Raw genomic sequence first — 72089 nt, forward strand, 5'->3', positions numbered from 1 at the left:
CTTATTTGATTCGGCTTACCATTATAAGGAAGCCACATATGGAACCAGTATGTTGCGAAATAACCATGAAGCTTTTCAGACGAGTCTCTACTGAGGATCAAACCGTAAAATTCAAGGATATCGACTACAAGATCGTCAATTACTTGACATACTTTTGGGTTTTATGAAAGTCTAATGGTGACCTGATTGAGTTCTCCTATGACTTCGACTTGAGATCGATCTAGCTGCACAATGCGAACAACAGATTTTTGGGGTTCCACATTCAATTTTGCACAAATAGTTTTTGGTAGAATGTTGGATGAAGCTCTAGAATCTACTAAACAATTGTGCAAATTCTTATTGAAGACTTCAAAAGTCAAAAGAAATGGAGGTGTGTGGGATTTAGATCTACCACCTATTAAATCAATATCGGTTGAACTCATTTTTTCTGATGAAGTACTGGGAGGCCTACCCATTTCTTGAGCAACCTGAGAGATTACAACAACGGGAAGAGGAGAAGTGGGGACTGCTTTTAGCTCTTTGAGCAATAGCTTATGTTGATGTTTTAACTTTCTAAGCTCATGGAATGTAATATTAGCTCTAGTCTTTTTCATATCTTCGACGATGTTGTATTCCATTTCATCATATACTAGCAGGGTTTTGGCTGAAGGTGAAGAATTTGATTGAGGAGGAGTCGTTTGAGTGGATTTGGGAGAATATTTCTTACCTATTTCTTTGTCTTTGAGAGCTGGAGTTGATGATTTCTGTTTTTGATTTGTTTGTGGAAAATCAATAGTGCTCCTGCTCCTGGTTGCGACAGGTAATGCTTCTTGTGATTCTTCATTATCTGACATAGGAAGAATGAAATCCCACATTCCTTGTAATTCAACTATCTCTTCGTCATCAGCTTTTTATTCGATTGTCAACACTTCTTCTTCGTCCACATATGATTCATCATTTGATATTGTGTTTGGAGGTTTAGGATCAGAGGAAAGATTTCTTTTGTAAGGTCTATAAGCTTTCCTTGAAGAAATATTAACTACCTACTTTTTAATTTTGACCATTTCATTGGACATGGTTTTAAGGAACTTTTGCAGACCTTCAAGATCAAATGGATCTTTACATGCTTTATTCTTGGATGCATCCCTGAAAGTGACCTTCTTGGATTTTATTTCTTCTAATGCATTCTTCTTATCTAAAGATAAAAAAAAAAAAAAAAAATCTACAACTATGGCTTCTTTCATGTTTTCTACCAAGGTTGGTTTGGCAGCCCTATCGACAAATACAGCTGCATTCAAGGGAAGACTAGAAATGTGTCATTCATTTTTAACTTCGTCATTAGGTTTGGATGCTGTTGGGATTTTGTTTAATAAATTATTAAAATGTGAATTAAAGTCCTTGATTGGTTCTCTAGATTCAACTTTCAAGTTGGAGAGGTCATTGAGAAGGGTAGCTATTGATTGGTCATCTCCAAACTTGGTTAGGAACTACTCTTGAAAGGCATCCCAACTATTAATGGAACCAGATGGTAATGAAAAATACCAAGATCCTGCAAACCCTTGTAAAGTATAAGGGAATAATCTTACAATTGCATCTTCTTCTACCACTTCATTCAGATTTATGGACAACATGAAGTTATTTATGTGTTCTTCAGTAGGGAGACCATCATCAAGGTTGAATTTTGGCAACCATTTTTCTGGATGTGCAGGTAGTGGATGTAATGGTCTTGCCATTCGAACAACTCCTGGATTTTTCCATGGTCTTTGAGCCATCGTGGGTATCTGTGTAGAGGAGGATGTTCTAGTAGTTGAAGGTGATTGGGTAGAGGAGGATTGTGCTCCAGTACTAGTGTAAATCACGATCTAGAGTGGTGAGGTGGATGATTGATTTTATGATGAAGATGATGGAATGAATTAGGGTGTTTATAGTGATGATGAGAGAATCTCACAAAGAGTTTCAGATTGTGTTTTCTTAGTTTTCCTTCGAGGGTGAGGCAGAGGAAATTCAAATGGGGGAATCCCAAATTTTTCACTTTGTGATCTGGTTAACCTTTGAGAGGAAGGAAAATGAGAAGAAACACTAGCTTGGGATAATTCATATTCTTCTTGAGATAGGGAAATCCCTTGAAATTTATGAATTAAAGACTGAACTTTGGGAGTTTCTGTAGAAGAAGATTGATCTGATTTATTTGGAAAAACACTAGTGGATTCTAAGGATTTCTTCACAACTTCACGTCTAGGATTTGGGGATTTGGAATGTGACTGAGAAGTCGGAGGTGATGGTGAGGGAGTTTTACTCTTAGAATGGATTTCTAATTTAAATTTGCTTGCCATTCATAGTCAAGCCCTCCTTCTAGCACCAAAATGTTGAAGCCTCGAAATTTGCTGCGACAACATGGGGGATAACCACCCGGTCCAGACCTTGAAAGCAACTCCTTTTCCGTTTGGTATAGTGGCTCTGACTGGGGATAATGGGACCAATTTCCCAGAGAGGATTGATTTGATAATGTTGATGGAATGATATAAGATGTAACGGGAAATGATTCAACTAAGTATAATCTAATCTAAATAATAAACACATGCATATATCTTAATCTAACATTATCTAACTATAAATATACCCGGGAATAAAATAAGATATGTGATCTATAATGATGTCTCACAGCAATTGGTAATAAATATCATTTAACTGCCAAAAGAAATGAAATCCTTTAATGATAATTGTTTTGGATAAATAATTAGACAAAATAATTGAGAGAAATATATCGTATATTAAAATTGTTTATGTATTCAAAACAGAATCACAGCTAAAACATCATACATAAGTGCAATAATGCAGAACTATAATTCAGACTTTCATACATAAAACAATCAAGAGAAGAAGTATTGCTAATACATAAATAAAACACAATCATACGATAAAAGTACCATATATGATAGGTCATGCTCATGTGCTTCAGCAATATTGACCCAATTTCATTCAATCCAATACACTCTAAGAGTACAGAAGTGTAATTTCAGTAGAGCATGCTAGATATTCAAAGAAAAATAGATCATGTTCCATTCATTTCATCAAAACCTTCTCAAAAATACAGAAGTGTAATGTCTTGAAAAGTGTTTTTGATAAAATTCTGGGCCCCTCTCTAAATGCATGAGAGGGGTTTAAACACTAAAATACATGCCTCAAAATGGATTATTACAAAAATAGTTGAGAAGGTATCAAACAACCTGTTGGGTCCCTATAATACTAGTGATTACCCCATTACTATTGTAGTTATACCCCTTATTAATATCGTTGTGCCCCTAATGCCCCCATATTGTTATTATTGTGCCCCATAAAATCCCTCTATTGTTACTTTTGTGGCTTTATATTATTATTGTTAGGTCAGCTGGGTTATATTGTGACTCCTTAGACTCCTATATATAGAAAGGAGGTTTTGTCATTTGTATCAGTGAACAATTGTTCATTTATGTAATTCAAAGGAGGTTGCCCCCTCGAAGAGGCTGAATTCTAAGGCGTTGATCTATCTTTTCTATCTTTTCTTGAGCTGGTTTCATAACATTTGGTATCAGAGCTTTGGATTCTAGGGTTTCGCTGCTCCAAACAAGTCATCGTGGCATTTTCGCTATAACTTTTTTTCTGCGACGTTTCAGAAACTAAAAAAAACCCATTTGAGAAGACATCACGCTAAATCTTGGGTCCGAATTTCAGAGCTTTTTGCGCTATATTTGCGGAGATATGATCTGAGGAAGTTGGTCTTCTTGCAGACTCCTGAATTACATTCCAAACAGGTGACCTGAGGAAAATCATCATAACTTTTTCCCTGAGCATTGGATTGAAATTTCGTAAGAAGGTGCAGAAAGAGGACGGACTGTAGTTTCTTGTATATATTTTTTAGAGCCAAAGGATGAAACAGTGACTCATGGCACGTCGTACAAGTTCGCTCTACTAAACTAGTCTATAATCAGGTCACTGTGGGAGATTTCACATAACTCTTCCTTGGAGAATCCAAATTGGATCAGACTGGTGGCATTGGAAAGAGGACATAGAGGGCTACCACAGGTTGCAATTTCAGAACTGGATGATCTAAAAGTACAGAGATACATCAGAGGCAATATTGATCTCCTACAAAGTGAAAAAAAAGGTGTGTAGGTTCTTTTAAATTTTTGCTTAAGAGTGGTTTGAAAATTTATTTTGAAGGAATTCAAAGGGCTAGTAGAGAATTATTATCGGTAACTGATGCCCCAGGGAAAGAAAATGCAAACACCTAGTAAGGAACCTGAAAGCTCTAGCATGACTCATGAAGAAGAAGAAGAAATGCTATATGATATATCAAATTTACAAGAACAAGTGCAACAAGTGTCACTTGCACAAGAAGCAACAGAATCTAAGATGGATGGTTTAAGGAAAGATGTAGAAGCTAAGATGGATGGTTTAAATAAAGGTGTAGAAGCTAAGATGGATTGTTTAAAGAAAGGCGTAGAAGCTAAGATGGATGACATGGAAGCTAAGGTGAATGGCATGGATGCTAAAATTGATGGCATGGATGATAAGATGGAAGAATTGAAGATAAATATGAATAAGTTGCTACAAGAAATGGTCACTAATGGTGAAAGGGTACTAAAGGAAAATCATGATGAGAACAAAAGAAATGTTAATCATGATTCCATAGACTCTAATGTTGGATCGAAGACTCACCATATTCCAAAAATCGATATGAGGAAGTTTGATGGCAAGGATCCCGCCACATGGATATTACAGATGGAGCAATTCTTCGATCTCAATAATGTGCAAAACACACAAAAGGTACGTATGGCAACTTTATATTTGGAACCAAATCAGTTTGTATGCTATCAATGGCTTTTCTCTCGTAAACAATTTATCACTTGGGCAATTTTTACGAAAGAAATGATAGCACATTATGAGGATACAAAAAGCAACATTTTTTTTAGCCAATTGATAAGTCTCAAACAAAAGGGTTCAAAAATGGAGCACATTGAGGAGTTCCAAAAATTGAACATAAGGGTAAAAGATATTCCAGAGGAGCATAGGATTGATGTGTTCATAGGGTCTTTAAAGGATAATATCCAACATGATGTTCGCCTTTGGGAACCTGATTCATTAGAGAAGGAATTCAGGTTAGCAAGAAAAATGGAAAGCAAAATTATGGCAACCTGGAAGCATACCACTCACAACTATAAAGACGGAAGTGTTGTTGCGCCTAGTCTTCCACAACCTATAAGGTTGACACCTCAACAATTGGAAGAAAAAAGAGCAAAAGGGCTTTGTTACAGTTGTGATATCAAATACGCTAAAGGTCATAAGTGTGCTGAGAAGAAATTATTCTACATAGATTGTGAAGAGGAAGAAGAAAAGGAGCAAGAAAGGTCAAAAGAAGAGGATATACTCCAGGAGCAAAGCCTAGATGAAGAACAAATAAATCTAACCATATCTTGTAATGCATTGGCGGGAATTACCACTCCTCAAACCATCAAGATAGAAGGACAAATCAAGAAGAAAAAGGTAATAGTGTTGATTGATTCAAGAAGCACCCACAAGTTTATTCATTGTAAGATAGCAAAAGAATTGAATTGCTTCCTATATCCAGCACCAGAGTGTCAAGTGATGATTGCAAATGGAGGAACAATAAATTGCTCTGGAAAGTGCCATAATATCAAGCTATCCATGGGAGAATATGTATTGACTAGCCCAATGCTTTCCATTCCAATGGGAGGTGCTGATGTTGTACTAGGATTCCAATGGCTACAATCCTTGGGTACAATAGCTTTTAATTTTCAAGAACTTTTCATCAAATTTTCTACGGAAGGAAAGGAAGTTGAATTAAGGGGTATTGCAGGGAAACCAGGAAAGATAATCAGCTCTAATGGTATGACAAAGCTTCTAAAAAAAGCACAAAGAGGTGTAATTGCACAATTATGTTCGCTAGATGTTTCCACATCGGAATCATCTATTTCTCCAGATCTCCAAAAAGTTCTGGACAATCATTCCAAGGTATTTGAGACTCCCAAAGGTCTCCCACCTATGCATGATCATGATCATGCTATTCATCTGATTCCAGGAAGTGTTCCTCCAAACATCAGGCCGTACAGATATCCCTATGTCCAAAAGAGTGAAATTGAACGTATGGTTGCAGAAATGCTAGAGGCTGGTATAATTCAACTAAGTCAAAGTTCTTTCTCTGCTCCAGTATTATTGGTGCACAAGAAGGATGGATCATGGCGCATGTGTCCGGATTATAGGGAGCTCAACAAGCTCACTATTAAAGATAAGTTCCCCATTCCTGTCATTGATGAATTACTGGATGAATTGCATGGATCAATTTACTTCACCAAGTTGGATCTTCGTTCAGGATATCATCAAATCAGAATGAAGACTGAAGACATTCCAAAAATAGCATTTAGAACTCATGAGGGTCATTATGAATTTTTGGTCATGCCTTTTGGCCTTACCAATGCACCTTCAACATTTCAAGGTTTGATGAATTCAATTTTCAAACCATTCCTTAGAAAATTTGTGTTAGTATTTTTTGATGATATACTAATCTACAACAAGTCTTGGAAGGATCATGTTGAACATGTTGACAGGGTGCTACAACTATTGGAGGAGAAACAATTATATGCAAAAAGATCCAAATGTTTCTTTGGAGTCCAGGAGGTGGAATATCTGGGTCATATTGTATCTCATGAAGGAGTTAAGGTAGACCCTAGCAAAATTAAAGCCATTAAGGAATGGAAAATCCCCACATCCATAAAGCATCTGCGAGGATTTCTCGGGTTGACAGGGTATTATCGCAAGTTTGTTAATACTAATGGGAGAATAGCAGCACCTCTAACAACATTATTGAAGAAAGATTCATTTTCATGGACTCCGGAAGCAACAAAGGCCTTTGAACATCTTAAAGAGGCAATGTGCCAAGCACCAGTCTTAGCTACATCGGACTTCACAAAAACCTTTATTGTGGAATGTGATGCTTCAAGAAATGGAATTGGTGTTGTTCTAATGCAAGATGAAAGACCCATTGCTTTTGAAAGTCGTCCAATCAAGGGAAAGTTTTTAAGCAAAGCTATTTATGAGAAGGAAATGTTGGCAATACTCCATGCACTTAAGAAATGGCGACCCTACCTAATGGGAAGACACTTCAAGGTAAAAACGGATCATGATAGCCTTAAATACTTTTTACAACAAAGATTATCCTCTGAAGAGCAAAAAAAGTGGGTCACAAAGATGTTGGGTTATGACTTTGAAATCATCTACAAAAAAGGGAAGCAAAATGTGGTGGCAGATGCACTCTCAAGAAAGGATGAGGATGTGGAAGCATTGTTGTGCGCCATTTCTATTATCCAACCAGATTGGATAAACAAAGCAAGGGAGGAATGGAAGAATGAAAAAGAAGTGTGGGCACTTATTCAAAAGTTACAACAATATTCCAGTACGTCTGATACATTTAGTTGGCAAAATGATTCGTTATGGTACAAATATCGCTTATACCTCTATAAGAATTCCCAGCTAAAGCAAAAGATTCTTATGGAATTGTACACTTCTCCCTTAGGAGGGCACTCGGGATTTTTAAAAACTTACCACAGGGTTAAGAAGGAATTTTTTTGTGATGGCCTTAAATCATATATTCAAAAGTTTGTGGCGGAATGTTTGGTTTGCCAACAAAATAAAGTTGAAACAATTAAGACACCGGGTCTATTACAACCTTTATCCATTCCAAGCCAACGTTGGGAGGAGGTTTCAATGGATTTTATCACAGGTTTACCCAAGTTTGAGGGAAAGAATGTCATCATGGTGGTAGTTGAAATACTTACCAAGTATGCACACTTTTGTGCATTATCACATCCATTTAAGGCCAGTACAGTTTCTACTGCATTTATGGAAACAATTCAAAAGCTACATGGAAACCCAAAGATTATTGTAAGTGACAGAGATCCCATTTTCACTGGAAATTTTTGGACAGAATTATTTTCTTGTCTTGGTACTCAGTTAGCTCATAGCTCATCTTATCATCCTCAATCTGATGGGCAAATTGAGATAGTAAACAAATGTTTGGAAGGATATCTGCGTTGCTTTGTATCTAATAAACAGACACAATGGGTCAAATGGTTTCCTCTGGCTGAATGGTGGTATAACACTTCCTTCCATACAGCAACAAAAATGACCCCATTTATGGCACTTTATGGGTATCAACCACCATCCACCACATCATATTTGAGAGAAAATTCTAAGGTTCAAGCAGTGGAACATCACATCAAACATCAACAACAAGTCCTCCAACTCTTAAAGGATAACCTCGTGTTGGCACAAAATAGAATGAAACAACAGGCAGATCAACATCGCAGTGAAAGAAGTTTTGATGTAGGTGATTGGGTATTCCTACGGCTACAACCATATACGCAAATGTCCCTCAAGTAAGCTAAGAAGGATAATAAATTATCACCAAAGTATTATGGTTTGTACAAGGTGTTGCAAAAGATTGGTACTATGGCATACAAATTAGAGCTTCCTGCAGCTTCTCGATTGCACCCAGTTTTCCATGTTTCATGTTTAAAGAAGGTTATAGGTGACAAGCTCCCAGTTCAAACAATATTTCCAGAACTTGACAAGGAAGGAGAAATTATATTGGAACTGGAAGCAGTCACAGAAACAAGAACTCGACAGCTACGAAATCGATCAATTTCGGAGTATCTTATCAAGTGGAAGAACTTATCTGCTGAAGTTTCCACATGGGAGGATGAGAATTTTATACAGAAGTATACAAAACTACTCAAGCGTTGAGGACAACACTTTTTTGAAGGAGAGGGGCATGTTGGGTCCCTATAATACTAGTGATTACCCCATTACTATTGTAGTTATACCCCTTATTAGTATTGTTGTGCCCCTAATGCCCCCATATTGTTATTATTGTGCCCCATAGAATCCCTCTATTGTTATTTTTGTGGCTTTATATTATTATTGTTAGGTCGGCTGGGTTATATTGTGACTCCTTAGACTCCTATATATAGAAAGGAGGTTTTGTCATTTGTATCAGCGAAGAATTGTTCATTTATGTAATTTAAAGGAGGTTGCCCCCTCGAAGAGGCTGAATTCTAAGGCATTGATATACTTTTCTATCTTTTCTTGAGCTGGTTTCATAACACAACCTTCCTCAGAGTGGGCAAAAAATAAAACTAAAAAAAGAATTAAACTAATGACTAGCTCCTTTGATCTTGAACTAACTTAATCAGCTAACTTGATCTCTGAGGTCGCAAATGTCGATCATCGGCTTGAGCTGAGGTGGCTGGCTAAGTGTGGATTTTAAGTACCCAGCAAATATGGCATCTGAAAAAGTTGGCACCATCTTTTCTGTAGAGGTTGTTAAACATCGCAGAGTCATCCACTAGCTGTGCGGTTTTACAAGAAACTGCTAGTATGTCTCCCAATTCGTCCTGGTTAGTTGTTTAATTGCTTCTTCCTTTTCCTGCGTTGTCTATTTCCACTGCTGCTCTAGTTGTTTGACATTTGGTAGAAACCCTGGTATGCACTCTTTGACAAGGTTGGCAGCATGGAGGTTTTCATTTACAACTTCTATTATATTGCTTGTTGCTCCTGTTGCTATTGTTGTCACCCATTCTACATGTTTCAATCGTGAATCCCAATCTGTAAATAGGATATCCTTATGGGATTCTTCCACTATTGGTAAGCCAGCCTTTCTTCCCTCCTTAGATTCTTGTTAGGTGATAAATTTAGATACCTTTTTGTGGATTTCTTCATATTCAAACCTCATTTCAATTACTTGCTTTGTCGATTTATCACTTGTCTCACAGTAAGGATTTATCTGTGTGATTTTCTATCAGAATATTTCTTCTTGTTGCATTAATAAGGAATTTAGGTTGACCACTTCTTTGATGAATTCTTCAAGTTGCTGGTTATCTTTGAATTTATCCACCATGGCTTGCATTTGATGAATCTATGAATATTTTTCTGATTAGCTGGCTTGGTGCTGTAACCTCATCTGCTTGAATTCTCTCTGAAGCTAGGCTACCTATTGTTCTGCTTGTTGATTAGTTTTTTCATGTTCTAATTGTTGTTCAAGGAGCATAATTTTTTGTTCTTTTTCCTTTAGTAGAATTCAAACTTCATTTGTCTTATCGATGGTTGTTGTGGCATAAGCTCCTGCGAACTATGACAGCTTCGTAAGATTCTCAGATGGGTCAACAGGAGTGTCCTTCCACACAACATACATTGGTTCATTTTCTAGAGTTGTAATGGTCGTGGTGTCCAGTTTCCTTTTCTTCCTTTGTCTTTTAACTACAAACTTATGTGTAGGACTGTAGAATATTTCTAATGGACGTATCTCTTCAATTCTCAAGACAACTTCGGAAGTAGGAAAAGCAGTGATAACCTCAATATCCTGAGTACCTATAGCTCCTTTCTTTGTTGTTTCTAGATTTTCTTTATGTTGGGTCTGCCTGGGGGTTTGCAATTCGGATGTTTCGTCAATATTTGTGTCTATTTGAAGTTTATTGAATTGCTCCCATTCCTATTCCAAGTCAATGATTGGAGCCTTACCTGATTGAGTTGAAGTGAAAGCAAGCTCTGCCTGCTTCTTTGCCAAGGCCTTTTCGATCGTTTCCTCAGTACTTCCAGCTGTATCTTTCTTAGATTCTTTATTTGTGTTTCCTCTTCCATTTTGAGATTTTCGTTCTAAGTGCTCTGACTCATGAGTTGACTTCTCTTGGGTTTCTTCTTTAGAATTTTCTTTCGAACTTCCCTCCAAGCTTACGGTAGGAGTTGATTCTCTTATTGGTTCAATCTGTAATAGGTCCAATGGGACCTTTAACAGTCCCTTATTCCTATACACATGAAAAGCATTAATATATTCCGGGATCAACTGTAATGATGCCAAGTGTAGGACTTGTGCAAATGTTTATGCTTCTTGAAAGAGGTCATCAAAGGCATCCTCTTCATGGGTGAACTGTTTCACTTTAACCATAGTGATAAATTCTTTAGCAACGTGATTTGGGTCATATTGTCTCCCTGGAACTGTGGCCAATTTTAGAGACATAATAATCTGCTTCTTTTACTATGTGCCCAAAGTCATGTAGTGCGAAAGCACCACATTATAATGGGAAGGCTGGCCAAATGGACTTCTTATGTTCTTTCAGTCCTTTGGTTAAACTGCCCTCCCCTGTTGTCTGGTAAGCTATTTCTCTAGCCAATAGCTTATCTGGGATGTACTATGGTAAGACATGCGGAGAAGAAATGCTCCCAAAAACTCTAATGTAGGTGAATGTCTCTTCCCCAAACCATCTAGCAACTGGTAAGATGTCTACTTTGGCCTCTTCAGAAAACCTAGGGGTTGTTCTATCAAAAACAGTTTTATGAATAGGCAACATAACACCCTGGCAAATTTTGTAAAAATGGGGATGAATTGAGATTCCCACAAAAGTTAATGGTATATATGGATTGGAAGCGGGTTCTGTACAATCCACTTCCATCCCATGTTCGAAAACTAAGAATAAAAGCAAATTGTGTCCATAATAAAGGCACTCATAAAGAAAGCGGGAGAAATCCTTGGAGAAACACTTCTCTTCTTTCTATATTCCATAATGGCCTTTGCTAAATTGTCTGATAAAATATGACTCCATTTCATAATTGTTGCATTAACTGTTGCATCAATTAACGGGAACCACTCGATAGAAAATTTGGTGCTGTCAGGTTTACCGAATAACTTACACATCATTGCTGTTGCGAAATTATGAGGGGCAAAAAGGGATGTTATTGAGTACATACTAGATTTATCCCATTTGAATTTTCCTCCACCTGACCTCCAGGTCTATGTAACATCCAATGGGTCCTCGTTCTCTTTGGCGAAATTCTCAAGGAACTCTTTGTTATAGAGCTTTTGAGGCTCTGGTAGCTGGTACATTAGTTGTAGATTTTCTGGTGAGAAAGACCCCATGACCTCTTGTCTTTTATTCTTGAAAGTCCTGTCCGAGACATCTACATCATCAATTACCCATTTTACCATATTTTTGTATGGTAATATATTTTGTCTCACAGCTATTCGGTGCAAGAATGAACATGTTGTTTCAAAATAGGAGGCATCAGATGATTCTTGGGCATTAGTTGTTTCCTTTGTTACTAGCAGCCTGGGCTTCTCTTCCTCTAACAAGTTATACATGGCTTCCCAGGAAGTGTTTCCTTTGTCTTTGCTGCAGGTGGTGTCGGAGAAAAGTGGTATCATATCTGATTTCTCAGATGCAATAGCTTTTCCCTTCTTCACCATTCTTTCCAATGTCATTTCCTTCGAAGGTTTCCTGAAATGGAGTAATGAAAATTATCGGAGAAACACAAAGTGAAAATGATAGTGAGAATTAAATGATATAGTTAACCCCAAAAGGCGACAAGAAAGGATCTTTTATTTGAAATGCAGATGAAAAGATATCAAATCACGTCAAGTTGTTCTTAACATAAATGCCATTAAAATTTATTAAATATGCACTAAGATCTTTTATCATGGCCTTTATTACTCAGTTAAGTCATCGCATCGCAAGCGGGAAAGGAAAAACTTTAAGGTGGTGAGTTTAAATTGAGAAATTCCGATTATGCGATTGCGGTAAGATTATTGGAATATCTCAAATCGCAATATCGCATTTTCAATTGTGCATTTTTCAGAGATGTTTAAAATTCTATGAGATGTGAGGTAAGAAGCATACTTTTCGTCATTTAGAGCGCACTCTGCCTAAATGAATAATTATTGCATAAAGTGCCTTTTTACTAGGTACCGAACTTAACTACAGTTTATAACATTTACTTTTATCAGGTCTGGGTTATATCGCGTTTCACAAAAATTTTGTAGTTCATAAGATTGGCCTTTAAGTAAAGCATCGCGATGCGATGAGTATTGGATTGCTATACTGCAATATTGCAGTTCGCATATTCCAATAGGCTTTGTGAGTTGTGCTTTTCGTGAAAGTTGATATGCCATTGCGAGAGGCACTTCATTTTACAAGAAATGCCTTAAGTCTTAGCTTTGAATGGAAAGCTCAATGATATCCTAAATTTATTACGGTGATCCCTTCCATCGCAATTCACGGGTCGTGATTGTTAATTAACTTTTGACATACATGATCCAGCGATATGCGATAAAGTGAGAATTTCTAGTTTTAAAGGGATTCGACTTGACACCTCAAGTTATTTATAAAAATTCAAAAAAAAGTGCTTAAGTGCCAAGCTTTTTGGAGGATTTTTTATAAAGGATACCCATTTATTAATAAAATATTAACTATTAAATCAATAAATGGGGGGTTTGTTGAAAGACACAACAGATGCATAATTGTCCAACTTACACGAAATTTAAAAATGTTAAAGTTTAAGCATGTTTTCTCAAATCGGACAAATTCGACAATTGGATGAGAAATTAAACAACTGATGATAAAATACCTTGCACAATGTTTAACTAGGGTAACCAGATTATCTCGTAGTGACACATGGCAGCTAATTATAGGTTGATATGGATGACATCAGCAGATTATGTGGTGCCTCTAGGATATGCCAAATGGTAGGAATCTTTGGGGCATTTCGATTGGTGAAAAGGTAGAATTTGGATGACACATGGCACCCCTCACATTCTGCCACGTGGCATGATTATGTCATGATGATGTCATCATGTTGATGACCTTTGACCCCTGAAGACTAAGTCATTGGGTATGGTCATATGGATTATATTTCTAGCACCGAAATCTTAAGAGTTTGGACATGGTCATTTTGGCAAGTTCATATGGCTCATTTCCATATGGTCGATGGTCTTTCAATGGCACATTACGTGAACACCAATCAGCATTGAGGTTGACCCTCATGAGCCCCGAGTCCACATGATATACATATATATATATATATATATATATATATATATATATATATATATATATATATATATAGATACAGAGAGAGAGAGAGATATGTATGTATGTATATATATATATATATATATATATATATTTCTAGCACTGAAATCTTAAGAGTTTGGACATGGTCATTTTGGCAAGTTCATATGGCTCATTTCCATATGGTCGATGGTCTTTCAATGGCACATTACGTGAACACCAATCAGCATTGAGGTTGACCCTCATGAGCCCCGAGTCCACATGATATATATATATATATAGAGAGAGAGAGAGAGAGAGATATATGTATGTATGTATATATATATATATCTATATATATATATATATATATATATATATATATATATATATATATATATATATATATACATACATACACACACACACACACATATATATACACACTCCACACCATGACTCACAATCACTTTCAAATTATGAGAAGCTTAGTCATGAGTCGATGGTTGAGTTCTGTGGCTATATCAGTTGTGTGAAGTCTTTGGCATGGTAGATGGTCAATGGTTTGGGGTGCTCGAAGGTATATCACTGACATATATATGTAAAACTAAGTTGTATGAAGTAGTTGGTCGTTGTCTTGAATAATTCATAGACCTTTCTTTGTGAAGTTTGGGCACTATGGTTTTGTTAAGTCTCAACACTATGGTGTTTGTGAAATCTCAACACCGTGGTTTTGTGAAGTCTCAGCACTATAGTTGGTTGATGGTTTGAGGTGCTTGAAGGCCCACCTATGATACATATGTGTAACACAAGTTTTTGTGAATGCTCGATGCCATGTTTTATTTGTGAAGGCTTGGCACTATAGTTGAAAGTTCGAGGCACTTAGGAGACATGTTCTTGATATATATGCAAGTTTCGTGAAGGCGTGGAACTTTGGTTTGTCAATGGTATGAGGAACTCGTAGTCTTGTCTCCTATATACACGTTTGTTTGTAGCGACGATTAGTAATGGGGAATTGGTTATTTGGTTGTATGATTTTCCATTGCATTATGAAGGTTGTGGGTTCGAGTTTGGTCAAACTTGGTTAATTTATTTTTTTATATATGGAGATATTGGTGCCCCACACTTGGCCATTTTGTAGAACAATTAGACTATTTTGTAGATGCCATAAAATTTCATTTTGTATAACACACTCGGTCTGTGTCATTCTTTTGAATGATTAATTTTTGTAGGGTTTTATATACCCTTATGTGGTTTTTAGAGGGTTCTAGGAAAATTTCAAAGCCAAATTGAATTATGGAAGAAGCATGATGATTAGAGTTCAATTTTGAATAGTTTTGAAGGCATGAAAATCCTTGACGATGCATTTTTTATGTCTAGGATTAGTATTATATGTTTTGAGGACTTTTGAGAAGGTTGCAATTGGTTTTGCATATATGGAAAGAATAGGTTCCAAGGAGGGTTTTATGTGACCAAATTGATGAACATGTTGGGACAAAGTATGATAATGGTATGACAGGTTGATGACATCAATGTAACAACAATATCATGATTGATTTTAAATACGTACATTGAAGATCAAGTGGCTCCAGTTTGAAATATTATGAAAAGTGGTCCACATGGAGTTGAAGAAGGAGGTGGGTGTCTCCACTGAGGTTGGTGCCTTGATCAAGTTGAAGTGTACAAGTAAAATCTTGTTAATTAATGAGGTTGGTGCCTCAATCAGGTTGAATCCTACAACAAGTCAACACTTACTAATTTCTGAGGTTGGTGCCTCAATCAGTTTGTAGCCTATTGCAAGTGACTGCTTGCACTTTTCTGAGGTTGATGCCTTAATCAGGTTGTATCCAATCGCAAGTAATTGCTTGCATATCTTTGGGTTGGGTTCCTCAAGTAGGTCGGTGCCTAAAAATATATGTAATGAATTGAAGAAGAAGAAGAATTTGTGATTTTCTCCTGTAAGGGTTTCCACATAAAAGCTTGTGTCCTCTTGTGTTGATGTGATGATGGCATATTGATGCGTCGTTTCATTTATTGTTATAAATGCAACTTGTTATGATACATTTCTAAATGTTTGATTATTGATGAAACATTTTGAAATAAAAATTTTCCACCACATTGATTCACCTCCCTTCCTCAGTTTGGTATCAGAGAAGGTGCCTCCACGAACATTTAACTATTGGAAGGTGGATCTAAGGAACCTTGGAAACATGGATCTAGATGTAAATTATGTCATGTTTTAGTAATTTGAGTTGAAAGAGTTCAAAAGGAAGTGTGAAATCTTGACAAAGAAGCTTGGATAAAAAAAAAAAAAGTAGCTAGGAGAAACAGAAAAGTAGGTAAGAGAAAGGGATGATAAAATTGTCCTTCTCAAAGGAGAAATATATGCAACAAGGTAGTTAGTTAAGGAATTTTATGAAGGCATCCAGGAAAAATAAGCAGCAAGAAACAATCATCCAGGTACCACACGCTCTTTTATGGTTATTGTTATTTGTGCTACACATTTGGTCATAAGGAAATTTGTTGTAGTTACGCAAGAAACTTCTCTAGAAACATGTTTTGTAAAAGTGGAAGAAACCATTTTCAAATTCATATCAAATGTTTTATATGCCATAACTTTGGAAACAAGGCAAGGGACTGTAAAAAACAATCAATGAAAGGAAAGGTACCCCCCTAAGATATGGAAGGAGAAAGGAGAAAGGTGTGGCTTATTCTATATGCTTAAAAGAAAGAAAATAAGTGGTATGTCGATAGTGGCTGCTCAAGGCACATGCCAGGGGATTAAAAAAATTTATTAGCATCAAGGAGATATATGGAGGTAATGTCAATTTTGGAAATAATTCATTTGCATGAATCACAAGAAAAGGAACTATAAGCATTGACAATGGAAGAACTGAAGCCTAGGATGTCCTATAAGTGGAAGGGTTGAAACATATTCTTTTAAGCGTCAATCAAATGTGTTATCAAGGGTTTGATGCTACATTTAACTCCAAAAGTTGTGAGATCATAAATTTAGTTACAAGTAAACTAGTGGCAAAAGTTATCATGATGGATGGAAATGTATATATCCTTGATGGATCAAAATTTGAAAAATGTTGCATTGGAAAGATAGATGAAATTTGGCTATGGCATAAAAGGTCAAGATGCATTAGTTTTGACAACTTGGTAAAATTCATAAGAATATAAGCCATCAAATATGTGCCCATAATTTCAAAACCTCATATGATGTCTATAAAGTGTGTCAATTTGGGAAGCAAACCATCGTCTTCGTCAAGGCAAAAGAATATTGAACATCTCGTTCATTGAAAATTGTTAGCACATACCTTTGCAGACCTACCAAGACACGTTCTCTAAAAGGAGATATGATTTCACAAGAATGACTTGAGTTAGTTTTCTTAAAGAAAAATCTGAAGCTTTCAAGAAATTTAAGAATTTCAAGGCTCTTATTGAAAATGAAATATATTTGAAGATTAAATGTTTAAGGGAAGATAAAGGAGGAGAATTCACCTCCCATGAATTCAATGAATTCTGTGAACATCATGGAATTAGGAGGCACTTCACTATCACAAGAATACCTCAACGGAATGGTGTGGTTGAAAGGAAGAATAAAATAGTTCGGGATATGGCAAAATATTTTCTTTTTGAAGCTCAATCGCCAAATTGATTCCGGAGAGAGGTGATAAATACAATTGTTTATATCTTGAACATGGCTCAAATTAGAACTAAAAGAACTAAAACCCCTTCTAAGCCATGGAAAAGAAGACTAGCTACAATTAAGCATTTCAAAGTGTTTGGAAGCAAATGTTACACAACGTGAATGAAGAAAAACTTGGGAAATTTGAAGCTAGGGCCAATAAAGAATCTTCCTATGGTATGCCTATTGAAGCAAGGGGTATAGGTGTTAAGAAAAGAACACTAGAAGTTATTGAAAACATTGATGTGAAAGTAGTTGAATCATTGCCACATAATGAAGTCCTGCCTCAAGCTCAGCCTAATCCTACTATCTTCCAAGAATCAACATTAAAAGAAAAAAAGATGAATAATTTGAAGAAGAACAAAGAAGCGAAGATGAGCCTTTGCATAGAAAGAATCCATCGAGATATGTAAAGAAAAATCATCTAGATGATCAAATTCTGGAAACAAAGATTCAAGATTTCAAACTAGAAGGAAACTAGTAATTACATCATCTCAAGAGAACATAACCTTTTTGTCTCTTATGGAGACCCAAAATTTTGCACAGACCAGCAATGATGGGCGTTGAGTTAAAGCCATGAAAGAGGAGTTGAATCAAATTGAGAAGAACCATACTTGGGAATATGTTCCAAGACCTAAAGAAAAAAATATAATTGGAGCCAAATGGGTTTATAGAAGAAAGCTCAATGAAGATGGATAAGTTGGGAGGAATAAAGCAAGACTTGTATGCAAAGGTTATGTGCAAGTTGAAGGCGTTGATTTTGATGAGGCATTTTCTCCAGTGGCTCAACTGGAAGCTATCAGAATTTTCCTAGATTTTGCTTATTTCAAAGGATTCAAAGTATATAAAATGGATGTAAAGGCAACATTCTTAAATGGAGAACTCAATGAAGAAGTCTATGTTAAAAAACTAGAGAGATTTCAATTAACAAAAGGCAAAGATTATGTAGTAGATTTTAGATTTATGTGGTGTGTTTGTGTATGTAAAGAATTCACGATTTTCATAGTTTGGTTTGAAAGGTGTTTGATGTTTCAAAACCATAAGAGAATCCATCTTCAGGACAATGGTTGAAAGAAAGAAAAGGCTTAGAGGATGAATAAGTATAAAAGAGACAAAGGAGTATAATGATGGGCATAAAACCCTAAATCTAAAATAAAAAGCAAACAATCCTCAAGATAATACTTGCGGAAAACAATACCTTAAATCTAAAATAACTAATAATATATAATATATATTACTACTATCTAAATTTCTAAATATGATACATTAATTGTATTATTAATAACATTAATAATAAAAGGGTTTATTAGTGATGATATCGATAATAATATTATATTTATTAATATAAATGATATTATTATAAATATTAGTAAGTGTAATTGTTAATTACTAATATGTATAATGCAGATACAATAATATTATTAATAATAAATAATAATAATAGTGTATACATAGTATTCTAACATTATAATCAATATATAATATAATAATTAATGTATATATATTTAATTATATTTATATTATTCTATATTAATAATGGAAGGAACAAAAAAATATAAATACTTGTCACCAAAAGAAAATAAATAAATAAATAAATGTTTATTTCATTTTACAAAGGTTGATAGAGAAATTCAATTAAGAGCAGCTAAGGTACAACTAGATGTAAAAAAAAAAAACCAGTAGAAAATATTCAAGAAAAAAGTTTGTAAAATACAAACTTGAGGGTAAAAAAAAAAAAAAAAAACTTGCACAACACAAAACTAAAAACAACCTGCACTACTATGTGTTAGAGCCTAGATTTGTCTCAGGCTGAAAAGACAAGGTTCTAGGTCCATATCAAACCACGCTCAGGCTCGTAGCTAGCCCTATGAGGACAGGAGAGGGCTCTCTCCGGGTCAATCTCGGCAAAAGGTAATCGATGAGGCTCGAGATGACTAAATTGGCAATTGATCTTAGGCTAGGTATGAAGTACAAGGAGTTTGAAGTTGATTTTTGAGGTTTTTGTTGAATCAAAGGGAAAGGCAATTTTGGGTGCGGGGATGAGACAGTTTTTGCAGAGGTCTACTTGGGGCAAGGTAGGCGATTGTCTTGATGCTTTTAAAGAAAATGAATGGCTAGATCTGACTGGTGAGAAGCTAAGGAGAGCAAGAAGCTTTCAAGGATTCTCCTTAAACAGATGAAAACATGAAAAATCAAACAAATTCAAAGGCAGAGCATAACAATCTATGGATTCTACCTTAACACTTCATTTGTTCAATTGCAAAAGATGAGAGAAGGAAAATGATACACATAACAACTTACAAATATTGAAAGAAGCACACCATCAACACATAAAGCCACATGGATCCCAAATAGTGCTGCAAAACCCTGGTCTTTCCTTTGCCAAAAATGCAGAAGTGAATGTACAATAGAGTGTCAAGCTTTTCCCAAGAGTCAAACCCTGAAAATGACTTAGAAATTACATAATATAGGCAAGCCAACCTATTCCTTTGCCTCTAGGGGTCGAGCTCATCATTCTAGGAGCTATTTCAACCAATTCTAAACAAAGCACTAAAATCTAGGCAATCAAAACAACTTGTCTCTATAAGGTAGGAAACTGATTCATTCATTAAATTTTCACTCTTTGGTGAATGAATATTCTAGAACAAGTCACTAAGTGCCAAAATTACATCATGTTCATTCAATTACATCAAGATAAGTCAAAAATTACATCACAAAGCAAAACTATTCAAACTGGCCGAATCTCTGAGCTGAAAGATGAAAAATTGGGCAAAAAATCTATATGCGTCGCGCTGATTTCTATATGCGTCGTGCTACTTTACTGCTGATTTTGAGGTACTCGCTGAAGTCCAAATTGAGCTCAAGTTGGCTTGTTGGAAAGCCCTGCCTGTCTACTTTCCCACCCAAGTAGAATTTTCCAATTTGGTGTCCATTTGCACCTCCAAAAGTGCATTCTCCCAAGACTGCTTCCTGTGTGTCAAAATAGGGGCAGTGAGGTCATTTTTTGCATGTTTTTTGACCTTTTGGTAACCCAAAACTTGCCCAAATTTCTTGTTCAAGTACCAAAAATCATGATTTCTCATGACAAATCCAAAACTGCAAGTCATTTGTATTTTGGAGCTCCAAATCCTAAGCGCCGCGCAAGGTGCGCCGCGCATATAGAGGAAAACCCTGTTTTTTGTGCCAAAATTTTCAAAATTGACAAAATTTTCTCCAAATTTCTTGAAATTTGGGTTGAAGGTGCCTCATCAAGTGCCATGCTCAGCCAAAGAAGCTTCGGCCAATATTCGGAGCCGATCTTGCCTTTTACGTTGTTCCAGTGTCCTCCTGATGCATGCAGTTTCAGTTGTAAAGTTATTGTCTGTCCGCCTTCATGGTGTTTCAAAGTCTGTTTGGCTTTCAATGAGATGAAGAATGAGAGTTTGGCGCAATTGCCAAATGTGGGAGGGACTGTGGGAAATAGGGAAGTGTGGACAGTGGGGTCTTGTCAAGTGATGTTTGCCCTTTGGAATTTTGACAAATGTAGGAACAATGGACGATTACTTGGCTGTTTAGAAAATTTGAGGTTTTGGGAATTTTACAACTGACATGAATGATAGGGAATGCAATGACTTTAGGGATAGGGATAGTGGGACTTAGGAATGAGTAACTTGGGATATGAGGGAATGTTGGGATAGGGTATAGTATATGGACTAGGGTTTGGGTTTGGGACTTTGTAAAATAGGAATTGGGGGTATGGGATATGAAACTAATGAATATAAGAGTGGGTGACTTTATGAAATAGGGAAATCAAGGAAAAAATGGAGCAAGGGAATGTGAGGTGGGAATAGTAACTTGGCAGCCAAACAGTTAATACAAAACCCTAACATCGTTTTCCTTAGTAGGGTTTGATTTTTCTATCCAACACCATAAGACAACCACCATCTAACAAGCACTAATCTTGGATGAAAAGCAATAATCAGAGGGTTATCATACTTGAACAAGTGATGATCCACAGGTTTCGGACGATCTTGAGCAAATTTGTGAAGTTGTTTATGGCTCGGCGCATTGGGCAACTAGTGCGGCGCACATGGAAGGCGCGGCGCATATAGCCTCATTTCTCAGTGCAAAAATACACTGGCGCGGCGCACAGGGAAGGCGCGGCGCATATAGCCATATGCGTAGTGCCTTTTTACAGGAGACGTTTGGAGGCCTTCCCAATGTCGAAATCGGACGCAGGATAGCTCGTTGGAAATGTATTTGAGTCTAATTTCCAACCCAATTAGAATTTTTCAATTTGGAGTTCATTTACCCTGTCAAAAATCAAATCTCCCAAGACTGGTCAAAATGTGGCAAATGAGGCTGCTCAAAGGCAGAGTGTTGTTACAGCCAACTTTTGAATGTCTTCTTCAACTCCAAATTGAGTTCATGATAGCTCATTGGAAAGATCTTTGTGTCTTGTTATCATTTGACTCATCAAGAAAGTCATTTGGCCAACCAAATTAGGAGAAAACTTGATTTTCCCAAGGTCACTGTAGAGGTGCATCAATTCTCCTAAGGCAATTGTATTTTTTACATTTCTCTAAAACCATGACACCTGTGTAAAAAGTGAAGGAGGTTTTTCTTTCGTGGCTTGTTTTGGAAAAAAACCTCTCTCAGTTTTCCCAAATTCATCTTTGATTGCTCAGAAACATCATTTGAGTAAAACCTACCCCGATGTGTGGAACAAGAGATTTGTCGAAATGAAGCGAAATGAAGAGGATAAGGGGCTTCTAAATTCTTGAGAAAATTTTTGGAAGTAGGGAAGGATGTTAGGAAGCAGGGGAAAGTGGAATCTCAGAAATTGAGTGAGGGGAAGGGGTCCAAAAAGGCAAAACACAGGCCCAACCTAGAAAATTGCCAGATTGTAGCAAGAAACTAGGGTTTGTGTGAAAATGAGGAATTTGGGGGATCTCAGTGATGGGAAGTGTTTTATAAGGTACTTTAAGGATAGAAGAAGGTGTATGAACCTCTGGATACAAGTTTTGCTAATGATTTGACCATCCAAGAGAAATTAGCTTCAAAACCCTAGGAGAGGGAAATGAACATTGCCTAGGCGCAACTGAAGCATGAACAAGGTGTGAAATGACCCAATGGAACCTGACATGATAATAACAACCCTCTGAATGATGATAGACTCAGCTGAATAGTGACATAGACTGACATTTGGGCAACTTTAAAAGGAGTGAAAGCAAACCCTAGACCTAATGCCTAGTGACCAAATTTTGCTTGAAGACTCACTGAAATGACAAAATTTGACTTTGACACCTTAAAATCACTTTGTAAAAACATGTTTGATCATTGGAGGAAGGCTTCAAAGACTGACAGTAACACTATGCACAAGTAGTGGTTGTGATTAAAAGGTAGTTGTTAGCACTGATAATATAGCACTTGATAAAAAGTGTTAAAAAATAATCTCTCAACTAGATGAATAGCTACTTGTCATAGTTAATTTTAAAAAGAAAATTTTATGTTTAAAAGGCCGCAATCTTGCACAATTCTAGAAAATTCCTATTCTATTGTAAAATCTCCTTAATAATTAAAATGTATGCAATACCCAGTGTTTTCCAATTGATTTCATCCCCGTCTCTGCCTCTCTTTAATAATTTGACAGCGTTACATCCCCGTCTTTCTCCAGAGGAAATAACACAATCACACGATGTGAAATGGTTGAGGCTGATATTTCCTGTCATCATAAACAGATAGACTTCCGTAACTGCCAACAATTTCAATTAAAACCCTTACCAAATGAGTTGGGAAAGGGTTCTGAAAGGTGTATTTCGGAACGTGGCGTGATTATGCTCACTCAACGAAGGGCGCGCATTGACTTTCATAACGCAGTAGAGAAACGAGAAAGCGTGATGAAGCCAGATATTAGAGGGATGAATTAAATGCCGAAAGAGATACCTGCCTGTAGCATGGTATTCCTTTTATGCTATGTAACGAGAATGCGTGATGAAGCCAAATATCACAGGGACGAACTAAATGCCGAAAGAGATACCTGATCATAGCATGGTATTCCTTTTCTCCCATGTAATCAATGAGCTATGCTCTGTACCTAATTATATTTCAAGAAGATTTTGAAATGAAATTTAAAAAAAAAGTATCCTCTATTTATTTCATCTACTCTTTTAGCATTAGCTACCTCTCAATCTTCTTTATCAGAAACTCTAAGCATTCCCTTCATCTACTCTTTTAGCATTAGCTACCTCTCAATCTTCTTTATCAGAAACTCTAAGCATTCCCTTCATCTAGTGTATCAGAAAAATACCAATGGAGCAAGCTGCAACAGAGCCGGTGTCAGGGACATACCACGTTTTCATAAACCACAGGGGTCCCGATATCAAGAAGACTCTTGCCAGCTTCATCTACCATCGCCTCACAAATTGTCATGGGCTGCGCGTGTTTCTGGATAACAAGGAACTTCACACGGGAGATACTCTGTCCCCTGCAATCCTCGGAGCCATTCAAAGCGCGTCAGTTCATATTGCCCTTTTTACTGAGTGTTATGCTGAATCCCCTTGGTGTTTGGAAGAGCTGCGTTGGATTTTGAGATCATATCACAATCGTAACTTGAAGATAATTCCTGTGTTTTGTGATGTTGAGCCTAAAGACCTTCGTCATGTTGAGAGTGGCCGTTATGCTAAATCCTTTGAAGAACACCAACGCAAAGGCAGAGTCACGGTGGAATGCATCCAGCGGTGGAAGGCAGCACTTAACCAAGCCTCTCACATTTCTGGTCTGCTATTTAAATCGAATGAAAGGTAAAACCCCTTTATTTTTTTACAAGTCCATTGATTTTATAGTCTGCGAACAAATGCATTGTGAAACAAATAATCCTTTTTAACGGATGGATTTGATTGGAGAGACCAAATACTGTGAAATGTGAAACAAATAATCCTTTTTAACCGATGGATTTGATTGGAGAGACCAAATACTGTGGAAAATTTGTTAGAATTTTCGTGATATAGAAAAATCACGTGTCTTCTTTCCAGAACTGTGATGAAATTTTCAAATTTTTAAGAATTTCATTTGGGATTAGACAAAATCTATATGAACAGGTTCTGCTATGCATAAATTATAATAAAATTTAATTCTATAATTAAAAAACTGTTTATTACCAATTAACTCAACTCCATTTAACCTACCCAAAACAAAATTTCACAATACTGGCATCCTTCCTAAAAAATTTATCTTCCTTCTTTTTATGAAAGCCTGGAATTCGTCGGATCGAAACGGAGAATTTCAAGTTTTCGCTGAAGTGTCATCGTATGTAACAAAAGTTAAACCGAAATTCTGTTAATTCAAAAATATCAATTTTATTTCAAAAAAACAAAAACTAGTTTATATATCAATTTAAAAAAAAAAAAAATCATCTTACTGTGAGTGTTTGTAAAAGATATAACTAAATAAACCAAAACATTTTATCCAAATAGTGTGTGGTAAGCAAAAATATAACTTTAGATGACTTATTGTTGGAGCCTAAGGGAGCCTATTGAATTAAGCGAACAATGACCCTGGAATCACTGATACAGGGCTACGCTTGAGGCCCTTGAACGAACTTAATTTCTAGATTTTCCAGCACAGAAAATGAGAATTTTATTTTCTCTGGCAAGTTTATGAGGAAAGGATATGCGAGTTTTTAATTTTGTTTGGTAAGTTTATGAGTAATTACGTGAGTAGAGGTTTTTTTTTAAGATTTGATGAAGTTGAGAAAGAACAATCTCATTTTTTATCTTTTATTAAGTTTTGGAATGTTCCAGCGAAAGAAGTTAACAGAAAAAGCTTGAATGAACATCCGACGAATGTAATTTCATAACATTTTTCAAAAACAAATCTACAAAATTTTGGACCAACTGGATTTTATGTTGAAATGGTTTGATACACCTCATTTTGGGATGGTTTGATTTTCCTTTCATTCATTTACTGCATATGAGTTGTGCCCAAGCCTAGCATAACATGTAGTATTTAAGATTTCAGATCTGAGCATCAAAGATTGAATATATATTTTAGTACTCGGTGCAATGCATGAGTATGAAACATACTTTATTAGTATGCTTAAATTTAAATTTAAGGCTAGTTCATATTTTCATTACTGTTAACTTTTTTTGAGGAAAGAAAAAACTAACAAGTTTTCTATAGAACTGTTTACATAAATCTGTTTGGGTTAATAGTCAAAACATGGACTGTAAAGTTGTAAACCATAAAAATTCTGCATTTTGCAAACATCATCCAAAATAGTTCTGTGACCTATTACCTGAAATAGATGAGACAAATTTTCCTTTTGTAAATGTGGCACATGGTTTTTATAAAAAAAAGGCTAAAAATAAAAATCTCAGTCTACAGCTAATAAAAGCACTAAAGTCCATCAAGCATATACTAATGTAAAATCAACAGTTTGGGATCATGCCCGTGCTTTGAAGAGAACCCAGAAAGAAAATTTTGTAGTGAATTTCACCCATCTGATGCCGGTGTCCCCGTTTTGAAAGAGCATCAGCCACTAAATTTTGTCCCCTGCGAAATGTGAATTCCTTAAAACAGGTCTTTAGATCCTTTATCCGGCGTTACTGCTAACTTTATGAGTGCTTGCATCCATTTGTTGGTGCTCCAGAAATCATGGATTAATGCTAACCATATGATTACATGCATCCATTTGTTTGTTATTTCAGTGATCATGGGGAATTTCTTGAGAGGATTGTGAAAGCTGTATTAAAAGACGTAAAATTGGAACCATTAGAGGTGGCTACATACCCCGTTGGACTGGAGCAAACCGTGGAGGATTTCCAGAGTAAAATAATGAATCAAAGCCAGTTAAATGGCACAGTTATTGTGGGCATTGCAGGTGTAGGCGGAGTAGGGAAGTCAGCTCTGGCTAAATTTTTGTACAACTTGAAACGTTCTGATTTTACTAGGTCTTGTTATTTGTCTGAGGTTAGAGAAAAGAGTTTACCGTCTTTGCAGCATAAGCTACTTCGTGACTTGCTGGGTTATGATTTGCATATTGATAATACAAGCCAAGGAAAGGGTATTCTCAGAGATCGTCTAGGTGGCCTAGCAGTTCTGGTTGTTTTCGATGACGTGGATCATTTTGAGCAAATAAATAGCCTACTTGTCACAGATGTTGTGGGATCTGGTAGTTTAATTTTGATCACATCTCGTGATCAAGATTTACTAAGACGATGTTCTCCAAAAATTGTATTGTATGATGTAAAGGCATTGCAGTTAAAGCATGCCCGAGAACTTTTTTGCAGGCATGCGTTCCTTCAATCCGAACCATACCAAGGATTTGAAGATTTGGTTGAGGAATGTTTGAGAATTTGCGATGGGCTGCCTTTATGTTTGCAAGTTTTGGGTGCACAGCTTCGTCGAGACAGGCCTGACAGAAGGTATTGGGAGCTCCAGTTGGAAAAGTTCTCAAGAAGCCTGCCAGACGATCTAATAGAGAGATTAAAAGTGAGTTATGAGACTCTGAGCAACCAAGAGAAGGAGATGTTTCTGGATATTGGATGCTTCTTGGCGGGAGAGGACAAAGATTTAGTATTTCGTGTACTAGAGGGATTAGGTTACAACGACGCCATGGACTGCCTGGAAAGTCTCCGTCAAAAATGCCTTGTCGAATATCAGTATGATGATTTCCCATCTTATGATAAAGACGAAATTGAATGCCGCATAAAAAACCCTGTAAGAATTATTTCTGCATTTAATAACTTTTCCTGCAAAAAGTTTGATCTGGTGGAATTTTATATCATTGTGATGGGTTGTTTTGGTTGCGTTCAATTCAGGGACATGACATGAAATGTATTACAGTTGGTCCTGGCTGCCTACTGCCTCCCAATGGTTCAATGTGTAAATATGGAACAACCAAAATGACACTAAAAGTTACAATGCGCGATCATATTAAGAAAATGGCAAAACAGATCGCTCGAGAGGAGTTTTTTGTGTTGCCAGCACCTAAGCCATTACGGCTCAGCAGCTCAAATGATATCCAAGCAATGTTGAATTGGCAGGTAGTTTGTGTAGTCTTTATAAAAGGCTAAATTTTTTAAAATAGGGTTATGTATTTAGTAGCAGGGTCATAAATATTGAATAATAATAAGGTAATATATAATGGAATTTAAGATGATTGAGATCCAATTCTGTATAATTTCAATACATTTCAAATTTATGTAAGGGAATTTATTTATGCATTTCAAATTACTATAATATAAACTACAACTTGAATTGAGTTTACATTATAGTTAGTTTTGTAATAAAGAGTTTCTTAATTGGGTTATCATAAAGATCAATTATTGAAAGAAGGTTCGGGCTGATACGATCAAATCTGCTCATTGACAAGAATCAGGAATCAACTTATGTAATATCAATTTAGTAAAAAAATTAAACATGAATATAGATATATTATCATGTAAGTTTTGTGTATGATTAACAACGTTATTAGAGATTTTGCCCAATGCAGAACCTACCCATATTATCAAAATTTGAAATTACCGAGAACTTGACATCTTGCATGTTTAATTTCAGTTCATTATAGAAAACTTTGCTCCAGTAGTAAATGCTCAAGTCTGAAGAGATCTAATAAACAGAGCTATACAGAGTTATTATGCATGATTGAACAATTTAATTAGAAAGTTTACCCAACTCAAAAGCTACTACTATTGTCAAAATTCAATCAAAATTTCAAAACTGATGAAAACTTAACATTCTGTATCTTTAATTCAATACATTAAACTTTGCTACAAAATTAGATGCTTCAGTGAGAAAAGTTTAAACATCTCATCACAGTGTATTAAGATATTTACCTAATTCTAAGTAAAAGTCGATCATCGAAATTCCATATTGATGAAAATTCCAAACTTCTTTTATTAATCTCCATAACAATACAATGATTTAACTTGACTTCTTTAAATGTGTTTGTCAGAGTGGAGCAAATTCCGTTAGGATACGAGGCATTCGGATTCTAAAAGGTGAAGAGCAGCCTGATGGGACCAGTTACACTAAGGGCGTAGGTGTAAACCTTCTTGTTCTTGAAGTTCCGATAGCTTTTGGTTCGTGGGATATGGATGGAGACTTGGTGTGGCTTCGCCTGCGCAATTTCGGTCCCATCAATTTTCCTGATGCTATTTCACTGCGAAGATTAAGAGTTTTGGAACTACAGGGTCAAGGTGACGTAGAGCGGTTTTTCCGTAGATTTGATGAGGTAATTATATTTAGGTTATTCCATAAGTTATGATCAAGGTCATATATACGAAGTTATTTGTTATTTTTATTTGGATTGCAGATTTAAGAATATTCACAAAATTTGATAAACAATAAACAGGAACAAGTTAACTTATTTACTCTTACCTATCAAATTTCTCAAATATGCAATCACTCAGATATCCTTATCCTGATTACAGATTTGAGGAATATGTAAGAATCCAATGGACAACAGCTAGTTCAAACAACTGTTTGTTAGATTTATTGGAAATAATCCCAACTAACCCATTCACTCTCGTTATGAACAAGAAATCCTGTCACAGATACTACTTATCTACAAGAAATCCTGTCACAGATTTCCCTTTAAGGCTGAAAGGACGCATGATTAAATGAATATTGACTGACGTACTTCTCCATGTATGGCTGGGCATGTACGCAGCCCTGTGAATTTTATTTTCTTTTGTATTTTGTATTTACTGTGTGTGTAAAGTGAGAGGTTCATGCTGTCTTTTTGGGTGTGTGATCAGAGTTGAACGGGGTGTTTTGCCTGTGAGAAAACAGAGCTGAAACAGGGCATTTTACTTTGTGAGAAAGCAGAGCTGAAACAGGGCTTTTTACTGTGCTAGAAAACAAAGCTGAAACAGGGGATTTTGAAAGGAGCAACATCTCTGGTTTTTCTAAATAAATTCTCTCTGAAAATGAGTAGAAAATATATCCCAGTTTGATTGATTTATGTTTGCCCTGTTTTGAATTTTATTTTATGTCTTACTTTGTTTTTTATCGGTCTTACTCTGTTTTCTTTTTTTTTTAACTTCTCACTCTCAAATATTCCCAAAATCTATAATCCAGTTAAATTCAGCACACTAAAATATTCAATCATTGCAGATCATCAGAACCCACAATCGAATAGAATATGTTAACACAGCAAACAACATTGTAAATATAGCCCCGAACCGTTTTATTTTTGTAGCTTTTTGTCCTGTAATCGGCAATTCGGACACAGATTTTCTCTGCCATCGAATTTTTTTTACTAATACCTGAAAGTTATAAACGCCCTAATCTTATTTTTCATAAACAGATTTTGTGTTATGTGCATTGCAGCCACCTTGGCATTTGAGCGAGTTGAGTGTTGATGTAAGCGACACAGTTCCAAGTACTTCGAGCAGCCGCAGGGCTTTCAATGCAGTTGAACATTCCCATAAAAATATCTCAGATGGTGGTGCAGAGGAAGGCGAGGCAGCACCTTATTGTTTCCAGTTCCGTTTTCTTCAGTGGATAGGTACCAGCATGAAATTCCTGAATAAGATAGTGTTGAAAAATATCACATTTTTACAGTCACTGCCTATTGATTTTTCGGAACTTAAAAGCCTAAGACATTTAGATTTATCCGGCTGCATTAATCTGACCGAACTACCAAATTCCTTCTCCAAATTAACGCACCTCCAGTATCTAGCGTTGAGAGACTGCAACAATCTATCCATGCCCACTGATATTTTGGGAGAAATGTCCACACTTGAGTATGTGGACTTGGAAGGCTGTGCTCAATTGGTAGATTTGCCAAGTGCAATGGCATATCAAAGGTCTTTAAGGTACCTAAATTTACTACGGACTAATTTGATGCAATTGCCCATGAAGTTGGAACTACTGGACATGTTAGAGCATCTAAGAATAGGGAGTTCACAGTTAAAAGAGTTGCAACATTTCATTGGTGATTTGGTGCGTTTAGAAGAGTTGATTCTGATTGAATGCCACTCTCTACAGCACATCTTAACAGAGGAAATTTCAGGGCCAAATATCAAAGTTTTGGTTATAGAGGATTCTCCAGTAGCGAACTTCATTGTTGAGAATCGGGACACCATGGATGTTGGCTTTCGTGGTTTAAGAGATTTTACTTTGAAGAAAACATCCATATCCGAGATATCCATTCCTGAAGGCTTTTATTGCAGTCTCGAAACTCTTGATCTCTCAGAAAATTTTCGGCTAATGCAGATAAATGTGTTGCCGTCCAGATTAGTAAGACTAAGCTTGCAAAGCTGCCTGAGGTTGAAGACAGTGACAAATATTTCAAATCTGTTTAATCTTAAATTTCTCAACATCAATGGATGCGTTGCGCTGGAAACCTTGAATGTTGAAGGTCTGACGTCATTGGAAGAAATAAAAGCGGAGGCTTGTTGGATGCTGAAGAGGATAAAAGGCTTGAGTCAGCTGGAATGGTTGAATTGTCTCCACATTTCAAGTAACAATGGACTTATTTGGAATGACATTTCTCATTTTCTGGTGAGTATTTTTTTTCCTCAGGAAAAAGTGTAGAGTAATTTTATTTAATGTATAAAATTACATTCTGTATTTACATGACACACATGTATATCAGTATATGGAACCACCAGAGAGATTTCAAAGTCCTGTTACGGCTTTTTGACCTACAACATACTGAAACAAAACTCTGGACACAACAAAGTATGAAAGGAGGCACAAAACTCTAATAGCCAAATGACATAAATATAAATGCATGGAAACAGTAAATATCTGTGTTTTTCTGGTGGGCATCCATCTGTCATTATACCCAATATTAATTCATGTAAAGTTATATACTTTTTAATTAAATAACAGCAACACATCCTTGTAGTTTTCTGATTCATCTGTGTTGAACTTATCCCGGTTGTAAATTTTATTATACCCAATATTAATTTATATAAAAGTTATATGCTTTTTATGCTAATTAAATAACTGCAACATATCCTTGTAGTTTTCTGGTTCATCTGTGTTGAACTTATCCCGATTGTAAATCTTAGAAATATTCTGTAATTTAATGAACAGCGAAGAAGTCAATTATTTGATTCTTTGGATTTTTAGATATAAATAACTATTAATCTAATGTGGCTACTACATATGATATCATTATTTCAATTTAAAAACACCACATTATGCTTACATGCTAATTGGAGTGGGGAAATTTGTGCAGGCATCACATGAAAATCTGTCAGCTGCCATCTTTAGTGCAAAAGCAGACGATAAATCGGTGGGTGTTTAATTTGTTAAAAAATGAGATATTATAGTTGGTTTATGTTAATTGTAGATTTTGTATATTCAGTTTCGTTTTGGATGTCTAAATCTACAATTAACCTAAGTTTAAGCTCAATTTATCTGCATGAGTCAATAAGTGAACAGAGTGTCTCAATTTTGAAATTTTAAAAAATAACAATGGCATCTGTGCAGATATCCAATGACCAAGAAGTACGTTATATCATGGGGAAGTTTAAGATCAAAATGATTGATATTGCCTTTGATACACGTACAACTGGGTGGCATATGAAGATAGAGAATTTCCATTCACACAGTGCCATATTGTTGTGCTTTCTCAGCCCCCGTCTGCCTCTTGCTAGAGCTGCCTCTCTTAGTGTAAGATTTAAAGCAAGTAATTATGATGGCACAGATCAGGAGTACACAACCCTCCGTTACAGAGGTGAAAGAAGTCTTCATGTATTTATCTGGACTGACGAGTCTAGTTTGTTTAAAGATTACGAAGGTTACAGAGACATCGATGTATATTGCTCCGATGACTCTGGTGCCCATTGGACAACCCGTCGGCGAAAGAATGCGTCGGAATTGGATGCAGGGTATGTAAAAATGGGATGGTTGCTGATGGTCGATAAGAACATTGACATTTCAAAAGTTGCGAAGGAGTTTATAATTGCATTTGCATAAAGCTATTTAATTATAAAGTATATACTACACTAAAAAATTTGTTGTTATATCTATTGTGCAGGGAAATAAGTTAATGTTTATGACTAGCATACCGCAAAGCGGGAAAAAGGCTAACACTGAAGTGATTTGAGATTTTATTTGCTATCTTGAATGGTTAATCTACATTTGAGATGAGATGCTGTTTTGGAGATGTTAATGATAATAATTGAAAATGATGTTCCTTAATATGAATTTTGGATATATTAATTACAATGATTTTTTTTAATTGTGTTAATAGGAATTTTGGAAAAAAAAATAAATAATAATAATAATAAAATAATCACATTAAAAAACAAGATCCCAATCGCATTTACTTAAGAAAGTTCACAAAACATGAATCATTAAATAATTAAAATTTGAAATTTTGATTTAGATAGTTGAATTATAATGAAAGTTCAACTCTTTCTTCTCCCCTCTTCTCCTTGATTGGGTGTGGAGAAAACTAGCAATAAGTCTGGGTTGATTTTGATTTATTTTATATATATATATATATTAAGTTTGGGTTGATTTTGTTATATATATATATACATTTTTTATAACACGTTTGCTTAATTAAAAAACTAATTGACAATTATCAGTTATAAATATTTTTTCTAAAATAAAACAAAACTAAAATAGTATTATTAGTTAATTTAAGATTTGGTAACTGAAGTCATATTCTAAAAATTCAGATAAAAAAAAATCAAATCTATAATTAGTCCCGCTCCTTTCTTTTAAAATAAAACAAAACTAAAAACTAAAATAGTATTATTAGTTAACTTATTAAAATAGTACTATTAGTTAACTTAAGTTTTGGTAGCTGAAGTGATATTGTAAAAAATCAGATAAAAAAAAAATGAAATCTGTAATTAGTACCACTCCTTTTTTTTAAAAGTCAAAGCATTATTTTAGAATTCTTAAATTTGGAATCTCAAAACCTAGCATTATTAATATTTGAAATAAATATTACATACATATAAACATAAAAGTGCTTATTACTTAGTTATCCATTACTACATATATATCTAACATATACATATGACATTACAAAAATTCCTACAAAAATAAACACACAAACACCATCTAGCAATATCCTCAAATGGATCTTTACATTCTTATAGAGTAGATCCTCAACTTGTCCACTGTGCCAATGATCACCCCTTAGTGAGTCAAATCCACTAAGAAGATTGCTTTCTATATACATTTCACCTATTAGGTAGTGGTATTTTCTATTGGATCAAATTCTTTATCCTCATAAAGTTCTTCCTTTTATAATCATTTCAATCAATCTTGATTCCATATCACATATTACACAAATTTTGGATCCAGTAACATGAATTCTTAGTTTTAGGGGTTCTATGTAGGTATATTGACAATTCTGTGAAACAATCCAACAATAACTGGAATGTGTCTTTCCGACCCTAAGGAGTCTTTGTGGAACTGATTGAATATAAACTTTACAACCCTTTCCTTCCATCCGCCAAACCCATCAAATTGTGTTGCACCAAGCTAATGTTTTATTTGGGTGTTTTTGTCTTCCTTCTCAACCCATTGGGTGAATGTTTTCTAGTGTTTGTCCCACTATATTTCTTTGAACTTGGCCCAGTGGAAGTTGTGAAGTCTATATCCCAACTATGTTGATCCTTCCTTATCTAATCTTTGCTTCAGTATTGGTTCAATGAGGGTTTTTCTAGTTTGAATTTGTACCCTCATCCTCTTCATGATGTTAGAGCCTTGAAATGTTGGAGATGGTTCATGGTTTGCCTATGTGATCCATATCTTGGGGGATAATGTTTAGAATTATTGAATGCCAAGAGGAAGAGAAAACACATAGATCTACCATGTAACTAATCAATAAGAACATTGATAAAAATGCAAGATTTGAATACATTTAAAATATATGGAGAGAGAGAGAGAGAGAGAGAGAGAAGAATGATTCCATTAAGGAGAACTATTACATGCAATGAGGCTAAATTTGGTACCTCTCTTTCTCAACCTTCACTCTCTTCATATTGCCTTCATATAAGGTGTCTTGTTGACAAAGTCAACTTTAATAAGGTTTGACTCTATCAATTATGTATCTATCAAATTTCCTTTACATAAAAATATAACTATGACTTGTACATCCAAACTTAGACTATAAGCCCCCTAATATTCAGATCAATGCTTCTGCCTTAGAAAATGATAGTCTCCATCATTCACTCATGCTTAAAAAAAGGAGGGACCCGATTATGTTCATTGGACCATCATGATTACAATTTGTTGTGAACCAATAAAGAGAAGGGTTTTGTGTCATTAACCCATCACTGTGGCTTTATGGATGACTAATAATTTTTTTTTCTCTTCTATAAATGTGATCCGTAAACTATTTTGGAGATTACACTAGCCAATTAATCACAATAGATCTAATAAAATTATACCTAAAAATCCAAAATCTACACTATGAGGGTTTATTTTTCTTTAGATTTTTTGGTCTATAAATGATTGTTTATTATGCATGCATACAAATTATAATTATGTAAAAAAAAGAGAACAATGAAATAAAAAATCAAAAACACTATTTGACCCAATATAACTTGGGAAACCATTTCGAGAGAAAACCAAGGTGGAAGGTGAGGTCATTTTGCTCACTTTCGCTGAATAGAAAATGTTGAGTACAAAGGAGTAAGGCTTGTGGCCCATGGGCCACTACAATACACAAATTCTCTTTGTGTGCTCTCTTCCTATCCCTCTCGTCTATTATGCTCGTCCATGGAATAAGATACACTCGAAAATAATGGAACCCCTTTTCCTCCTAGTGGTCTGGTTATAGCACAGTCTAATAGCCTACTAGTGGTTAGGTTTGTGATGCAGGAGCATGAGGCTTGAAGGCAAAAGGCTTCGAATTTATTCCAAAAATTAAAAAAAAAAAAAAAAAAAAAAAGCAAAGGAGTGGGATCCTTTCGCTGTCAGTATACAAGTTTTCTAGATAGGATTTGAGCTAAGACTTAGGGATTGAGTGATTTTATAATAAATTCTTGCAGTTTAGATTTAGTTGAGATTCTCGAGGAGAATATCAACCAGACTAGATATTTTTTAAGATTAGGCAGATTTGATCCAGTGATTAAGGATCTGATTGTTAGCATGAAATGGTATTTATGTAAGTTTTGAATGATTGTAAAGGGATTTTGACTGATTTGGCTTATTTTGGGCATATAAGATTAAGTTACAGAAAATATATCTCTATGTATTTTTGTGTGTGATTGGTCAATCCCGGAGGTTTTGCATCCCTCCGAAGTATCTATGTGTATTCTTGCATTTCCAGTTTGGCCTGAAAATTTAGAGTTCTGTATGATATGGTGTGATCGTGTTTAATTTCTCTCTCACCGTGTATAAGATCTGGGTGATCAACAACTATGGCGGTGGAAGTGTATGAATTTCTTGATCGTGGTTGAAGCCCCGCACTCACTCCTAGCCGTCGATCTCAATTTCAAACTTTTAGGTCACAGTCAACTGTGGGGGTTAGGCCTGTTTTTAACCCATGTGCTAGTTGAAGACCCGCAAGCCATAGGATTTGATGGCCTTTGTTATCCAATGGATATTGGGTCATCAAGTGCTCAGACTTTAATTCCAAAATGGACCTAAACTTTTATAGATCAAGGGTTTATATTCCTTATCGGCTCCGTAAGGATGGTTAACCCTCGTGCAAGTTCCTCAACTGATATCGTTGTTAACCGTTGGATCAAGTGCGCTTGATCAAACGGTGGAGGATCACCGATTAGTTTCACATCACAATATTTCATGAGTGAATGAACCTTAGCCTTAAGAAAATGCGATTTGCGATGTGCGATGCTTAGAGGACTTATAAAGCACTTATCGTTTCGGCTAAAATTAAGTAGTTCTGCTAATTTAGCAGAATAGTCAAGTTTGGAGGTAGATGACTGATACTCCAAAGGAAATCCAAGAAGAAATTCCACCTGAACTTGCAGAAATTGTTTCTGGATTTGAACAATTGTCCATTACACCTGCACCCAGGCCACCATTTGTGGTATCAGAGCAGCCTACTGACACTGAACAGGATCTCAAGGATCAGAAAAATAAATCCAACATGGATTTCAGAGTTGGAGGAAGAGGTGGTGGTCAAAGAAGAGGACGACCAGTTGCAAATGCTGAAGTGTTGGAAGCTATGCAACAGATGCAAGCTAGATTGGAAGCAATGGAAATGGGAAGAGATGCAGATGTTGGGGATGTTAGTGAACTTGAAGCTGAAGCTATAGAAGAAGAACCTACAGATGCAAATCCTGAAATGAGATTCCTTAAGTCAGTATTGAGATCCACATCCAAGCCTAGACTTGAAGTCTCAATCTACATAGGAAGCTTAAGCCCTGAGGAATTGATAGACTCGATAAATGACATGGAGAAATTCTTCGATCATGAAGAAACAGAAGAAGGAAAGAAGGTGAAGTTTACTGTCACAAAATTGAAAGGACATGTAGCACTTTGGTGGGATGGAGTGCAGATAGAAAGAAGAATACTTGGCAAAGAACCAATTAAGAATTGGAACATGATGGTGGAAAAACTGAAAAGTAAGTTTTTACCAAGTGATTATCAGTAAACATTATTTAGACAGATGCAGAATCTTAGACAGAGATCTATGATAGTAAAGGAATACACAAAGGAATTCTACAAAGTGAGTATAAGAGCAAGACAAATCCAAGATACAGATGAGAAGGTTGCAAGATATGTGAATGGTCTTAGAATGGACATCCAAGATGAGATAAGTGTGTTGTCTCCTAAAACAGTAGAAGAGGCTTATCATATGGTACTGAAGGCTGAAGAAAAACTCATGAGGAAGCAGTCTGCCAAAAATAGAGGTACTTTCCGAGGAAGGGGAAGTCAAGGTGGTAGAGGAAGATCTACAACATCTAGAGATGAAGCTAGCAACAGCTCAAGTCGGCGTGCACCCACAGGAGGTGATGCAAGTGGTAGAGGGAGTTTTTCTAGAGGTAGAGGAAGAGAAGTTAGATGTTACAGATGTAACAAGTTGGGACACAGAGCTTATGAGTGCCCATAAAATATAGGAATGAATTAGAGGAATGCAATTGTTGCAAAAACTGAAGAGGAAGCAACAAAGGTAATAGACGAAGAGAATGTACTAGAGAAAGAAGAATATTTGGTAGTCAATTTTTTTTTATTAAAACCAGCTAAGGAAATTGTTGAACCAACACAAAGGAAAGCCTTGTTCAGGACTGTGTGTAAGGTTCAAGGGAAGTAATGTTAGATGATAATAGACAGTGGTAGTATAGATAATTTGTTCTCCACAGAAGTGGTGGAGAAGTTGAAATTGAAAACAAAGAAACATCCAACACCTTACAAGGTATCATGGCTTCAAAAGGGATATCAGTTGGTAGTGAATGAGCAATGTGAAGTGGAGTTGCAGTTGGGAAAATATAGAGACAAAATTCTATGCGATGTGATGCCTATGGATGTGTGTCATATATTGTTGGGTAGACCTTGGTAGTATGACAGAGGAGCTATGCATGATGGAAAGAAGAACACACACATATTTAGCAAAAATGGTGTCAATCATACATTACTACCAATAGAAGAAGAGGATACATCAAGGAAACCTGATCCAAAGACCCTTTTGCTGAGTGGAAAGGAGTAATTGCAGTAGATGAAAGAAGATGAGGTAATTTTTGCGTTGGTTTGCAAACCTAAGGTAATAATTACTTCCACAAAAGTTTCTAATTTACCAATTGAAATTCAAGAGATGTTGGACAGTTATTTTGATATCATTGTAGATGATTTGCCTGATGAGTTACCACCCATTAGAAAAATTAATCATCACATAGATTTGATTCCAGGAGAAAATCTACCTAATAAAGTAGCTTACAAGATGAATTCCACAAAGAATGAAGAGATCAGGAAACAGGTTCAGGAACTGTTAGACTAGGGACTGGTTAGAGAGAGTTTGAGTCATTGTGCAGTGCCAACAATGTTGAGCCCAAAGAAAGATGGAGGCTGGAGAATGTGCAATAATTCAAGAGCAATCAATAAGATAACAATCAGGGACATATTTCCTTTACCTAGAATCGAACATTTGATGGATTGTTTGAGTGGAGCAAGATATTTTACAAATTTAGATTTAAAAAGTGGTTATCATCAAATCAAAATTAGAGAGGGAGATGAGTGGAAAACTGCTTTTAAGACCAATGACGGATTGTATGGATGGATGGTAATGCCTTTTGGGATATCAAATGCTCCTAGTACATTTATGAGACTTATGAATGAAGTTCTGAAGGAATTTATTAGTAAATCTGTAATAGTATATCTGGACGATATATTAGTTTACAACAGGTCTAAGGAGGAACATGTGAGACATCTGAATTATGTCTTATGGAGACTACATCAAGAAAAGTTATTGTTAAATTTAAAGAAATGTTCATTCATGAAGGAGGAGTTGGTGTATTTAGGCTTTGTTGTTTCTATTGAGGGCTTGAAGATGGATCCAGAGAAGATCAAGGCTATCATGGAGTGGCCTTCACCAAAAAGTGTCTTTGAGGTAAGAAGTTTTCACGGTCTTGCTAGTTTTTACAGGAAATTCATAAAGAAATTTAGTAAGAATAATGCTTCAATTATTGGCACAATAAAGAAGGGTAGACAACCATTGAAATGGGTTGCTGAAGTAGAAAAGAACTTCCAACTGTTGAAGAGAAAGATTACTGAGAAACCTATTTTGATTTTGCCTTATTTTAATAAACCTTTTCAAGTGAAGTGTGATGCTAGTGGAGAAGCCATTGGAGCTGTTTTGAGTCAGGAAGGCATGCATGTAGCTTATTTTAGTGAAAAGCTAAATGAGACAAAGAAGAAATATTCTTCTTATGACAAGGAGTTTTACGTAGTGGTGTAGTCTTTGAAGAAGTGGAGATATTACTTGATGTCCAAGGAGTTCATACTGTATTCAGATAACCATGCATTACAGTACATTATGCAACAACCAAAGCTTAACCAAAAGCATGCAAAATGGGTAGAATACCTACAACATTTTAATTTTGTGTTAAAACATATAACTGGTCAATCAAACAAAGTAGTAGATGCCTTAAGTAGAAAAAGCGTTTTTGTTCAAGAAAGTCAAATTCAAGTGTTGGGCTTTGATTTTCTTAAATAGTTGTATGAGAAAGATCTATATTTTAAAGAGGCATCTGAAGCTTGTAGAAATCCTTTTTTGTTAAATAGAAGCAATTGGTTGGATTATTTCCCGCGAGAGGGACTGTTGTTTAAAAGAAATCAACTCTACATACAAATTTGTTCTATGAGGGAGAATTTGATCAAGGAGAAACATAGTGGAGGACTTGGAGGGCATATTGGTGCAGGCAAGACTTATGAGCAGTTGAATCAGTTTTATTTTTGGCCAAATATGAGGTATGAAGCGGAAAAGTATGTGAAAAATTGTAAAGTCTGTTAGTATGCAAAGGGAAGGAGTCAAAACATAGGTTTGTATGTTCCATTACCTATTCCAGATAGGCCTTGGGATATGGTAAGTATGGACTTTTTTTTGGGTTTACCAAAAACTCAAAGAGGAAATGATTCAATTTATGTAGTACTTGACATATTTTCAAAAATGGCACATTTTATTCCGTGTTATAAAACCAGTGATGCTACTCACATTGCTAATATGTTTTTCAGGAGATTGTAAGATTACATGGGTTACCTAAGAGCATTGTTTCAGATAGAGACACCAGATTTGTTGGACATTTTTGGAGGACATTGTGGAAGAAGCTTGGAACTAAACTGAGTTTCAGTTCTGCTTATCATCCTCAGACTGATGGACAGACTGAAGTTGTAAATAGAAGCTTAGGTAATCTTTTGAGAAGTCTTGCAGGTGAACATCCAAAACAGTGGGATCAAGTATTGGCACAAGCAAAATATGCATATAATGATTCTCCTAATAGGAGTACAGGGCAGAGTCCATTCCATATAATCTATGGAATGCACCCAAGAGGAGTGTCTGAATTGAGAGACTTGGGAAAAGCTGAAAGGAGAAGTGTTAAAGGAGAATATTTTGCTACAGAAGTTCAAGCAATACATGAACAGGTAAAACAACAACTACAGGACAACAACATAAAATACAAGAGCAGAGAAGATTTGAAGAAAAGAGAAGTTAATTTTGAGGTTGGAGATTTGGTTTTAGCACACCCGAGGAAAGAAAGATTTCCAGAAAGGGAGTATAATAAGCTAAAGTTTAAGAAAAGTGGACCATACAAAGTCTTGAGGAAATTTTCTACAAATGCATATGAAATTGAATTACCCCCTGATATTGGAATATCTCCAATTTTCAATGTTGTTGATTTATATAAGTATGAAAGTGAAAATGCATATGACACAACAGAGGATCAAGAAGAACAAGAGATTTATTGGGTAAAATAGTTACCGATAGCAAAGGAATTAAAGCCAGAGAGGATTTTGGATAAGAAATTGTTGAAGAAGACAAGGGGATAGGAGTATTTTCAGTATTTGGTAAAATGGAAGGATCAACCAATTGCTGAAGTTATTTTGATGACAGATGCCATGCTACAGAAGTTGGGCAGTTCTGTAGAAGAGGCCATGGACAGGAGCCCATGAAGAATTTTGCCCTCAGGAGTCTGATGCAGGAGCATGAGGCTTGAAGGCAAAAGGCTTCGGATTTATTCCAAAAATACAAAAAAAGTTTACAAGCAAAGGAGTGGGATCCTTTACTTGTCAATTTACAAGTTTTCTAGATAGGATTTGAGCTAGGATTTAGGTATTGAGTGATTTTGTAATAAATTCATGCAGTTTAGATTCAGTTGAGATTCTCGAGGAGAATATCAATTAGATTAGATATTGTTTAAGATTAGGTAGATTCAATCCAGTGAATAAGGATCTTATTGTTAGAATGAATGGTATTTATGTGAGTTCTAAATGATTGTAAAGGGATTTTGACTGATTTGGCTTGTTTTTGGCATATAAGATTAAGTTACAGAAAATATATCTCTGTGTAGTTTTGTGTGTAATTGGTCAATCCCGGAGGTGTTGCATCCCTTCGAAGTATCTCTATGTATTATTGCATTTCCAGTTTGGCCTGAAAATTTAGAGTTCTATATGATCTGGTGTGATCACGTTTAATTTCTCTTTCGCCGTGTATAAGATCTGGGTGATTAGCAACTGCGGGGGTGGAAGTGTACGAATTTCTTAATCGTGGTTGAAGCCCCGCACTCACTCCTAGCCATCGATCTCAATTTCAAACTTTTAGGTCACAGTCAACTGCGAGGGTTAGGCTTGTTTTTAACCCGTGTGCTAGTTGAAGACCCACAAGCTGTAGGATTTGATGGCCTCTGTTATCCAACGGATATCGGGTCATCAAGTGCTCAGACTTTAATTCCAAAAACGGACCCGAACTTTTATAGATCAAGGGTTTATATTCCTTATCGGCTCCGTAAGGATGATTAACCCTCGTGCAAGTGCCTGAACCAATATTGTTGTTAACCGTTAGATCAAGTGCACTTGATTAAATGGTGGAGGATTGCTGATTAGTTTTGCATCAAAATATTTCATGAGTGAATGAACCTTGGCCTTAATAAAATACAATTTGCGATGCGCGATGCTTAGAGGACTTGTAAAGCACTCATCATTTCGACTAAAATTAAGTAGTTCTGCTAATTTAGTAGAATAGTCAATTTTGGAGGTAGATGACTGATACTCCAAAGGAAATCCAAGAATAAATTCCACCTGAACTTGCAGAAATTGTTTCTGGATTTGAACGATTGTTCATTTCAACTGCACCCAGGCCACCAGTTTGACTCCTGTGACTCTTAACCAAAGTTACAATATGGACTCTTCTAAAGTCTCCTTTATCATGATCATGATGCTAGCCCCTTTTTCCATGAGTAATGGGGCTAACATGGCATCCTCTCAAATTATGGTGGACAAAACAAGGTCAATTTCTGAGCAACATAACTTTTGCATACAAAGTCTAATTGAGGCGATTCTTTCACCGTTGGAAAGGTGTTTGTGTGTACAATGGTAGGGATTTAATATCTAAGAAATATTTTATAATGTTATTAATAGTAGTTGAAAATCAAAGGATAAGGTTAATCCTAAAAGTAGTTATGCCCTTTCTTCTTTTCTAATTAAATTGATTCATTAAAAGTAATGCCATAGAAATATGTTTCATATGAACATGAGTTATGGTTTTTTGGGCATATGATATCAGAAAGCCATGGTATTGCAACAAATCAACCATATTCATCCTCTCTCTCAATTGAATAATATTCATAGGCACATAGGGCCATTGCAACAATATTTCTCATCATCATGCCACTCATATGGAATTGAACTTGGGTGAAGGAGACAATAACCATTTCCCCAATTATCAAATATAACCCCAATTAACTTCTATTTATTTTTTATATAAGGTACATAGTATTGATGATATATCAGTCTTCCACAGGGACATGTCCCCTAGGGTTGGGTGCATGCACCCCACGCACATGGGATAGGGGAACGTCTGCGGAAACATTTCCCCACACACCCTTTTTGGGGAGTCGCGGGGAGACACAAGGAGGTGTGTTTCCCTAGTGTGGGGGATGTGACTCCGCAAAAGGGGTGATTTTAGGCATCCCTTTTGAGGGGATGTTCTCACCTCAGATTTATCTAATAACACTTAATAAGATTAAAAAAATAAAAAATGCACGTATTACTTTTTTTTAAATAAAAAACAAAAATAAAAATAAAAACTAAAACACTTTCCTAGGTTTAACTTTACCTCATTCACTTCCCCTCCGCCCTCGACCTCTCGCTTCTCTTGCCACTGTCGATCTCCACTGCCTCAGAGTCTAGTGTCCAATGTTAATTTCCATCTCAAACTCCAACATTTCGATGGGTCTTGACCTCCAACATCCAACGCATTTTCATGAGTCTACGTGAACTTTGTTTGCAATAGTAAACATTGCCATGACCCATTGATTGTTACACTTTTTAAGAACCGTGGCCCGTCGAATGTAGTGTGGCCCATCATTGTTTCAAACATTTAGTTAAAAATTCAAAATTTTTCTAATACGTGCGACCTCGAGTGTGGTGCATCAACTCTGGGTTTCAAGTATACTTGGTCGTAGCTCCCATACTTCAATGCTCACCAGCTCTGCTCATTCAAGATATGTGCATCTAGGTTGTCAGTGCTCAAGCTCGACTCTCACCTCCTCTTTGTGTTTGTCCAATAAGTTGCTACATACAATTTTTGAAATTTTCATGTTCTCAATGTGTCATATGGGTGTCACACTATCACTTTCATAAATGAGAAAAATCTCCAATGCCATAGTTTTCATAGTTTTGGTTTACAATATTAGATTATCAAGGGTAACAAATTGTAAACCAACTATGGAAACTACTTAGATTGACATTAGTTTTCAAATGTGAATTTTTCATTTCAGATTATTAGAACCTTTTATAATTTAAATTTATGATTTCATATTCTCAAAACCATTAAAATTTTAAATTTTAAAACCCTTCCTCTAGGTCACTAAAAATAAAACAAAAATTGCAAATAAATTAAAACCCAACAAGTTGAAACTGAAAAATGATTGATTACGATAGCAACCACAGTGTCACTGATAATGATAGTGAATATTATCCTCAAACATAAATTCCACTTGGAACTGTAATCCCATCAACAACAAATGAAACCCATGGAAGTAGTGCAGCTAGTGCTACTCTCAGTCCAACCCCATCAAAGACATTGACACAGTATGCAAAGGCGGCATTTAATCTAAACAAACCTCTTTTGTTATATGCTACCAAATTGGATGGCCCCTCAACCCGCTCAAAACCAGGAAACAAAAGAGGTGGGACATGTCATTGGACATGCAATTTTTGTGGCCATTCTTTGGTTGGGATTTATAATCAAGTTAGGATAGATATTTTGGGTGTAGGTAGAAAAGGGGTTAACATAAGTACAAAATTAACCATGCTACAAAAATAAGAGATCTTGAGGATGAAAATGGTAGTAGATGCAAAGGGAACCTTCTCAAGCCAAAATTTCATTCCCAAGCTCATCAAAATATTGATGAAGCCATGAACTCCATATGAAAATCAAAAGAAGAGAAAAATATGCCTCCAATATCTCTTGTTGGTACTTCTTCATCCAAGCCTAAGGGTTCCCATTCTTATGTAGAGGGACCAACTCTTGCAGAGATTCATGTTAAGCTGAAGCAGGATGATACATATGATGCCATTGGTAAATTTATTTTTTCCAATGGCATTCCTTTCCATGTTAGTCGTTCTCCTTACTACAAGGAGATGGTCAAGGCAATTACAGAAGCATGACCCTCATATGTGCCCCTAGGTGAACATAAGTTGAGGACAATGATATTAAAAAGGAAAGTGGCCAATATTAATGTGCAAAGGAAAGTATGAGGTAGACATGGGCGAGGGAAGTTGTTTTATTGTTACGGAGGGTTGGATAGACATTGCCAAACGTCCACTTATCAAAATCATAGATACTTGCCAGGAGGGGCCTTTCTTTCTTAAAGCTATTGATTGTTCTAGAAATCACAAAGATGCAAATTTCGAATTTGAGCTTCTTCAAGATGCTAAAGAGGAGGTTGGATCTACAAATGTTGTATAGGTTATGATAGATGCAACATTAGTGTGTAGATCAACAAGATTAGTGATTTAGAGGAAATGAAGACATATTTTTTGGAACCCTTGTTGTGTGCATGTACTCAACAATGCATTGAGAGACTATAGGTGTTAACCCTAAACAGAAATCACCTGCAAACGAATTATTAAAATAAAAAATATACAATGGCGAGAACATAAAACAAATATACATAGAGATTTTCCCCTGGATCCTAAAATCGAGACTACCAAATTGATTTTTCATTATATTCCTTTCAATGTAACAATACATATATATACATGTCGAAGCATTCATAAACCCCAATCCATTAATCCTAGATTAGAACATAACCATAGTTCCCTTGACTGGATCTAAAAAATACCATGGGAAAAAAACTATCATGCCCAAAACCATGTGCAAAACCCATACACAAAACCATAGGTAGGTCTGCCCACCTATTATAGGGTCCAAAAAAAAATCCCAAGGCATTTCCCCAAAACTCGTGTAGGGGGGCTACCATCCCCCCTGTGACCCCCCTAATACACCTGGTATAATGAACAAGGGGGGCTTATGGCTCCCCACGTGTGACTAGTTGTGCAAAGAATATAACACATACCCAACAATGACATTGGAAAAATTAAGTGGGTATTTAACTTGGTGACAATTGCAAGAAATGTGCAAATGTTTATTTACAATCACCACACCTCCTTAACAATGCACATGTCTCATGTGAGGAAGGAATTCCTCAAGCCTACATACACCCAATATGCTAGTTTTTTCTTTTATTAGAGAGGATGTTGGGGGCTCATTCAACATTGCAGGGCATGGTTGTGACTCCAGATTGTAATAGATGGGCATAATCCAAGGCAAAGGAAGGGAAGAAAAGCAAGATTCGGATATTGGATAATGATTGGTGGACACATTGTGGTTATTTGGTGTCACTCTTATGTCCTATAGTTGAGTCCATTCACTACACTAATACAGATTCTCCTAGTCTTTGACAAATCTATGAGACTATTGATAGTATGTTGGGTCAAGTGAAGGTGGTCATTCGTGAGAATGATCCTTCCTTAGAGTTCTATATGACCCAGATTCGACCCATTTTTTAGCTTGGGGGGATCAAATGAATACACATTTACACATTGCAACATATACACTCAACCCAAAATGATATGTGGCAAGGAATCGTAGAATTCTTCCTATTGAAGATCCAAAGACCAAAAAGGGATTTGAGTTACCATTACAAAGATCTATATCTCAAAATAAGGGAGAACAATTAGGAGGTAGTGGATGCAACTTGTAGTGTCTCAATGGTCCCTTCAAAAAGCCTGATGCAAGGGAATATCACAATGACTTAGGATAGGATGACCCCATTGGTTGGTGGGCTATGCATGGGGATGATGCTACAGAGATCCAATAACTTGCTACACTTATTGTCTCAAATTGCTAGTTCCTTTGCAGCAGAGAGGAATTGGTCCACATGTAGCTTCATCCACTCTATTAAGAGAAATAGAATTTCCTTTAGGAGAGAAGAGAATCTAGTTGTAGTACACATTTCTCTGTGTCTTGCACATAGGAAGACACTGGAGTTTAAGAGGGGACTGGAAACACGATGGGATGTGGATCCAAAGGATGGTGCACAAATATATGATGAAGATGGACCAGATGAATTGTAGCACAGTTTGGTTGGAGTTCTATTGGTTACTCAAGAGAGTGACTTTGATTCAGATAGTGACATTCCCATTGATGGTCTCGATGACTTCATGCAACAAATCGTTGAGATTAACTCCTTGATGTTGATTTTATTTTCAATGCTCATTGTCCATTTTTTATTTTCAGTTTTAACTTTTGAGATATGACACTAGATATTGATGACCTCAAATTGATTCTTGACTCCTCAATATTAACTATTTTTGAGTTTGAGACTTTGAGTTATATCAATTTTGTTGGGTATGTGTCATATTATTTCAACAACTAGTTGCACGTGTGGGGGTATCACAGGGGGGGCGATAGACCCCCCTGTTTGTTGCGTTGAGCGTAGCCCCCCCTGTAGAGGGGGTTTCAGGGAGGTGGAAACCCCCCCTGCACAGGGTCTAGAGCAATGCCTTGGGAAATTGTTTTTGGACCCTATATTAAGTGGGCGGACCTACCTATGGTTTTGTGCATGGGTTTTTCACATGGTTTTGGGCATGATGGTTTTTTACCCATAGTATTTTGTAGATCTGGTTAAGAGAAATATGGTTATGTTCTAATCTAGGGTTAATGAATTGGGATTTATGAATACTTTGGCATGTATATATATGCATTGTAACGTTGAAAGGAACATAATTAAAAATCAATTTGGTAGTCCTGGTTTTGGGATCCAGGGGGGAATCTTTGTGTATTTGTTTTTTATTCTTGTCATTGTTTATTTTGTGTTTTTAGAATTCGTCTACGGGTAATTTTTGTACATGGTTAAAAACTACAAATTTTGAATTTAGTAATTTACTATTCTAGTGTTCAAACTTTAATATCGAGTATATAGTATATATTATAGTATGTTTTGCTTTCAATTTAGATTATAGCATGATGAATGATGAACTTAAATTTTAAATCAATGTAGATTGTAGAATGATGAATGATATGGATTAATGCATTTTAATATTTCATTATTGAATTTTATCATTGAATCTCATGGTGTGGATGGATGATGATTATGTCATATGAATGATGTATGTATCAATATGAATGATAAGGACGAATCAATGTATTTCATTATTCAATTCAATTATGAATTTAAATTTTATTTGTGGATCAATTTATTACTATTAGTCTATTTATGATTTCATTATTGAATATGAACCTGAATTTTATATATAATTTAAAATTATATACCCCATCATCCCCCGAAATTATCCTAAAATTTTAGGGTACTCCCATATGTCCCCATGTGCGTCTCCCCGCACTCGCATCTCCCTACACCAAAGTCTTGGTAGAACATTGTGATATATATATATATATAACTTAGAAAACAGTTTATTGTAAATATTGAGTTTTATACACTTACTAACTAAATTTAAATATGAAGTTATGAACCCCCGATCAGGGTGTGATGGGAAAAGAGATCCCTTGACGAATCGACGACATGTGTAAGGAGAAAGAGGACATGACTGGTGGGCAGTCCACCAAAGGACCCCACACGCGCGTTCCATTAAGGACCTAGAGAGAATGGAAATAGGTGTCATCTGCCTTGGGAAGGCAAATGGTAACGCAAGGTGTTATACGAGGGGGGAAGGTGGTGCGGGACGTTAGAGTATGCATGCAAGGAATGAGGAGGAACTTGCCCATGGGAGAGGAGACAAGTAGTAGGTGAGACTTTAGCCCACGCACCGCGGGTTGATGCTAAAAGGCTAGTAGTGTAGGGATTTGTTTGGCTAATTAACTCTGAACTTGGGTCAGGCCCCATCAAGCCAAAAACCACTGTACCGACTACCACGATGCAATGGCTCAGTATTTTTCTCAAGGGTTTGATGGAAATCATGTGGAGGTGGGAGGCTTGTCATTTTCAGTTACAGAGAAAAACATTACCAGGGCCACAGCCTTACTAGCAGACGAAGAGAGTATTTTCCACAGTCATGTTTTGGTATGGATCAATGTCCCTTTCTTCTTCAAAGAAGAATTCAAAGGGAAAAATTGGAAGGCTACAGTTTGAAAGGATCGGTTGCAGGAAAATGGCATGTCCCTTTATGCCTCTATCAGCAATATTTTACTTGTGAAGGACGGTTTAATCAGATAAACAACTACCATTTTTATTTCCTCTCACATCTTGCTGGTCAGATAAGAATTAATCCATGTTTTTATTTGCTATAAATCCTTAAACATATGGCAGCTAGGTTCAGGGCCCGCACACACCCCTCCTCTCATTTTATATACAACAAATCCCTGATAAAATTGATAATAGAAAACCAGCTAGCCAAGGCAGAAAGAGCTTGGATCCATTTCCTTTTTTGGGGAGGTTTTCAACCTCAACCCCTTAAGGGAAGAAGAGGTAGACCAAATACTGCCAAAAAAGAGAAGAATTGTAAAAATCAAGCTCCTATTTTGCGCCCCCCCCCCCCCCAAACTAAGAAAATATAGAAGTTCCATCTACATCATCTAGTCCAAATATTCCTAAAGTTTACCAGAGGAAAAGTGTCCGGCTTCATAAACCAGATCCTGTATCCCCTGTGAACCCACCTGTTGATATCGACTCTTCCCATGATGTGAATCTACCTTCAAAACTTCCCTTGCAAACACAGTTAAAACAGAGGTTCCTAAAGGCAAAGAAGCAAAGGTTGAAAGCGAAGAGGAGGAGACATTGTTTAAAGTTTTCAAGGGTGGCAATAGACCCCATACAAGGCCAACTAACAAGTTAAGATACAAAATCAAACTTAGAAATAACCCAGAGTTGGCTAAGGAGGTGATTGATGTTGACAACATGCCATTGAAGGACCTCATTATCAATCGGAAGAAAGCTACAAGCTCTAAGAAGAGCAGAAAATTGTGAAAAAGGGACCCATGGAGACAAGGCAAAGTAAAAAAAAAAGATTGGAAAAGGTGGATGTATTGCTCAGGGATGCTAGTACCCTCAGCTAAGAGGCTTGGGAGATTAAACTTAGAAATAGATCATGTTCCATTCATTTCATCAAAACCTTCTCAAAAATACAGAAGTGTAATGTCTTGAAAAGTGTTTTTGATAAAATACTGGACCCCTCTCTAAATGCATGAGAGGGGTTTAAACACTAAAATTCATGCCTCAAAATGGATTATTACAAAATTAGTTGAGGAGGTTTCAAACAACCTTCCTCAGAGTGGGCAAAAAATAAAACTAAAAATAGAATTAAACTAATGACTAGCTCCTTTGATCTTGAACTAACTTAATCAGCTAACTTGATCTCTGAGGTCACAAATGCCGATCATTGGCTTGAGCTGAGGTGGCTGGCTGATTGTGGATTTTAAGTACCCAGCAAATATGGCATCTGAAAAAGTTGGCACCATCGTTTTTGTAGAGGTTGTTAAACATCGCAGAGTCATCCACTGGCTGTTCGGTTTTACAAGAAACTGCTAGTATGTCTCCCAATTCGTCCTGGTTAGCTGTTTAATTGCTCCTTCCTCTTCCTACGTTGTCTATATCCACTGTTGCTCTAGTTGTTTGACATTTGGTAGAAACCCTGGTATGCACTCTTTGACAAGGTTGGAACCATGGAGGTTTTCATTTACAACTTCTATTATACTGCTTACTGCTCCTGTTGCTATTGTTGTCGCCCATTCTACCTGTTTCAATCGTGAATCCCAATCTGTAAATAGGATATCCTTATGGGATTCTTACACTATTGGTAAGTCAGCCTTTCTTCCCTCCTCAGATTCTTGTTAGGTGATAAATTTAGAGACCTTTTTGTGGATTTCTTCATATTCAAACCTCATTTCAATTACTTGGTTTTTCGATTTATCACTTGTCTCACAGTAAGGATTTATCTGCGTGATTTTCTGGCAGAATATTTCTTCTTGTTGCATTAATAAGGAATTGAGGTTGACCGCTTCTTTGATGAATTCGTCAAGTTGCTGGTTATCTTTGAATTTATCCACCATGGCTTGCATTTGATGAATCTGTGAATATTTTTCTGATTAGCTGGCCTGGTGCTGTAACCTCATCTGCTTGAATTCTCTCTGAAGCTAGGCTACCTATTATTATTCTTGTTGATTAGTTTTTTCTTGTTCTAATTGTTGTTCAAGGAGCATAATTTTTTGTTCTTTTTCCTTTAGAAGAATTCAAACTTCAGATGCCTTATCAATGGTTGTTATGGCATAAGCTCCTGCGAACTATGACAGCTTCGTAAGATTCTCGGATGAGTCAATAGGAGTGTCCTTCCACACAACATCTATTGGTTCATTTTCTAGAGTTCTAATGGTCGTGGTGTCCAGTTTCCTTTTCTTCCTCTGTCTTTTAACTACAAAATTATGTGTAGGACTATAGAATATATCTAATGGAGGTATCTCTTCAATTCTCAAGACAACTTCGGAAGTAGGAAAAGCAGTGATAACCTCAATATCCTGAGTACCTGTAGCTCCTTTCTTTGTTGTTTCTAGATTTTCTTTATGTTGGGTCTGCTTGGGGGTTTGCAATTCAGATGTTTCGTCAAGATTTGTGTCTATTTGAAGTTTCTTATTGAATTGCTCCCATTCCTATTCCAGGTCAATGATTGGAACCTTACCTGATTGAGTTGAAGTGGAAGCAACCTCTGCCTGCTTCTTTGCCAAGGCCTTTTCAATCGTTTCCTCAGTACTTCCAGTTGTATCTTTCTTAGATTCTTTATTTGTGTTTCCTCCTCCATTTTGAGATTGTCGTTCTAAGTGCTCTGACTCATGAGTTGACTTCTCTTGGGTTTCTTCTTTAGAATTTTCTTTCAAACTTCCCTCCAAGCTTATGGTAGGAGTTGATTCTCTTATTGGTTCAATCTGTAATAGGTCCAATGGGACCTTTAATAGTCTCTTATTCCTATACACATGAAAAGCATTAATATATTCCGGGCTCAACTGTAATGATGCCAAATGTAGGACTTGTGCAAATGTTTATGCTTCTTGAAAGAGGTCATCAAAGGCATCCTCTTCATGGGTGAACTGTTTGACTTTAACCATAGTGATAAATTCTTTAGCAACGTGATTTGGGTCATATTGTCTCCTTAGAACTGTGGCCAATTTTAGAGACATAATAATCTCTGCTTCTTTTAATATATGCCCAAAGTCATGTAGTGCGAAAGCACCACATTATAATGGGAAGGCTGGCCAAATGGACTTCTTATGTTCTTTCAGTCCTTTGGTTAAACCGCCCTCCCCTGTTGTCTGGTAAGCTATTTCTCTAGCCAATAGCTTATCTGGGACGTACTATGGTAAGACATGCAGAGAAGAAATGCTCCCAAAAACTCTAATGTAGGTAAATGTCTCTTCCCCAAACCATCTAGCAACTGGTAAGATGTCTACTTTGGCCTCTTCAGAAAACGTAGGGGTTGTTCTATAAAAAACAGTTTTATTAATAGGCAACATAACACCCTAGAAAATTTTGTAAAAATGGGGATGAATTGAGATTCCCACAAAAATTAATGGTATATATGGATTGGAAGCAGGTTCTGTACAGTCCACTTCCATCCCATGTTCGAAAACTGAGAATAAAAGCAAATTGTGTCCATAATAAAGGCACTCATAAAGAAAGGGGGAGAAATCCTTGGAGAAACACTTCTCTTCTTTCTATATTCCGTAATGGCCTTTGCTAAATTGTCTGATAAAATATGACTCCATTTCATAATTGTTGCATTAATTGTTGCATCAATTAACGGGAACCACTCCATAGAAAATTTGGTGCTGTCAGGTTTACCGAATAACTTACACATCATTGCTGTTGCGAAATTATGAGGGGAAAAAAGGGATGCTATTGAGTACATAGTAGATTTATCCCATTTGAATTTTCCTCCGCCTGACCTCCAGGTCTATGTAACATCCAATGGGTCTTTGTTCTCTTTGGCGAAATTCTCAAGGAACTCTTTGTTATAGAGCTTTTGAGGCTCTGGTAGCTGGTACATTAGTTGTAGATTGTCTGGTGAGAAAGACGCCATGACCTCTTGTCTTTTATTCTTGAAAGTCCTATCTGAGACATCTACATCATCAATTACCCATTTTACCATATTTTTGTATGGTAATATCTTTGGTCTCACAGCTATTCGGTGCAAGAATGAACATGCTATTTCAAAATAGGAGGCGTAAGATGAATCTTGGGCATTAGTTGTTTCCTTTGTTACCAGCGGCCTGGGCTTCTCTTCCTCTAACAAGTTATACATGGCTTCCCAGGAAGTGGTTCCTCCATCTTTGCTGCAGGTGGTATCAGAGAAAAGTGGTATCATATATGATTTCTCAGATGCAGTAACTTTTCCCTTCTTCACCATTCTTTCCAACGTCATTTCCTTCGAAGGTTTCTTGAAATGGAGTAATGAAAATTATCGGAGAAACACAAGGTGAAAATGATAGTGAGAATTAAATGATATAGTTAACCTGAAAGGTGACAAGAAAGGAGCTTTTATTTGAAATGCAGATGAAAAGATATCAAATCACGTCAAGTTGTTCTTAACATAAATGCCATTAAAATTTATTAAATACGCACTAAGATCTCTTATCATGGTCTTTATTATTCAGTTAAGCCATCGCATCGCAAGCGGGAAAGGAAAAACTTTAAGGTGGTGAGTTTAAAGTGACAAATTTTGATTATGTGATTGCGGTAAGATTATTGGAATATCGCAAATCGCAATATCGCATTTTCAATTATGCATTTTTTAGAGATGTTTAAAATTCTATGAGATGTGAGGTAAGAAGCATACTTTTCGTCATTTAGAGCACACTCTGCCTAAATGAATAATTATTGTGTAAAGTGCCTTTTTACTAGGTATTGAACTTAACTACAGTTTATAACATTTATTTTTATCAGGTCTGGGTTATATCGCGTTTCACAAAAATTTTGTAGTTCACAAGATTGGCCTTTAAGTAAAGCATCGCGATGCAATGAGTATTGGATTGCTATGCCGCAATATTTCAGTTCGCATATTCCAATAGGCTTTGTGAGTTGTGCTTTTCGTGAAAGTTGATATGAGATTGCGAGAGGCACTTCATTTTACAAGAAATGCCTTAAGTCTTAGCTTTGAATGGAAAGCTCAATGATATCCTAAATTTATTATGGTGATCCCTTCCATCGCAATTCATGGGTCGTGATTGTTAATTAACTTTTGACATCCATGATCCAGCGATATGCAATAAAGTGAGAATTTCTAGTTTTAAAGGGATTTGACTTGACACCTCAAGTTATTTATAAAAATTCAAAAAAAAGCACTTAAGTGCCAAGTTTTTTGGAGGATTTTTTATAAAGGGTACCCATTTATTAATAAAATATTAACTATTAAATCAATAAATGGGGGGTTTGTTGAAAGACACAACAGATGCATAATTGTCCAACTTACACAAAATTTAAAAATGTTAAAGTTTAAGCATGTTTTCTCAAATTGGACAAATTCGACAATTGGATGAGAAAATAAACAACTGATGACAAATTACCTTGCACGATGTTTAACTAGGGTAACCAGATTATCTCGTAGTGACACATGGTAGCTAATTATAGGTTGATATGGATGACATCAGCAGATTATGTGGTGCCTCTAGGATATGTCAAATGCTAGGAATCTTTGGGGCATTTCGATTGTTGAAAAGGTAGAATTTGGATGACACATGGCACCCTTCATTGTCTGCCACGTGGCATGATTATGTCATGATGATGTCATCATGTTGATGACCATTGACCCCCAAAGACTAAGTCATTGGGTATGGTCATATGGATTATATTTCTAGCACCGAAACCTTAAGAGTTTGGACATGGTCATTTTGGCAAGTTCATATGGCTCATTTCCATATGGTCGATGGGCTTTCAATGGCACATTACGTGAACACCAATCAGCATTGAGGTTGACCCTCATGAGCCCCGAGTCCACATGATATATATATATATATATATACACACACACACACACACACACACACACACATACACACATATATATACACACTCCACACCATGACTCACAATCACATTCAAATTATGAGAAGCTTAGTCATGAGTCGATGGTTGAGTTCTGTGGCTATATCGGTTGTGTGAAGTCTTGTGCATGGTGGATGGTCAATGGTTTGGGGTGCTCGAAGATCTATCACTGACATACATATGTAAAACTAAGTTGTATGAAGTAGTTGGTCGTTGTCTGGAATAATTCATAGACCTTTCTTTGTGAAGTTTGGGCATTATGGTTTTGTTAAGTCTCAACACTGTGGTGTTTGTGAAGTCTCAACGCCGTGGTTTTGTGAAGTCTCAGCACTATAGTTGGTTGATGGTTTGAGGTGCTTGAAGGCCCACCTATGATACATATGTGTAACACAAGTTTTGTGAATGCTCGACGCCATGTTTTATTTGTGAAGGCTCTACACTATAGAAAGTTCGAGGCACTTAGGAGACATGCTCTTGATATATATGCAAGTTTTGTGAAGGCGTGGAACTTTGGTTTGTCAATGGTATGAGGAACTCGTAGTCTTTTCTCCTATATACACATTTGTTTGTAGCGACGATTAGTAACGAGGAATTGGTTAGTTGGTTGTATGATTTTCCATTGCATTATGAAGGTTGTGGATTCGAGTTTGGTCAAACTTGGTTAATTTATTTTTTATATATGGAGATATTGGTGCCCCACACTTGGCCATTTTGTAGAAAAATTAGACTATTTTGTAGATGCCATAAAATTTCATTTTGTATAACACACTCGGTCTGTGTCATTCTTTTGAATGATTAATTTTTGTAGGGTTTTATATACCCTTATATGGTTTTTGGAGGGTTCTGGGCAAATTTCAAAGCCAAATTGAATTATGGAAGAAGCATGATGATTAGGGTTCAATTGTGAATAGTTTTGAAGGCATGAAAATCCTTGATGATGCATTTTTTATGTCTAGGATTAGTATTATATGTTTTGAGGACTTGTGAGAAGGTTGCAATTGGTTTTGCATATATGGAAAGAATAGGTTCCAAGGAGGGTTTTATGTGACCAAATTGATGAACATGTTGGGACAGATTATGATAATGGTATGACAAGTTGATGACATCAATGTAACAACAATATCATGATTGATTTTAAATACCTACATTGAAGATCAAGTGGATCCAGTTTGAAATATTATGAAAAGTGGTCCACATGGAGTTGAAGAAGGAGGTGGGTGTCTCCACTGAGGTTGGTGCCTTGATCAAGTTGAAGTGTACAAGTAAAATCTTGTTAATTAATGAGGTTGGTGCCTCAATCAGGTTGAATCCTACAACAAGTCAACGCTTACTAATTTCTGAGGTTGGTGCCTCAATCAGTTTGTAGCCTATTGCAAGTGACTGCTTACACTTTTCTGAGGTTGATGCCTTAATCAAGTTGTATCCAATCGCAAGTAATTTCTTGCATATCTTTGGGTTGGGTTCCTCAAGTAGGTCGGTGCCTAAAAATATGTGTAATGAATTGAAGAAGAAGAAGAATTTGTGATTTTCTCCTATAAGGGTTTCCACGTAAAAGCTTGTGTCCTCTTGTGTTGATGTGATGATGGCATATTGATGCGTTGTTTCGTTTATTTTTATAAATGCAACTTGTTATGATACATTTCTAAATGTTTGATTATTGATGAAACATTTTGAAATAAAAGTTTTCCACCACACTGATTCACCTCCCTTCCTCAGTTTGGTATCAGAGCAGGTGCCTCCAAGAACATTTAACTATTGGAAGGTGGATCTAAGGAACCTTGGAAACATGGATCTAGATGTAAATTATGTCATGTTTTAGTAATTTGAGTTGAAAGAGTTCAAAAGGAAGTGTGAAATCTTGACAAAGAAACTTGGATAAAAAAAAAAGTAGCTAGGAGAAACAAAAAAGTAGGTAAGAGAAAGGGATGATAAAATTGTCCTTCTCAAAGGAGAAATATATGCAACAAGGTAGTTAGTTAAGGAATTTTATGAAGGCATCCAGGAAAAATAAGCAGCAAGAAACAATCATCCAGGTACCACACACTCTTTTATGGTTATTGTTATTTGTGCTACACATTTGGTCATAAGGAAATTTGTTGTAGTTATGCAAGAAACTTCTCTAGAAACATGTTTTGTAAAAGTGGAACAAACCATTTTCAAATTCATATCAAATGTTTTATATGCCATAACTTTGGAAACAAGGCAAGGGGCTGTAAAAATCAATCAATGAAAGGAAAGGTACCCCCCTAAGATATGGAAGGAGAAAGGAGAAAGGTGTGGCTCATTCTATATGCTTAAAAGAAAGAAAATAAGTGGTATGTCGATAGTGGCTGCTCAAGGCACATGCCAGGGGATTAAAAAAAATTATTAGCATCAAGGAGATATATGGAGGTAAGGTCAATTTTGGAAACAATTCATTTGCATGAATCACAAGAAAAGGAACTATCAGCATTGACAATGGAAGAACTGAAGCCTAGGATGTCCTATAAGTGGAAGGGTTGAAACATATTCTTTTAAGCGTCAATCAAATGTGTTATCAAGGGTTTGATGCTACATTTAACTCCAAAAGTTCTGAGATCATAAATTTAGTTACAAGTAAACTAGTGGGATAAGCTATCGTGATGGATGGAAATGTATATATCCTTGATGGATCAAAATTTGAAAAATGTTGCATTGGAAAGATAGATGAAATTTGGCTATGGCATAAAAGGTCAAGATGCATTAGTTTTGACAACTTGGTAAAATTCACAAGAATATAAGCCATCAAAGATGTGCCCAGAATTTCAAAGCCTCATATGATGTCTATAAAGTGTGTCAATTTGGGAAGCAAACCATCGTCTTCGTCAAGGCAAAAGAATATTGAACATCTCGTCCATTGAAAATTGTTAGCACATACCTTTGCAAACCTACCAAGACACGTTCTCTAAAAGGAGATATGATTTCACAAGAATGACTTCGGTTAGTTTTCTTAAATAAAAATATGAAGCTTTTGAGAAATTTAAGAATTTCAAGGCTCTTATTGAAAATGAAATGGATTTGAAGATTAAATGTTTAAGGGAAGATAAAGGAGGAGAATTCACCTCCCATGAATTCAATGAATTCTGTGAACATCATGGAATTAGGAGGCACTTCACTATCACAAGAATACCTCAATGGAATGGTGTGGTTGAAAGGAAGAATAAAATAGTTCAGGATATGGCAAAATATTTTCTCTTTGAAGCTCAATCGCCAAATTGATTCCAGAGAGAGGTGATAAATACAACTGTTTATATCTTGAACATGGCTCAAATTAGAACTAAAATAACTAAAACCCCTTCTAAGCCATGGAAAAGAAGACTAGCTACAATTAAGCATTTTAAAGTGTTTGGAAGCAAATGTTACAACAACGTGAATGAAGAAAAACTTGGGAAATTTGAAGCCAGGGCCAATAAAGAATCTTCCTATGGTATGCCTATTGAAGTAAGGGGTATAGGTGTTATAAGAAAAGAACAATAGAAGTTATTGAAAGAATTGATGTGAAAGTAGTTGAATCATTGCCACATAATGAAAACCTGCCTCAAGCTCAGCCGAATCCTACTATCTTCCAAGAATCGACATTAAAAGAAAAAAAATATGAATAATTTGAAGAAGAACAAAGAAGCGAAGATGAGCCTTTGCATAGAAAGAATCCATCGAGATATGTAAAGAAAAATCATCTAGATGATCAAATTCTAGAAACAAAGATTCAAGATTTCAAACTAGAAGGAAACTTGTAATTACATCATCTCAAGAGAACATAACCTTTTTGTCTCTTATGGAGACCCAAAATTTTGCACAGACCAACAATGATGGGCGTTGAGTTAAAGCCATGAATGAGGAGTTGAATCAAATTGACAAGAACCATACTTGGGAATATGTTCCAAGACCTAAAGAAAAAAAATATAATTGGAGCCAAATGGGTTTATAGAAGAAAGCTCAATGAAGATGGATAAGTTGGGAGGAATAAAGCAAGACTTGTATGCAAAGGTTATGTGAAAGTTGAAGGCATTAATTTTGATGAGGCATTTTCTCCAGTGGCTCAACTGGAAGCTATCAGAATTTTCCTAGATTTTGCTTATTTCAAAGGATTCAAAGTATATAAAATGGATGTAAAGTCAACATTATTAAATGGAGAACTCAATGAAGAAGTCTATGTTAAATAACTAGAGAGATTTCAGTTAACAAAAGACAAAGATTATGTAGTAGATTTTAGATTTATGTGGTGTGTTTGTGTATGTAAAGAATTCACAATTTTCATAGTTTAGTTTGAAAGGTGTTTGATGTTTCAAAACCATAAGAGAATCCATCTTCAAGACAATGGTTGAAAGAAAGAAAAGGCTTAGAGGATGAATAAGTATAAGAGAGACAAAGGAGTATAATGATGGGCATAAAACCCTAAATCTAAAATAAAATATGAAAGCAAACAATCCTCAGGATAATACTTGTGGAAAACAATACCTTAAATCTAAAAATAACTAATAATATATAATATATATTACTACTATCTAAATTTCTAAATATGATACATTAATTGTATTATTAATAACATTAATAATAAAAGGGTTTATTATTGATGATATCAATAATAATATTATATTTATTAATATAAATGATATTATTATAAATATTAGTAAGTATAATTATTAATTATTAATATGTATAATGGAGATACAATAATATTATTAATAATAAATAATAATAATAGTGTATACATAGTTTTTTTTCCACTGGGAAAATCCGTAATTTTCATTAATAAGGAAAATTACATATTGTAGATGCTTTACGCATATGCTGAGGTCACTATACACAGTGTACCTTTTAGTTACAAAAAGGATTCTGTACATGAACATCTGATCAGATGTACCTCGCAGGGCAATCTGCTAGTGCTATATATAAAAACTGTTTACAATTGCCTTCCAGGCTTTACCTTACTGTTTCAAAATAAGACATTATGCTATGGTGATTACAAAAAACATCTCTGCCATAAACATGATATTCTCCAGATAATTTATTGTCCAGGTGCATTCTGATAACTCGGATCAATGTATGGTCGATGGTAATATTTGTATTCATGTTGGCCTTGTACTTCTGTGATCTCCCATACACCTCTGTCCATCATCGTGGCCTCCTTGGATAGTTTGTCAGCACCTTCGTTATGTTCCCTGTAGATATGTGAACATGTGATGTTGTTAAAAGCTGCTTTGAGTTCTAAAACCTCATTTAAGATAATGTTGAGTGTGTGGATGTGACAAGCAGATATGCCATTGAACCAATTTATGATGATTTTTGAGTCCCCGAAAATATTTATGCAAGTGCAATGATGACCCAAAGCAAAATGTAGTAAATGTCGAAGTGTGATGAGCTCAGCATAGTTGTTTGTTCCAATGCCCAGTCCCGCTTTTACTTTGTAGTAATGATGCTCGTTTTTGTGTATGATAAATCCGCCCCCACAGCCCTGCCGGTTTGCGGCCCCATCAAAGAAAGCCCATGGAGTGTTTTGATCAATTCGGGGGGGTGGATGAGGGTGGCGCAGTTTAGGGGGCGGGGGATCTGGTAATTCTCTAAATGCTGCAATAATTCCTGCCTCCACCATTGGCCAGTGTACAGGTTTATCATCGAATATGTTACGGTTTCTCGCTTTCCATATGTGCCAATTTACTAGAATTGGGAGATTGATATTCTTCGTTCCTTTGTGCCGCATCTCCCAATCTATCCAAGCCTCTGTCAGGTCTGTACCCTCCCAATTTCCAATGTAAGAAATGGTGTTTTTAAGAGCTGTCCACAGTTCTTGTATATTCCTGCATCGCATAAAAAGGTGCTCTGTGGATTCAGTAGCTCCTTTGCATAGCACACACCAAGTTGGTCCATATTGTGCTCTGTGCATTAGATGCTCGCCTGTGGGTACTTTGTTCCTCAGGATACACCAGAAGAAGAGTTTTGATCGCGGTGTTGCTGTGAGTTTCCAAATGCTATGCCACCAGTTCGAGATGACCTCAGGTTTTTTGTGACTGATAAGAAGGATGTATCCAGCCTTTGGAGTGTAATAACCACTATCAGCCTGGTTTGATATCACTTCATCCAGCCCCTCTATGATTCTGATGTGAGATTCGATCAGGGCCTCTCTGTATATCTGCCATTCCTGATGCCATCTTTGTGGGAGATTTAATTGTTGTGTTGTCCTCCAGGCCTGATGAAAAATATCTGAATTTTCTCTGTCTGCAATTTGGGCAATCACTTTGATATCACGTGCGAGTAGGTATCCAACCAAATCTTGAGAAAGAATATGCCTTCCTCCGCTGCCAGTCCATGGGTCGATTCCGATCCTAGCCAGGGTACTGTCTCTGATTTTCCAAACCAAGTTGTCTCTGATCATGGGCAGTGAGAATAGTAATGCTTTCCATATAGATGATATACCAGCTCTGTTCCAATTAGGGAGTCTAACCCATTCTAGAATGCCAAGGGGCCATATATATTTGTGATATGAGAGACGGGTCCATAAGCTCTGGCTAGTTAACAATGCCCAACTCATTTTCGCTGCCAATGCTTGTGCAAAAAGTGGAAGATCTTTTAATCCCCATCCTCCCCACTTCTTTGGGAGTGCTATCTTCTGCCATCCGATCCAGGCAAAGATACGTTTGTCTTGACTTCCTGCCCAGAGATATCTGTTGCATAATTGTTGTAGGCGAGCCAGAATGTGTCTTGGTATCCAGGCGAGGGCCATCCAGAAAACCGGAGTTGCTTCCAGCACAGATTTGATGAGTACTAATCGTCCTGCCCTGGAGAGGTATCTGTGACTCCAACAGGATAGTCTTTTTTCCAATTTTGTTACAAGCCAGACCCAGTCTGCAATCTTCTGGCAAGTGGGCTTTAACCAGAAACCCAAATACTTTAGACCCCTGTCCAATGGATGAATGTTATAAGGGAAAGCCTGCCGTGTAGTTTGAGATTCATTGACCGAGGTACGGGCCAGAGTTATGGTAGATTTTTCTTGATTAACAATCATGCCTGTGGCCTGTGAGAAGAGCTGTAGTATGCGGGAAAATGTCAATGAATCTCTGATGCTACCATCCAATAGGATGAGTACGTCATCCACGAACAGCAGGTGTGTGAGGTAGCACTCATCTGTGATCTTGAGGCCTCTGAGAGAACCTTCCCTTTTTGCAGAATTGATTAAGCGACTCAATCCTTCCATGACCATGCCTAGCTCATTTTCGCATCCCTGACGAAGCCCCCTTTCAGAGTGAAAAAAATGGGAAGCTGATTCATTAATCAGGATGCTGAACGAGGGAGTAGAGATACAAGCCATGATCCAGTTTATGAGAGGAAGAGGGAAGCCCAGATGAATAAGGAGCATCTTAATGTATAGCCAGCTGACTCGGTCGAAGGCTTTTGATAGGTCAATTTTCAGGAGAATGCATTTAAGATGTTTGGACCAGATGGAGTGAAGGGCTTCCTGGGCGGATCCATTGGCTTCATGTATCTATCTATCTTCCAGGAACGCAAATTGCTGAGGAGCAATGTGTTTTGAAAGAATGGGTTTGAGCCGATTAGCAATAATCTTAGAGATAATCTTGTAAAGAACATTACATAGAGAGATGGGGCGAAAATCATCAAAAGAGGATGGGGAGTCAGATTTAGGGATGAGGGCAATGAAAGTAGAGTTTATAGCATGATATAAGCACCCAGATGTTCTACTTTCCTCTATCACTCTGAGCAGATCCTGTCCCAGCAGGTCATAGAAGGCTAAATAGAATTCGATAGTCCAACCGTCCGGCCCAGGACTCTTGTCCTTCTTGAACCATTTGAGTGTGCTTTCCAGTTCCTCCATAGTGACCGGGGCCGTAAGATCAGTCGAGTCCTCCTCGTTTACAAATCTAGGGAAGTGTGTGGCCACATTAATGATCTCTGCCAAATTTGAACCTGGTGGACTTCTGTACAAGCTTCTAAAATGTGATGTTCCAAGCTGGGAGAGCTTGTTGAACGAGTCTGCAAGGCCCCCTTCAGGTAGGGGGAGATTCCAGATAGTATTTGCCACTTTCCTTCCCTTTGCATAGTTGTGAAAGAACCTTGAGTTTTCATCCCCAGCTTTCAGCCATATTGCTCTGCTACGCAGTCTGAGGGATTCCTCCCTTTGTCTGAGAATATTAGTCTTCTGGTTTTCCAACTCAATCAGTCGAGACTTGTCTTCGCCCGAGATGAATCCTAAGTTCCGCTCATCTAGTAGGGAGCTCAACTCTTCTTCAACAAATGAGAGCTGAGCGGTTTCCTTGGTGTTCTTCTCCTTGGCCCAATTAATGACTATATGCTTCAGCTCAGAAAGGTTTTTACAAAATCCCTTGGCCAGTGATGCTTCTCTGTCAATGGGGTGTGCCATCCAGTAATCTGTGACCAATTTCATGAAGTCTTGGTCCTGGAGCCAGATATGGTTGAATTTGAAAGGGGCTTTTGGCTTATGGTGAGGGCCGAGGATTTCCAATAATATTGGGGAGTGATCTGATATACCCCCCGATCCAACCCATTGTTTATAGTGATGTAAATGATGAAGCAGGGGGCCTTTTAGCAGAAATCTGTCCAGTCTGCGCGCCAAAGCTGCTGCTCCCACCCTTCTGTTCCTCCACGTAGGCATGGGTTTCTGCATGGGGATATCAATAAAGTTTGTCTGTTCCAGGGTATTTCTCATGAACTCTGTCATGGTATCCACCTGTGCCATAGAACCCCATGATTCACGGAAACCCAGAGAAAAATTTAGATCTCCCCCCAGAATGGTGTGGTCAGATGCCATTAATGTAAGATTAAGGAGATGCCTCCAAAAGGGCTCCCTTTGGTGGCAGGGGCCATATACATTCACAATACGAAGGGCTTGTCCGAGTTCCACTGAGAAAATGTCCATTCCCATGAATCCTTGTCCTCCCCAGGATGAATCAATCCTGATTGACCTAGGGTTATATCCGAGCGCCAGTCCCCCAGATCGTCCAGTGGCATCAATTGCCAAGAACTTCCATCTTGTTGCCAGTGAGAGTAAGGATTGAGTGATAGCCTCGGCCGAGCCAAGAGTCTCTTGAAGGAGAATAATATCAGGCTGTTCAACCTCGAAGAGTCTCCGAAGGGCTAGTTTCTTGGGGGCACTAGCCAGGCCCCGACAATTGAATGATAAGCATTTCATGGGGGACCACTCCGGGGGGTTAAGGCTGCTCTAAGGACCCCATCAATTGTGGATTGACGACCAGATGCGACCTCCGCCCCAGCCCGCTAGATAGCTTTGGAAAGATCAGATTTTCTACCTCTGGAGGTCAGAGGTCCCAGTCCCAGGGAGACAATACCCAGTCCGACCTGAGATCCGGAAGAGACCGCAAGGTGGGTACGAGGACGAAGAGAATAAGGGTGGGAGGTAGTCTTCCTGGAAGATGACAGCGAGGAGGAAGAGGATGAGGGCGGCAAGGTTGGAGGAGCAGTGGAGGCACTCAAGGGAGGAGGCGAGATAGTGCAGTGAGCCATAGTGCAAGATGCATTTGAAGTAACGAATGCAGAGGAGATACCAAGAGATAAGGAGGAAGGGTTTAGAACAGTACCCGAGGCCTGAGCGGCTGCAGCTGCGGCCCGAGCCCTAGTCATAGGTGGTGAAGACGAGCCTAGCCCCTTCGTCCCTGCCTTCACTGGAGAGCCCTGTGCTGATGCAGTCCCCTGAGGTGGGCGAAGGATAACCGGGGATGCTCCTCTAGATGAAGTGGGAGTGATCTTTGGAGAAACCTCTGGACTTTTGTTGAGCGGACAGTCCTTAAATAGGTGTCCCACTTGATGACAGCGATTGCAGCGGAACGGAACGCCTTCGTAATCGAGAATTTGGGTCCTGCTGTATTTTCCCCATTGCAGTGTGATCTTTTCCTCCAATCCGTCACGCGTATCCAAGTGAACCAGCACACGAGCTAGGGTTCGCTTCTTTGATTCTACATACGTGCGATCATGATCTAGATACGTGCCCAAAGCATTTCCTATCCTGATGAGTGCTTCCTCACTCCAATACTGTAGTGGCAGTCCAAGAAAACGCACCCACAGGGGTCCTGCTCCAATCTATTCGCGCTCTGGGTCAAAGAGGGGACTCCACCTCTTTAGCAGAACTGGTGCCATTTCGATGTGCCAGTATTTTGCTAGTACTAAGTCCGTATAGACCTCCTTTGCAAAATGGAGGGAGAACCACCCTCGGGGGAGAACATGTACCTCCGGAAGTTCTTTGAGCAGGGCTCCCCAGATTTCATTTACCCATTGTGTCAGTCGGCTTGCTGAGTAGGCACGTCCCCGCACATGTCCTACCAAGACCGTTCGAGCCATGGTCACTGCTTCCCCTAATGTTGATGGGTCGCCAAAGGTGATAGTGATATCTTTGGTCGTCGCTCTGATACACCTGGATTTCCTCTTCTTTGTGCGAGGCGCCGACGGGTAATCGACAAAAGGGTTTTTTACGCCTTCAGGGGGGATGGGTTTCGAGGGTTTAACATTTACAGCCGGGGTACCAAAACATCCAGAAGGTCGAATCCCAGATTCCGGTAGGGTTTGAGATCCCGTCACCGGGGTGTCCACCGATGTAGTCGGGAGATCAGAGGGCAAGGGTGGGTGCTGATCGAAAGACAGAATATGAGGGGAAAAAGTAGAGAGAAGCTGTGCCGTACCAGGAGATAGGGGAGGGGCTTCAAGGCCAGGCGTCATTGCTGGAGAGTGGGCAGAGTCGAGGTGGTCAATGAACGGACTTGGTAGTGCGACCACTGGCGAAGTGTCGAGGGAATAAGGTTCCGTAACAGTCGGGGGGGCAGTAACCGGCACAGCGAAGTTAGGGTTTCCAAATATAATATGGTCCTCCAAAGGATCCTCGGTGTAATCCACGAGATCCGCCTCCATGTGGCCCTCCATGACAGCCAACAGTTGAGGTAAACAGCGACGGCTGTTAAACGACGCGTGATCGTCTCCGTTGATCCGTTTCAATGGAACGGCAGGCCGGTAACAGCGACTCCTGCAGCTCTCAGCGAACCCTAACTATCTTACCATAGGCCCGCGCGCTCCTGTAGCTCCATCCCGTCCATATGCCCTTCGATCAAAATGATGTTATAATAGTGTATACATAGTATTCTAACATTATAATTAATATATAATATAATAATTAATGTATATATATTTAATTATATTTATATTATTCTATATTAATAATGGAAGGAACAAAAAAATATATATAAATACTTGTCACCATAATTTAAAAAAAAAAAATGTTTATTTTATTTTACAAAGGTTGATAGAGAAATTCAATTAAGAGCAGCTAAGGTACAAATAGATGTAAACAAAACCAGTTGAAAATATTCAAGAAAAAAGTTTGTAAAATACAAACTTGAGGGTTAAAAAAAAAAACACTTGCACAACACAAAACTAAAAACAACCTGCACTATTATGCACAAGTAGTGGTTGTGATTAAAACAACCTGCACTACTATGCAAAAGTAGTGGTTGTGATTAAAAGGTAGTTGTTAGTGCTGATAATATAGCACTTGAGAAAAAGTGTTAAAAATTAATCTCTCAACTAGATGAATAGCTACTTGTTATTACGCCGTAAGGCGTTCCCTCTGAAATAAACTCTCCTCCATGCCACTTTGGCGTAATCTGCACCGTAGGATCAATTGTTAGACGATTAGAACATCTTCCGCCATTGGATGATCGATTGAAATTTAAACTAAATTCTTTTATGCCGGTTCACATTTTATTCATTGATTGAAATTCAAACTGAATTCGTTTACACCATTAACAACTTATTCTAATTGTTCATCTATTGAAATTTAAGTTGGCTTCTTGGTTTACCTCGATTAATAGTTTGCTCAACTGTTCATGTGTAACGACCTGCCTCAACTGCAATTACATGTTCATCTGTAACGACTTGCGTTGCATGCACTCCATTGTACCTGCTACCCTCAATTGTTCATGTGTAACAACCTGCCTCAAATGCAATTACGTGTTCATCTGTAACGACTTGCCTTGCATGCTACGCTATGGAGATTTACAGTACAGCATAATGATTCTTTTTACTTGCCTGTTTTTCTCTTTCCCATTTCTTTCATTTTTTTGCAAAATTTGGGGTAGTTTAACCGTACACGTAACAGCTCAGTGTTCTTTACAACGATCAGTGTTCTTTACAACGATCTTGAATACTTTCAATATAATTAGCACACAATTGGAGAATGTTCAAATGCAATTCTAATATCATATTACAATGTCTTCTTCCCAATTTATATGTTTACATTTCCTTGTAGTCTTTCTGCCCTTACGAATGTTATGTTTTTAGGATTGCAAAAGGCCGAGAGTCTAACAATCTAGAGGCTATACTCTTTACGTTTGCCTGGGTTATGGTTTAATTAAAAGTGAAAACACAGGAAATGCGGGTTGGTTAGGGGTTTCAGAAAATTGGTGGCACATTAAGGTTTTTGAGGAATAAAAAGTCAATGCAACTTCCACATTGAAGTCCAGTGTAGATGCAGTAAAAACAAAGAGCCTCTTAGGACCTCTCAAGATGGGATGCAGAGGAAATACTTCAAATCAAAATCAGATATCTAATCCTTATTCGGGCCCAAGTCTACTCTCATTCGATAACTAAAATAGTTATAGAAGCTTAGTAATTCGTCTTGAAAATTATAATTCTGCATTTAGATAGCATTACTACGAAGCCCAAGGTCTTAAAAATCTAACCCCGATGTTCATTAAGGAGTTCAGAAAGAAAGTGCCACAGCGTTTGCAGAAGGTCCATCGACACTGGTTATGCCGAGATAGAGATGCGGAAGGGGTGTCTTCATACCAGCGTTTTATTCCATATCCATTCAACCTGTAGCCTGATTTGTATAAAATTGAGAGTATAAACTCTGTCATGCATACACTGATGCCAATTATTGCAAATATATAGTGATGAAGTTGTTGTAAAAGTTCATAAATATTGATACACTTTTGGCAAGTTTGGCTCCGTATTTTAGCAGGGTGTGCTTATAATTATGATTCCTCTTTCTTCTGGATCTCACTTGAAGTGCCATCTGGTGGTCTGTTTTTGTAACAGATATCTGGGGAGACAGTTCGTGAAGTGAAAACTGTTGTAGACATGCATGAGAGGAAGGCAGAAATGGCACGTCAAGCAGATGCTTTCATTGCTCTACCAGGTGTGTGTTTTTAATATAAGTCTTAAGGAATTTTCAATGAACAATTATCGATAGCACATGTGGAATTTTATGAATTCCATCCAATATTCTTGAAGTTCATATTAGTCTTGGTTTAATCACAGAGAGTTTTTAATAAGGTAGTGCTGTTTCAACCTACTGCTGATTGTAGGTGGTTATGGAACAATAGAAGAGCTCTTAGAGATGATCACATGGTCACAGCGTGGCATTCATGAGAAGTCGGTATCTATCCATAATAATAATCGAATCTTCCCTAATTTGCTTGCATGAATTTGCCATTGTAGGCAGTGGAATAAAGGGTTAGATGGTTTGAAATATTAAAGTACATAAGTTTTCACAGCTGTATATAATATATATAATATATGAACTGTGTGAATTTGCAGGAAATGTCCAACGTTTTGGTTAGGTGGTCACTTCACCATCATCAGGGACTTAAGAAGCTGTATAATGACGTTGGACATTTCGTGCAAATTCACACAATTCATATCGGAAATAATATTCCATAATCAAAGGCTAATTCCAAGTTGAATACCTATTGCATGCTTAAAGGAACTTATAAGCAGAATGGCATCCTATCTACTTGATGAAAATAGTAGCTTGGATTTGTTTTCTAGGTAGGTCTCTTGAATGTTGATGGATGCTACAATTCCTTGCTTGCCTTGTTCGATAAAGGTGTGGAAGAAGGATTTATCAAGCCCGCGGCGCCACATATTGTTGTTTCTGCAAAGAATGGAAGTAAGGCCTTATACCAGTTTCGTCATTGTTCAAATGATCTGATATTAAAGAATTTTCTCTGTTTTTTATTTTCACAGTTGTATATAATATATATAATATATGAACTGTGTGAATTTGCAGGAAATGTCCAACGTTTTGGTTAGGTGGTCACTTCACCATCATCAGGGACTTAAGAAGTTGTATAATGATGTTGGACGTTTCCTGCAAATTCACACAATTCATATCGGAAATAATATTCCATAATCAAAGGCTAATTCCAAGCTGAATACCTATTGCATGCTTAAAGGAACTTATAAGCAGAATGGCATCCTATGTACTTGATGAAAATAGTAGCTTGGATTTGTTTTCTAGGTAGGTCTCCTGAATGTTGATGGATGCTACAATTCCTTGCTTGCCTTGTTCGATAAAGGTGTGGAAGAAGGATTTACCAAGCCCGCGGCGTGGCATATTGTTGTTTCTGCAAAGAATGGAAGTAAGGCCTTATACCAGTTTCGTCATTGTTCAAATGATCTGATATTAAAGAATTTTCTCTGTTTTTTATTTTCGAGTTCTAGATTGATGAGGCTAAGCTCTAATAATAAAACTGGATCAACTCTCATAGAGGGTTTATAGTTTTGTTGTTGCTGCTTTATATTTTGAGAGAAAAATTTCGGGTTAATAATGATCTGTGATTCCATTGATGAGCAACAACAACGGTTGCAACATTATAATCGACTGGTGGCATGAAGAAGCCTGCAGCCATCTGCTGTCACTGTTTCTACTGGTTTTCCAATTATTGGCTTACCCAATTCAAATGATTGTGCAGTGCCAACTGCAGGAAATGGCACTGGAATGATGTGTGGACTTGGCAGAGGAATGGCATTGCCAAGGCCAAGATTTATAACTAAAATTTTTGATGGGCACAATGTTGTTACCATTTAGCTGTAACTTTAAGCAAATAATACATTTAAAGTTAAAGTGGAATCTATAAGTGTTGTTGTCTTTGATATCTCTAGAACTTGCCTTCCATTTCTGTAGGTTGAATTTTAACATTGTAGGCAGACTTGTGATAATTCACAATTGTTTCTGTGTATGCTTGGGTTTACAGACCAATCAAGAGCAGTTGCAGATGCTTATGCAAGAGCTTCCACTTCAGGCCAACCAGAATAATGGTCAGACAACCTCTTCATTCAATGGCGTGAACACTGCCTACTCTAATCAGATGATTTCTTGCTTATGCAAGAGCTTCCACTTCAGGCCAGCCAGAATAATGGTCAGACAACCTCTTCATTCAATGGCGTGAACACTGCCTACTCTAATCAGATGGTTTCTTCACCAAATCAGAGATCAGAGTTTTTCTAGTCAACATCATCTTTAGAAGCCTTAGCAGCAGCAAGGGAATAGTAACCAGCAGTATCCTCAACCTCAAAGTCAAAACCATAATCAAGCCTATGTGCATGTAGTTTACCATCTGCATCAACAGCACCACCAACAACATTAATAGCAGCAACAGCAACAGAACCGGTATCTTCAATCACAACAACAATTTCCTGCAAGCAGTTCTCAGTTATCTCCATTGATATAGTCACAGCCATATCCTTTTTCAACTACGTATTAAGCAATGCTCCTTGAATATTTATCATGTTATAGATTATAATTTATGACCCATCTTGCATATGTGAAGCTATCTAAAATGCATTTCTATTTGTTGCATGCATATGAATGGATCCCAGACCTGAAGTACTGCAATCGACTCTAGTGCAGGGAATACGCCACAAAGCCAAAATCAATATCTATCTACTACATAAACAACCTCTTGTACTCCAGTCAATGTTTTCGCATTGAAAAGGAAAGGCATCTACAAATTTATATAACAAAGTCAAGGATTCACTAAATATCTTAGACATATTATAAGACTAGACCAAGGCAGGAGATATATTTCCAAAATGAATTCGGTGTGGAAGAGAAGGATTCTATGGGTATTGATTAGCCGATAATAGTGTTGAAATCTAATTTCCAACTACGCAGCCGGACCAAGCCAGAAACCGTTCACCGAATTTTCTCGGAGCGATTTGCCGACGAAGGAATAATCCGGCAAGGAGCTCCGATACAATTTGGAGCCGACACGTGGTTCAGCCCTGACGTAACGCAACGTAAGAATCTCGGGAGTTAATGTTCAGCATATGTTGGCCTTCCGATATTGTTCTCCACCGTTGGATTTGCTCCCGTGTTCTCCGTCGTTGATCGATTGAACCTGCATACGACTAGCATCAAATCAAATTAAATTCATGGCGTGGAGTAAATCTAAGTTTTGTTGACCATACGTTTAATTAATGAAATGTCATAGTGGTAGGTAGTATATTGAAGTTTTCATATATTGCACGTAAGTTTTTTTTAATCGGAGGTATGGGCGCATATGCTCATTAAGTAAATTTCGTATGGGGTATTGGTACTTGGTAATTTTTTTATATTTTTGTAGTTGACTTTTTTGTAATAGAGAGAGCTCGTGAGGCCAAAAAAAAACAATGTGTGGTATGTATTGAACGCACAGCAGTGCGAGAAAATATAGGAAGAACAGAGTGGTAATGTTTTGAGGGGCATTTTTTGTAAAACACAGGTGTAAGAAAAACCATGTGTGGTTTTTGCACAGCAGTGCATAGAGAAAATGGTGGAGCGAATTTTGTAAGCCTGTGTAAATTTTATTACAGCAGTAAACTTATGTAAACTTTTTATTACAGCAGTAAGTTGTTTTTCACAGCAGTGAATATAAAAATGATTTTACAGTGGTAAATCCCTCTCAGTAAAAGAGGATGAAGTTTGTATCAGTTTTTAATGAATAGAATGTTTTTAATGGTGGTGAAATACTCTGTCTCTCAGTGAAATTTTTTTTGAGTCTCTCTGTGCATAAAAGATCCTGGAGTCAAAGAACAGAGCATTGTCTCTGTGTTTAATTTGAATCTTGGTTTTTGGTATTTTCCCCATTGAAAAATACCCAACAGTGGTATCAGAGCTGGTCCAGGCTCTTTAAAGAAGTTAAAGAAGCTGAAGGGAGAAGGTTGTTGCTGCAGCAAAACTTCTCAGGCAGACAGAAGACTCAGACAACAAAGGGTTCAGGTATTTCTCAAAGATTTTTCTTTGTGTTGCTGCTGAAAGAGACAGTCAGTTTTTAAATACACAGTCAAGGAATGGCCAGCACAAGCACTGGTATGGGTATGTTTAATACCCAGCTCCCACAGTTTAATGGGAAGAACTATGACTACTGGTCAATAACTATGAAAGCCTTGCTTGCTTCCCAAGACTTATGGGAAATAGTTGAAGATGGTTTTGAAGAACCAGCAGATGAAACTGAGTTCAATGCATTAACTCAGGGAGAGAAGGATCTGTTGAAGAGCAATAGGAAGAAGGATTCAAAAGCCCGTGTGTTGTTGTATCTAGCAGTAGACCAGAGTGTGTTTCCAAGGTTAGCAGCAGCTAAGACATCC

The 72089-nt window shown here is 37.0% G+C and overlaps 1 protein-coding gene across 1 annotated transcript; it reads left to right on the forward strand.

The window, feature by feature from the left end:
- The first annotated feature begins 23441 nt into the window (after positions 1-23441).
- LOC149244646 (uncharacterized) lies at positions 23442-32638 on the forward strand. The gene is made up of 7 exons (XM_089374954.1): positions 23442-24326; positions 26232-27243; positions 27345-27569; positions 28481-28759; positions 29860-31035; positions 31721-31777; positions 31975-32638. Exons 1-7 carry the CDS (start codon positions 23836-23838, stop codon positions 32461-32463), a joined length of 3729 nt encoding a protein of 1242 aa, XP_089231080.1. The 5' UTR covers positions 23442-23835; the 3' UTR covers positions 32464-32638.
- Positions 32639-72089: the final 39451 nt, after the last annotated feature.

This window comes from Pinus tabuliformis, chromosome 8 (genome assembly GCF_031772625.1).
Source record: "Pinus tabuliformis cultivar Carrire ecotype Pingquan chromosome 8, CPIR1, whole genome shotgun sequence".
NCBI classification, from domain to species: Eukaryota; Viridiplantae; Streptophyta; class Pinopsida; order Pinales; family Pinaceae; genus Pinus; species Pinus tabuliformis.

Coding starts and splice junctions, on each gene's coding strand:
- LOC149244646 (XM_089374954.1), top strand. CDS start 23,836: ATGGAGCAAGCTGCAACAGAGCCGGTGTCAGGGACATACCACGTTTTC. Junction 24,327..26,231: donor CTATTTAAATCGAATGAAAG/GTAAAACCCCTT, acceptor TTGTTATTTCAG/TGATCATGGGGAATTTCTTG. Junction 27,244..27,344: donor AATGCCGCATAAAAAACCCT/GTAAGAATTATT, acceptor CGTTCAATTCAG/GGACATGACATGAAATGTAT.